The 52,822-nt window shown below is 40.1% G+C and overlaps 5 protein-coding genes across 5 annotated transcripts in view; 1 reads left to right on the top strand and 4 right to left on the bottom strand.

Annotated features, from left to right (window-relative positions):
- Window positions 1–14,334: 14,334 nt before the first annotated feature.
- On the bottom strand, window positions 14,335–24,210 carry rragca (Ras-related GTP binding Ca). The gene is made up of 7 exons (XM_017423792.3): window positions 23,947–24,210; window positions 21,434–21,637; window positions 20,046–20,245; window positions 18,821–18,935; window positions 17,826–17,968; window positions 17,401–17,549; window positions 14,335–15,763 (listed from the first exon to the last, which is right to left on the bottom strand). Exons 1-7 carry the CDS (start codon window positions 24,127–24,129, stop codon window positions 15,609–15,611), a joined length of 1,149 nt encoding a protein of 382 aa, XP_017279281.1. The 5' UTR covers window positions 24,130–24,210; the 3' UTR covers window positions 14,335–15,608.
- A 173-nt stretch (window positions 24,211–24,383) lies between these two features.
- LOC108240348 (c-Myc-binding protein-like) lies at window positions 24,384–27,296 on the top strand. Its single transcript, XM_017423742.3, has 5 exons — window positions 24,384–25,072; window positions 25,350–25,422; window positions 25,860–25,908; window positions 26,010–26,136; window positions 27,014–27,296. The coding sequence occupies exons 1-5, from the start codon at window positions 25,058–25,060 to the stop codon at window positions 27,059–27,061; spliced, it is 312 nt and encodes a 103-aa protein (XP_017279231.1). The 5' UTR covers window positions 24,384–25,057; the 3' UTR covers window positions 27,062–27,296.
- Window positions 27,297–29,108: 1,812 nt separating this feature from the next.
- Window positions 29,109–35,739, bottom strand: rhbdl2 (rhomboid, veinlet-like 2 (Drosophila)). Its single transcript, XM_017423691.3, has 8 exons — window positions 35,478–35,739; window positions 34,136–34,370; window positions 32,864–33,012; window positions 31,706–31,818; window positions 31,444–31,544; window positions 30,955–31,015; window positions 30,818–30,879; window positions 29,109–30,476 (listed from the first exon to the last, which is right to left on the bottom strand). Exons 2-8 carry the CDS (start codon window positions 34,346–34,348, stop codon window positions 30,288–30,290), a joined length of 888 nt encoding a protein of 295 aa, XP_017279180.1. The 5' UTR covers window positions 34,349–34,370; window positions 35,478–35,739; the 3' UTR covers window positions 29,109–30,287.
- Window positions 35,740–38,643: 2,904 nt separating this feature from the next.
- On the bottom strand, window positions 38,644–47,451 carry akirin1 (akirin 1). The gene is made up of 5 exons (XM_017423666.3): window positions 47,073–47,451; window positions 40,367–40,513; window positions 39,556–39,684; window positions 39,255–39,326; window positions 38,644–39,178 (listed from the first exon to the last, which is right to left on the bottom strand). Exons 1-5 carry the CDS (start codon window positions 47,275–47,277, stop codon window positions 39,168–39,170), a joined length of 564 nt encoding a protein of 187 aa, XP_017279155.1. The 5' UTR covers window positions 47,278–47,451; the 3' UTR covers window positions 38,644–39,167.
- Window positions 47,452–50,094: 2,643 nt separating this feature from the next.
- The window catches only part of cnr2 (cannabinoid receptor 2), a 6,646-nt gene continuing 3,918 nt past the window's right edge, over window positions 50,095–52,822 (bottom strand). The window contains exons 2-3 of the mRNA XM_017423727.3: window positions 51,260–51,351; window positions 50,095–51,161 (exon numbers count right to left, since the gene is read on the bottom strand). Coding sequence (XP_017279216.1) covers window positions 50,134–51,161; window positions 51,260–51,326 — 1,095 coding nt within the window. The 5' untranslated portion in view covers window positions 51,327–51,351 and the 3' untranslated portion in view covers window positions 50,095–50,133. The remainder of the gene's footprint in view (window positions 51,162–51,259; window positions 51,352–52,822) is intronic.

The raw sequence follows: 52,822 nt of genomic DNA, 5'->3' as shown, positions 1-52,822 counted from the left end.
CCTGTCTCTCCAGGAGGCAGTTGTCAATCAAGTGCGTCTCCCACAATCCCTCTGGAGCTCATTGTGCCCGCGGTCGCTGGCGGAGGCAGGCGTTGCGAGGCGGCAGAGAGCCGCAGATGGAGGGAGCGCTGTCAATCATTGTCACTAATTATTAATTTCTGTCACTCAGGCCCCTGTGGCAGCCACAAAGTGAGGGCCTCTCACACTCTCCACCTCTCCCTTGCTTCCCTTCTCCTTACTCCTCATTTCACTGATTCACAGAGCCGGTCTCCATGCCTCTGTCCCGGACTCGGTCCCTCTCTGCCTCCCTAGTCCCTCGTTAAGTCTCTGCCTCTCCTTCACCTTTGCCTCTTTCATTCGGGTCAAGAGATGTTTCCATTCCTCCTTCCTCCCTCCCTCGTGCTGCAGTCTGAGCTCTCTCTCCTGCTCTTTCTCTCTCCACAGTCCCAGGGTGAGTTGATTTTAGTATGCCACCCTGGCCACAAAAAGTTCAACCTTTCATTATGTGGTACACGTGCACTCAGAACTGCCCTCTACCCTCTTCTCCCCTCCCATCACCAGGTCAGTCCCCTTGACTCGCTGCTCCCTTTTAATTGTATTCTGCCCTCCACCCCTCTCACTCTCATTTTTCTACATTTGACCCTTCCTCAATTTAGTGCATTCAGCTCCTAAAGAATTACAAAAAGATAGCACAAAGTGCCACATAAGTATTTCTGTTTTTGATAGTTTTTTCTTTTTTTAACTCAGGTTTTGTGGGGTTTTGCAGAGATTCTGATGTGATTGGGTCAATTTAGTGTTCGGATTGGTGCACGGCAGATTTCACCTGTAATGTCACTGTGATGTTGGCTAATGAGGCAGGCCTGACCCGCATGTAGCTGCAACAGAGGACGGGACTGGTCCACTCTGGGTTCTGATCTCAGATAATTAACAGACTCAGTGGGCTGGGAGGAACAGAGTTAAGCCATACATGTTCACATACTACATCACATTACAATGTAAAGACTCCGGGGCAATTCAAAAAAACATTGAAGAAAAACTAAAATCTAACATTTTCAATCAAAAAAAAGTAAAATAAAGTTTCTACTGCATTGATTTAAGACTATAATAGGTTAAAACAGTTTGGTTTTTGTTATGTGTTGTGTTTTAATTGTATGTTAAAGCAAAAACTAGCTAATAATTCTCCAAAACTGATCTTGTCTTTTACTCACTTAAACAAATTCCAAAATAAAATGTTCCAGGTTAGTGAACACATCCAATTTGTACAAATGCAAACTTAATCTGAATTTCTGCTTCTAATTAGTCCAAAGTCAGAGACACCTGAAGTGTATTTTCTGTGTTGTTTGTAGCATCTGTCTCAAAGACTGATTTTAAACCAGTCTCATTTGATCAGCACAGAGGACGGCTTGTGTTGAAAATCACATTTTAGCTTGTTGTCCAGCTTAATACTGCTGGGACCTGCATCATTTGTGTTTTAACAATGTTTCACTTATGAGTTATTGATCAGAGAAGTTGAAATCCATAAACAAATGCAGGACACTCCGTGCTTCTGGGAGAAAGGCTGGTCTGTTGTGGGATTTCCTGCCCATGAATTAACCAGAACATCCGAACAATCTTGAAACTTTGTGTCATTTTAACTTCCCTATCCGCATCACGTTAGCAGGAGGCTGTTTACGTAGCTGGGATCTTTGAAGCAATGTGTACAACACATGCTGCTGAACGGAGCTGACTCCAGAATTCAACAGCTTATAGATGTACACCCAATTATTACTTCATTAAAATCCTGAAATTCATTCATGAGATATTTTGCTAACAGACAGAGTTTACTCCAGCAGGTAAAAGTAAAGGGTTAAAAACAGATATCGCACAATCAATTATCACTTAGAGTATAAGCTGGGGACGACTCTCAGCTACTACCACACTAAATTTTAGCTGAATAACTGTATAATTCATAAGGTTCATAAGATATTTTGCTAACACAACAGACAAGCTGTCACACATGAGCACACAAACACACAGACACTGGCAAAAACATTATCGCCCCTTCGTCTTCAGCGGCAGGCAAGAAAATGTCAGCACACAGAAGCATCATTGGTCAAATTTATGTGTATGTCTGACAGAACAAAACCTTCTTCTCTGTTAGAATACATCAAGGAGGTACAAACTTTAATCTTTAAGTGTTGTTGGAAAAAGAAAGAGGAAAACGACGTGTTAAAAGGTTCAAATACCTCAGGTACATCTTCACCTCCATTATCCTCCAGGATCACATTTTGCAACAGACCAGCTCTGCTTTAATGAGGGGACAAGGAGGAGGCCAGCTGGACACCACTGATCCTTCACCTCCCTCTCATCACTCCATCTATATGGAGTGCATGCATTCATTCATCCACCCACTTTCTGCCCCCACAGACCCACAGTCCTGCTCTGCATATCCCCACTAACCTTCTGTCTCTTACAGCAAACACTTCCCTCCTTTACTCTGAAATGTCTGCTGCGTCTTTTCTTCGATCTCCTCTTTTTTTCCTGTATTCTGATCTGTTGTTTTTAGCCCATTTATGTTCATCTATCTTTTTTTTTAACACGTCTCCTCTTGCCAGTCAATCTCTCCTATCTGATTGTCTTTAAACTCCCTGCATCTTTACATTCCTTTCTCCCTGTCACCACCTCCTCTTTTTCCTCCCGTGTGTGTGTGTGTGTGTGTGTGTGTCAGCATTCAGCACCTCAGCGGAGACAGGGTTTATTGGAGTAATGCATTTATCACTACTGCGAGCCAGGGCCTCACCTCCTTCTTTGAGCCAGTGAGTAATGAAAATAGGATCACTTCTGACAACACTGCAACACACACACACAAACACACACACACAGAGAATCACACAAATGCACTCCAGCACATACAAAAAAAGCAACTATGAATTAGTTCTTAAAAACATGCTTGTATCTAAACACATATGCTGATAAATAGTACAAATGGTTAAGAGTAAAAAGTGATGTTTAAAAAAAAAATCTACCTTTTAATATGACTCGTAGTTTTTAGTTTTGTTGTCATTTTTGTTTGTTTTTCTGTTTTTGTTTTGTTTTCGGGTACATAGTTTACTGACTGTTTTGGGGAAATTAGTTAACATATTACTCTGAGTTGCTAATTACCAGAGTTTAATTAATTACACAGAAATGAGAGGCACCATATTTAAATATGTTCTGAAATCCCCCCTGAGTTAACTACCCATCCATCAGGATGTGTTCAAAACTGACTATTTAATCACTTCTTAAGAGACCCGAACAAAAGATTAACTAAATATAACTAAACTTGTGATGGCTGTCACTCTGCCATTTAAATGACACAACTAAAAAACTAAAGCGAGAAGGAAACTACATCTCATTTTGCAGATTATCAAGGGTTTCTGTTAAATTATTTAAGCTGTAAACATTTTGTTTTATTTTTTCCTGTCTGAACAGGATAAATAAAAGCTTCAGCAAAAACAAAAACCCAACTGTTTGGACAAAATTGTTCACTATAATGCGAATACAGGATATTTTAGACTCTAAAGGATAAACATCCATGTCAGGAGGTCACATGAAAAAGGAGTTATTATCTGACAATAATTTAGGTATATTTTGTTTTACAAACAACCAAACAAATTCTGTCTGTTCTGCACAGTAGGAACAGCATGCTGCACATTATTCTTTTATTACACTGTCGAGTTTAAAATTCGAGTTTTGTTATTTCTTCTTAATTAATTTTAATGCAATATGTGGCGTCAAGAGATCCCTTTTGCAGTTCCAAAAAAATGCATGTTTATCCAGAGGTTTTACGGGGAATGTCCAACTACTCCAGCCAAGGTTTCCTGAGGGGAAAGAAATCAGGTAAGGATCAAGTGTTAATGGCCAGGGGTGCTTGTCTAATCCCATTTGTTCTGGCAATGTCGGGGAGGTGGGGGGAGGTCTTCACCAGTTTAAAACGATACCATCAGCACAGGTATTCCAGCTGGGCTCAGATTGGCCTTGACAGGACAAAACATTGCCGCAGTAAATGACTCAAGGACCTCCCACCACATCAAACTCCGGAGGACAAGGTCAGATCAGTAGCGACATAAAGTTTAATCTCAGAAAACAAACTTCTCTTCAAAGTGCACTCCTAAACGCAGTGTAACGTAGCGGGGGAGAGTGTAACTAATACACTAAGCAGTGCGTGGAGAGCCTAAGTCAAAGGACTGCTGACTAATGTGCCAAAATGGTTGGAAATATACAGAGGCATTTCAGATGGCAGAGGAATTTGTTATTCATATGGCCCTCAAGGTGCATCCACAAGGCTTGCATGAAAGTGTCTCACACATGCACGTGTGCATGTCTATGTGAAAGCTTTTATGTGTGCAAGTGTGTGTGTGTGTGTGTGTGTGTGTTTTGTGCTGCATCTGCAGTGCTGAGGATGCCATTAATGCTCGCTGCTGATCGCCCTCCCATATTTAAATAACAATAGTTCAGTCAAAGAAAGCATCGATGTGAATCCAACCCACAAAACACCCAGAGCCCCATTCCTGCGAGGTGTGTGTGTGTGTATGTGTGTGCATCTGTAGTTTAGGTTCTTAAACATCTATATAAAGGTAAGCCTAGGAAACGACAAAACCAAGAAGGCAGGGTCACTCTGTTGTCCAGGTGTGTTAAATGATGGAAATTTTCAAGTCTCACTTTATGGTGACTCTGAATACTTTGGTGGAAAAGCTTACAGGCTATTAAGCTCACTAAAACAATGAGGAAAAAAAAAAACAATTGGACTGCAGGTTTTCAGACTTGAAGCTTGTTTCAGTTTCTGTAGTTGCTCCTGGAGAACACAGAGTTTTAGGATACATAACCAAGGATGCAACGATGTATTCTTTAGATAGTCTTTTTGGTATATTTTATGCAAAAAGAAATATGTACACACTGCAATAAATCCCAAACAACCATTTAATAGAGCTAATAAAAAATGTAGGTACTGATGAAATGTAGCTTCATTAAAACCATCTACTACAGCACTTTACCCATTATTTAGGTATAACTTAACAACTAACTATTAAGTAGTACATGCACAGGATACAAAATTGTAATTTAGCTAGAATAAATTATCTACTTATTTCTCATCTGACAGTGTAGAGGCAGGAAAGGCAGGAGTCAATTCAAGCATATGAAGCCATTCACCATAAAGGTTGTGAGACTAAATAAAATGAGAATTAAAACCAGAATGTCGAGTTGTAGCTGTTTGGGAATTGAGAACAATTGCATTTGTTTTCAAAACAGAGTATTTATTAGTTTTCTAGTGTTAGAGCTATGATGGCTGCTCTAATTTCCCTCATATTACTATTTGTTTAAACCAGTAAACCTATAATTGTTCATTAATTTCACCATTTGTGTATTTACTCCTCTCCCGGGAGGTTTTCAGAAATAAAATAATTTCTGTGCAATTAAAACTATATGTTACAGTTCATTGCATGCCTTAAAGTGCTGCACATAAATTATTTCTTCCCTGGATGTGTTCAGCACAGGGAAGTGTGCAGCTCACCTTGTAACCACATTTACATCTGTCTGTCTGACCTTTAGACACACCACACAAACACATATACTGTACGTCTGACTCACTGTTTGTAGCTTCTTTGACCAAAAACTGCATGTGTTATTGTGAAAGATGAGTGTGCATTCAAGAAATGTTTATTTTATTCTTAAATATATACAGCTGCCAACTTCAATCTGACTTTTTGTACCCGTGTTGAAATGTTCGCTGTCGCCCAACAAACACTCTCACATATGTAGTGTTTCTCTGCACTGCATTAAATTATGCTGCTTTGACATGTGCACAATTTGACGTGTAATTAAAGATCTTACAAGTTGGATTCACACAACAGCATAATTAAAAAAAAAAGAATCTGTAAAAGTAAATGAACTAAAGAAATTTGCATTGTGAATGCTGAGTGGTCCCTGACTTTACTGAAATCTGTTAAAGATGCTAAAACTGAACTGATACAGTTAAAACAAGCAGAACAGAAGCTTAAATGAGCAACACTGAAATTAGCAAAACCTTAGCTAAAAGTAGCAGAATGATAGCTAAAACCTAGAAATAGCACAAGATGACAAAAATGGAGATTTCAAAAAGAACTATGGATTTGAAGGAATTAAAAAGAGCTCAATGTATTTCATTTTAAATAACAATTAATACTTTGAGAAATTTAAAAGTTACAAAAACCAAAACTCATGGCACACTATTCCTGATCCAGCTGAAGATTTTGACATTAAAATAGCACAAAGTATGAATTAGTCTTTAAAATGCAAAATAAAATAAAAAACTGGAGAAACTATGAACATGAAAACAGTGTGATTGCTGACATACAATTAAGAATATCCAAAAGACGCTCTGCAGAGGTATTTTCATTTTTTTGTCTTGTGATGTGGCACAACTTGATGCGTAGCATTCGGGAGGAAAGAAGCAAGAGTCGAGAAGTTGGAGGGAGGAAAAGACTGTGAGGCTGAGCTGAGGAACTAAGAGACGGTGTGCTGCTGTCTTGTGGAGCCATTTGAATAGAGGGGCAGCAGCAGCTGGAGTCCGTGTTGAGCAGGTCTTCACTTCACACAGCATCACCACAGCACTGGTCGCACTCAGCTGGAGTCTTACGCTGCTGCACACACTCCCACAGAAAAAAAGCTGTGTGTGGGAATGACTCCTTGGTTCTCATTACTCAGCCACTGTAACACGCTCGCCTTTCGAGCTCCCCGTACTGGCTGGTGTTCCCACTGTTGGCTCACAGAAAAGGAAAGGACCGGCCTCACCTCTGCTCTGAATGCATTAGCACACATCACATTTTCAATCTGGACCTCGCCACAGGTTCCCAGCAAGTCTACTGAATAGTAACAGAGTGTACGCAGGCAAGTTTCACTCTGTGTGCAAGAGAGTTTAAAAATACCCATACCCCTGTCCGGTGCTGATGAGTTGTGTCACCAAAAACTTTCAGGGCAGACAGCAGGGTCATTAGCATGACTCCCAGATTGAGAGGTAAGGAGGAAAGAATAAGGGAAAGGAGCATAGAAGGTGGGAAAAAGTCAGAAAGTACAGCCAAGTTGGCAAAGTTTTTTTAGGGGAAAGAAGCAAGCGCCCAGGCATGTGTGCACTCACTGTACAGTGTAGAAACAAACACAATCCTCTGACCTGTCTATCACCTCTGTACATGATGATTGGAAACTGGATGTTCATCTCCAAGCTCCAGGATTCACTGATTCCCACATGCACGTCGAGGTAAGGCTGCTGCTGCTGCTGCTGCTGTTGTTTCATTACAAAAGCTTTAACCCATTTGAAAAGTTGGCTGTATTGTTTTCAGAAGACATAAACAAATCATGTCAGCCTTCCGACGAAGAGACTCGGTCAGAAACACCTCAATGCATCATCCTTCAGGTCGATTACAACAACAATATTTGTGCACTAACGCATTAGAAAAAAAGTAACGATATGTTAATGTTTACAAAGGTGGAACATTTTACTATATTTTAAGTGTTTTTTTATTTTGGAAAGTGTTTTTTTTTCTTATTTCATGAATGTGCACTGTAGGTTTTTTGAAGAGTAGAAAAAGTTTTACATTTATATTTTGTGAGACAGAAAACATTAATTAATGCCAGCATTATCTTGACTGCAGCACAAATACAACGTAAGTCCATCTCTGTTAAAGAAAAAAAAAACTTTTTACAGATTTTGTTTTCTTTGTTAAAATACATAAATAAAACCTGTTCACAGCTCAAATGCTAAAATACAATTGTTTTTGAGTTGTTGTGTTCTTTAGGGAACAAAACAGAGAGAAAAACAATAAAAAGTATAATAAATAAAGTGTTATGACAGACTGATAGTTTACATATCTGAAATATAATAATATCTTAAACTGGAGAAAGTTTTTTGTTTGTTTTTATCAGAATATATCAGGGAACTGTCTTTAGTTCTTTGCACTCTTGCTGAGTCACTTCTTAACTCTTTTTTTTTTCATGCATGTCCCCTGAGAAATTCAAGAAGTTCAGTGTGATTGAATCAAACAAATAAAATAAAACCGACAAAACTAAAGAACGCAGATGCTGTCGCGCTAACAGAGCAGATGGGCTCTGTGAGTGATTATTACAACAAAATAAAACATTTTCTGGATTTCCCAATTCTAATGAACGTTTATGAAAGCTGTAACTCAGCTGCAAAACCTTTTCTTAGGTTCAGAAAAATGTGTTGAAATTTGTTCTCACAAAATCCAAACAGTCCTTTATGAACCGGCTCTCTGACAGATAAGTTGATGTAAATATCTCTGATGCAGCTGTTCTATATTTCTGTTTAGGTTAGCAAGTTGAGATGTGATCGGCATGAACTGAATGTTTTTACTACTAATCCAAATACAAAAACACTACTCCTAAAATGTCACAATAATGTGAATTAAGCTAATAAACTCATTTCAAGCTGATTTATGAATGTCTGCTGCGGGGTACAGGTTTTCTGTGAATGCATCAAATGAACAAAACTTGTCTTTACTTTCCTCCAAAAACTAACAATGTCTTTTTCAAGTAACTCAGAATTAGATGCATTTTAAGTTTTAATGGCACTGTCCTGTTTAGTGCAATTAAAGACCTCACTGAGACATAAATATAACGATGTTTTATCACGTTTCATCTTAAGGTTTCTACCTGACCTCTGCAGATTTTAGGTGAAAATGTGCATTTAATTGTGTTGATCTATTAAAAACATCAAATGACCACCAAACTAAAATATCTCACTGCAGCTCATGACATGAGAGGAGTTTTATTGAACACTGGACTTAAAATTAAAAAGCTCCGATCGTCGCTGTAACGTCACAACTGTCTGGTTTAACGCTAATGAGCAAATGTGAGAGGGAGTGTGTTCCCTGATTAGCCTGGCAGCATCAGTGTCAGACACTCAGCAGGGCGTCCAGCACTCACTGTGTGTGTGTGTGTGTGTGATATATTCAAGCATTTATGTGGCTGCCAGTCTTCACTCTGTCTTTTGTGTGTGTGTGTGTGCAATCCTTCTCTTTCTCATTTACTTCATTTTTTTCCCTCCCATTCTCCAAGCTCCAAGAACTCTGATCCTTGCACGCGCTCAGTCTGGTAAATGACTGCAGGGGCTGACGATCCACTGTCAGCATGCGCCGCCACAGTCAATAACACTGTCCCATGTCACCGCACTACACTGGCTAAAGCTCACATTTCTTATCCCTCCTCAAAAACCTGCTGCTTAACAGCCATCCCTTTTTTATGCCTTTGCCAATCTCACTAAAAGCATTGCCATAACCCCTCTGCCACACCACGCTGTTCAACCCCCCCAGCCCATTTTTTGGTTCTCCAAATGACCAGAACATCCTTGGTTCAAGTGAATGCTGCATAATTCAAGTCCAAGTGAAATTTGGAAGCAAACGCGATGCAAGTGATGGGTGACTGATCCGGCTGTCTTGCTGTAACAAGACGAGGTCATGTAGGCTCAAACACACATATAAAAACCATGCATGCATACACACACATGCATGAAGGAGGTGCAGCAGAGCTCAGAGTGTTACCAAGAAGTCTCCACGATAATCCACTTCTCCTCTATCCTGTCCCATTAACCTCACAGCCTACACACACACACACACGTTTGTCAGTATCAGGGCCTGTGTTGTCCAGCTCCATTGTATCTGCATGAGGCTGAGATAATGGCATCTGTCGCTGCTCCTTTTGTCAGAGCTGTCCTCGGCCCCAGCTCACTGCTGGTCCCCATTAGCTGGCTGCTGGCCCGCTGGCCTCCTCGCTCCACGCTCTGCTGCCTGACCAGAAAATATAGGAGACGCCTGTCCCTTCCCCTAACTCCCACTTTCATTGTTTTTTGGTTTTGTTTTTTTTTTCCTTCTCGTGTCCTCAAACATCTCTTCTCGCTGCTGCGGATCAAGGGCCGCAGAGCAGGAAAACTTATAAAAAAAGAAGGGAGTTTTAGTCAGATGACAAGTGCAGCCAAAGTCTTCTCTGTCAGATAAATTGGGAAATCTTGTAAGTTTTCTTTAAAAAAAACAGAACAATTGTATGCTGAATCAGCCTTCACATTTTATTTTTTTATTTATTTTCTGTATGTATTTTGCAGTCTAACTACTTCTGCATACTTTGGGCTGTTTCAGCCATTTATTTAATAAAACATTTAGCTCATTCTGGAGGTGGGTGGTGTGACCTTTGGTATTTGCTGTATTTTGCGTCTGGTGTTTAGCCACAGTTCAGCTACTTTTAGCTAGCATTTTGCTTCTTTTAGCTTTGACAGCTCAGTTTTAGCTTCTTTGCCAAATTTCAGCAAAGTTATTCAGTGCTCAGCGTTCACTCTGTGTTTTCTCTGGTTCTCTTTGAAACCTCAGTGTTCTGTAATTGTACCTCCTGCTTCAGCATTGCCCAACAAAAGTATTCCAGACATACAAATCTTAGGACCACAAGAAGAATTTTTGTCATTGTTAATCAAATTGTTTGATTAACAATGACAATGACTTGTTTGATTTCATTTAAACGGGAAAGTATTTGATCATTTGAACATACTATAAGAGTTGAAAAAGGCTGAGCAGTCCAAAAATATTGAGAAAGGAAACTATTCAGGCAGCAAAGTCAGCTTTAATCTGTTAATCAACCTATTACATCAGCTGTATTAAAGATAAAATGGAAATCAAATTTTAAAAAGTGTTAAATCTAATTACAGCTGTTTTTAAAAGTCTTTTAATAAAAATGCAAAATAGATTTCACCAACTTCCTCTAAAATTAGAAGCTTAACTGGTCGTCCTTACTTTTACATTAGTGTGAGTTATTATGCGATTTATTCCAACCTTTTTGTTTGTGTGTTGCTCTAAATATTTGTGCATTTGCAGGAAACCTGTAATATTTTCATTATAACAGCAGTAATGCCTGCTGAATGTCACAAACTCGTCAGAGCCGCGCCGACTGTTCGTTACCTCGTCTTTGCTCCACAGCTGCACTCAGTATAGAAGTCTGGATTCCAACTGTCACCTATCTGAGACGTCTCACTTAGTCTCATCATTCTCCCCTCATCTCTCATAAGCACGGCTAATAAAATGTAAAGATGGGAGATAACACTCCGCTGACTGAGTTTTATTAAGAACATAATGACAATATCGCGGCTGTAATGATCTAAGATGAAGGGCGGAAGTGAGCTGACATCACAGGGAAAACTGTTCTGCTTGCTTTATTTCATTATATTGTTTAAGCTTCCTTATTAGGGACAGGGACAGAGGGAGGGAGCAGCACTGCCGCTGATAAAGCAAGGCAATTTCAGCTGCTGCTACAGCTCCAAATTAGAGTTGTACATCATGCAGCTCCCTCTCTGATACTTCCTAAACTTCTCTTACATCTCCTTTTCCTCCCGGTGTGTGTGTGTGTGTGTGTGTGTGTGTGTGTGTGTGTGTGTGTGTGTGTGTGTGTGTGTGTGTGTGTGTGTGTGAGAGTGTGCAGGGACTCTGTGTGGATGTTTGTCTTCATGTCTCCTGCACTGCGAAGCAGGAGGACTGGCTGTGGTGTGAGAGACAGACAGCGGCTGGAACGGCAGACAACAGCCCCATCTACAGACAGAGACAGGTCAAGGTGTCAGGGACGCTGATATTTTGACGTTTGACTTGCTCAACCCTTCCCTATTTGCTTTGGAATTCAGAATATTAGAAATTTAGCAAGTGGTAAAATGTGTGTGGGTGCTTTTGAATAAAGATACAAATATATTAAAGGTCTAGCATTCTGTGGAATGCATATCACCCGCCACCTTTCAGGCCAGAGTCTTAAATCATCCTGTGATGAGAAGGGATGGAGTTATAGGCGTTTTGGTTAAACCTTGTAAATGACGTTAAGCACGATTATTGGGTACCACAATAAATTTTAGCTCAATATCTGTAAAATTGGCTGACTTATAGCCATGTCTGTGTTTGCCAAGGTTGCTTAGCTGTGCCAGCCATCTTGAATGTGGTTGACTCCAAAAGTCAATCAGCTGTAGAGGTACATCCACTGATTGCTTTCTGAGAGTTTCATTAAAAGCTTTCCACTTCTTCGTGAGCTATTTTGCTAACAGCCAAACAATCATGTACACACAGACATTTAGCAAAAACACGGTCACCTTTGGCAGTGGGCAGTAATAATACTTAAGGTTAGAGCAGATAGAAGCTTTGGTCTTGCCGTCATGCATTATTCGACATCCAGTACTTTGTTTTTTGCTGCAGGAGCAACGACTGCATTTGAAGCTGCTTAACCACCAGACAATTCAGTTCCCTCAAGTGCCATTTATGGATTTAGATTTTGTTTGTGCCTCACTTTATGTGACTATTTTTGTTTTCAGGTTGGGATTTGGCCTCTCTGAAAGGAAAATCATACTTTCTTAAAACACATTTTTGCTGGTGTCACTCCTGCAGATCACAGCATGGAACCATTTATTCACCTTACCATAATTTCTCCTATATTGCAAGAAGTAAAATTACTCATATTCTTGCAACTTTGTATGTTTTAAAGTGCGTTATTGGAGTGCTTTTTTGGCTTTCCACCCAGCATAAAATCTAACCAAACCAGCTCTGCAGTGACCTTCAGATCATCCCAAACACGACCCCGCCTCCGTGGCTGAATATGAAGTGACTTGCAGATCAACAAACCATCAGGCTGACAGGCCTAACCTATCTGCCATTAGCCCGTCGAGATATCACACTTTGCTTTAATTCACCATCTTTCAGAGTGTCACACTTTATATTCCCTGGCATGGGCAGGCTACATGCAGATGCATAATTTAGCTCAAATTAGCGCCTATTTGAGTAAGCATCAAAGCAAGGCGGCTAAGGTTGGAGGAGAGCTTAAGGAACCGCAGGGAAACCATCGACAGGATTAATGCGGGAGATTTTTATAAGAAATTACTGGCTTAATGAAGTGGATAAAAAAGCTGTCAGTGTTTTATTGCATCTAAATTGTGTGGAAGTGGTGTTTAGCTGTCTCGCCTACATCCCACATAATGGCTCGTGACAGTAGCTGTGAGGCTTATTTAACTTAACTGGTGAATAACTTGCATGGCGAAGCTATTCAGACTTGTTTTTAGATGCACAAAAACCAGCAAGAAGGTGCACCCTCCGTTTTTTTTTTTTTATTATTCTTTATAATACAACCTGAAAAAACAGCCGAGTAAAGAAAGCTGACAATTAACACTTCTTCTGAAAAAAGTGTTTGAGAAATAGAAATGTTGTAAGAGTCATTTTCATGGCTAAAAAGGAACAGACACGACCTCCTAATTAACTGGGATGTGAGCTCCTTTTTGTTCAGAAACAACTAGAGAAACTGCAGCTTAAATGCTGAGAGCTGAATGACTAAAGAAGATAAAACTGAGTTGGTAAAACTAAAAGAAGAACACAAAATAAAGGCCTAAAAGAGCAATATGGTGCCTACACGGAGCAAAAGATCGAACTTAAACTTGCTAAATACTAAACGTAAAAGGTCAACTATAAGATAAAAGTAACAAAAGATGAAGTTAAAGCTAAATGTTTCAAAAAGCTAAATAAAGGTTAAAAAATATCAAAAGGCTAACTAAAAGCTACAAGTAGCCGAATGGTAGCTAAAAGCAGATTTCAAAGAGAATGTTTATGAAAGAATGGAAGAGATCTCAATGTACTTCTATGTGGAAAACATTTGTAACTAAAGATATTTTTAAAAGCAGAAGTCACTTCAGCCTTCTTGTGAGGGAGCTGATCGTTTTATGAATGGCTAAAACAGCACAAAGACAAAAACAATAACGTGAACGTTGACTCAGAGCTCAAACTGTTAGTTTATTCTGTTGACCTTTTTGTGACACAGATCAAAAAAAAACTGAGCTTCTTATAGTTCTGGTCCTGTTTTAGGAGCTAAAACAACTGATCCGTGAGTCGGTTCGAGGTCCCACAGCTGAGGAGAAAAATCAATCATTCTGGAGGGTATTTGAGCAGTCCGGCAGCGCCACCTTGTGTTTGTTTGCAATTTTGCCTTCTGTAAGAAAAAAGGTCATTTATGTGCTGATAGTTATTTCAGAAAGAAAAGCATTTTGTTTCTTATGGTGCTGTAATCATGTGTCACGATTCTGATGTGCATCAATAAACAGGTAATTACTGCTCGGGTGACTGATGAAGACCGGCTGAATGAAATGTGTTCAGGAACAGAGCTGACAGAAACACACACATCCTGGATTTTATCTGTAAAGTAAATTAAAATGAGAGAAAAAGCCGCGATGCATTTGACTGAACATCACGTGATCCCAGTCGTGCAAACGAACACAAAAAGACAGAAATAAATGTGTGATTTAATGGCATTAAAAATGAAATTTGGTCCTTTTTTTTCTCCAAATGCATCTCTTTATTTTTCACATTTGATTACAATGAGCAGTGTTACAGCTGAGATCAACACACGTTAACACACGGATGTAAACATGCTTGGAATGAGTAGTTCATGTTCTTGTGAACCTTTGTGGTCAGAACTCAAACAAACAAACAAAAAAATTTAATAATTTTGAGCAGGACTGAAAGTGCAGGGTGACACACATGCAAAGTTGTAATCTGTTAAAATGATAACCCCACATCTTTATCAGTCCCGCACCCTTAATGTTTGTCCTCAGATTAAATCGTGGCATATTTTAAATGATTCCTTTAATCATTTGGCAGTGCTTTAACAAAGACTAGCTTCAACTGTCCAGCCAAACTTTTCTGTATAACCTTCGCAAAGCCAAAAAAAAAGAAAAATAAAAAGTTAGATTTAATGGAGCACACAGAGAAAACTTACTTTCACTGATTGAAAAGAGTTTAATTACGCTGAGCTGCTGTTATCAAGATGAAACGTTTCCTAAGTGAACGGTCCTTCGCTGCAGACAAGAAGCCCAGGCTGGGATTACAACAAAACCTTTTTATTGAAACTCGCGCGCACGCACACACACTTATACCCACAGACACACACACCAATGTTAGGTGGACAGCACAATCCCTGCTCAGTTTGCTCACACACCCTTCACAAGTGAAACCAAACAGTGAGTTGTGCGCAGCATTCGGTTACAGTGAGGCGAGCGGCGGTGAGAGAAAGCTGACGCCGCCATCAAGCTTTTTTCTACGTAAGGCCATCTCTGAACGCGTGTGGGCTGGGACTGGACAGGCAGCCCCCTCTTTCTCAGCACAGAAGTGGTCGGGTTCATCACTAGACGGAATCACAGTTTGTCCAGCAGAGGTCAGAATGGGTCGGGGTGGGGGGGGTTTGTGGGGGTTTTTTTCCCCTTCCTCCTCACATTGTTCAAATAAGAAGAACCAGCAGCTAATCGTCACAGCCTCCGACTGCTTTAGAAAAGAAAGAAGCCGAACCTTTTCCTGTTCAGGAGCAGTTTCTCACCTTCCACACAGCCAACACGATGCTTTTCATTCCCCTAAAACAGAAGCCCAGATTCTTCCTCCTCCTCCTCCTCCTCCTCCTCCAGGCTTTTCAGAGCTTTAGGTGCTGGGAGCGAGGGGATTGTGACCGGTGTACTAGTGAGCCCCAGTGTTGTAGTCTCTCCTCGACAGGCTCCCTGATGATTCCTCTCCTCCACCTTTTTATTGTCATTTTTGGGTATCTGGCGTTGGCGATTAGACGGTGTTGCGCGGCGTGCCGTTCAGAGCGACGGCCTTGTTGCAGGGCGAGCCCACCGCCTGCGGGCCGAGCGGTCGCTGAGCAGAAACACCCACCTCAAACACCTCGTGGATGGCCTTCCGGAAACAGTGGAAGTTGTAGTCTATTAACCCTGGGGAGAAAAAAGAAAAAGATACGTTCTCATTAAGTATTCAACAAACGCACGAGTTCCTAAAACGCTGCAACTACCCATGTTCTATTCTAGGGAAAATGTTTTAAAAAGCTGACAAAAAAGTCTGACTAACAAGTGCTCATTACACTGAGTCATTATTTATGTAACAAAAGCTAAGATTCAGCAGAAGTGCCTGAAAAGTAAGTCTATCACATGACTGAACCACCTTTAGCACCAAGAACATGAAAGTATAAGAAATGTATCTGACCTGAGCGGCTCGTGGTGCTTTAAGGAAACTTTGTCTCGCTCTTCTTTACACTGTTGCTTCTGCTCAGTTCTTCAAAGTGTGGACAAATACATGAACAACCAGTTCTGGTTCTATACTTCAAAACAGAGCCGTACGCATTGTGACCAAAACGACCTGCAAGCGCAAACTGAATGACTGAAAATGGATTCATCGCAGAGTTTGATCTCGTACCGAAGCGTCAGACGGTCGTCGCTACAAGTCGCAACACATCAGGTCTGAGGTCATGAGAGGATTTCCAGAAAGAAAATCAGGTTTAAAAATGATTGTTCAATACCTTTGTTGTGATGTTTGTTAGGAGAGATAAAACGTGTTGTTAAAAGTCAGTTCAAAAGATATATAATGGTGGTTTTTAACATTGTCCTTTTTTTTTTTGCCTTTTTTTTTTTTGAGTCGGAGGCTGAAAAGTTTGAAAACCACTGCTTTAAAGTTACAAGACTTGGTGCATTTTAAAACAACTCACATTATGTGTAAAGCAATAAAGAAATAAACTGCAAATTCCCAAATATTGTTTGAAAAGAAAGAATACTTTTGACATTAGAGGAAAACTGACCTTTATTAGAACTCATGAGACTCTGTGTTTGGGGTAAAGATGTAATTCTGTCTTTTTTTTTGACGGTGATGAACAGAAAAAACGTAAAACAATAATTAAGTTTAACACAAGTTTTAAAGTAGTGCCATAAATAAATGTGGAGAGACAAAGAAGTCAGAACCTTAGTTCCTGTTGTTCTGCTGGTTCTGTTCTGTTATTTGACTGCATTTCAACACCTGGATTCTTTTTAGCTTCAGTTAATCCGGGTCAGCTGCTGCGTCACAGACCGTCATCCTGTTACCCTCAACTGTCAGGCTGATGTCCTCACATCTGACTCTAAAACACTTTGGTGCAGCAAAAAGTCACCAAACCAACCAACCTAGTCTGCAAACTCTCAGATGTAGCTTTTAGGTTTATTTTTTTTTTACAGTTTATTGAGCGCTGTATGATCTGTGTGGTCATTTCTTTAAATATTTCCCTTCAACTTTCTGATGGTTTTCCTTCTTGTTGCCGTGTTAACGCCCACCTGAATGCTCAGGACCAGGAAACTGATAAATGTCTTCCTTTTATAAAGAAAACCTTTCCTGAAAAGGGTAAAATAAGAGCGCTGCGAAGCATTTACTGAACAGTAACAAGATACAGCTGCAGATATCAGCCTGAGATCCAGTCGACTTCATTTTAATAAATAACAATTTCACTTTAAGTCTTTTACTGGCTTATACTGAAGATATCAGCTTGCGTTCCTTGTTTCAGTGCAGAAGTGCTCCCGTATGCTCTGCAGACATGTCCGTGCACACTTACCTTTGCGCTCAAAGCTCTCCTCTCTCAGGATGCAGACGAGAGCGAGGAACTTGGTGACCTCCTTGAGGTACAGCACAGTGGTGTTGTTGAGCTTGATGATGGCCATGGACTCTTTGTCGTAGGCGCTGCCGCTGCCGTCCTCCCTCAGGCTGGCGAAACAAAACACAGGAAGGTCATCTAAAGAGAGGAGCTGATCTGCGGCTCGTCTGTGAAGTCATTATTACTCGTTACTTCAGTTAACAAGGATGAACTTCCCAGCGTAAAGCCTTAACTAATCATAGAGATGAAGGGTTTACATTTTATGTACCTTACTCTTTCAGATCTTATCTCCAAACAGCACGGACCGTGTTTCTCGCTCCTTAAGGTTTTTATTTTTCCATCTCTACGCAAAGGCAGCTCTACGATAAAACAAACAACGCACGCACCCATAGATGCAGGAGACGTCGATAACCACGTCGATCATATCGCAGCAGAGTTCATAGGACTGCATGTCGACGGGGGAGCTGTCTGTGGCGATGTAGATCTTACTGACAACATCAAACAGGAAGGCCTTCTCGATCCCTGAATTCTGTCAGCAACACAAAGAAAGAAGGAAAATCAATGAAACCAAAAAAAGAAAGAGGAAAAACAATGAACACTGCAATCAGTTAAAATAGTCATTTGTTATTAAAGCAGGTGTGTCACAAGTGGAAGTTTGAAGTATTTTGGACTGAACTTCACTAAAACTACAGATTAGTGGGTTTTGGACTAATAATTTGAGCTGAAAGAGTTGCAAAGTTCCCGCCTCCTTTTTAGGAACCAACACCTCCATTACGACTGTTGGTGAATGAAACTCCTGATATGTTTGTCAAGAAAACTGCTTCAAATAATAATACAGCTTTGTTTTAAAGCTTTCAAATGCCGCAACATTATCACTGTCAGTCAACGATCAGCAGCGTTATGCAAAAATAACTTTAGAAATATGGATTGAAGTTCATCAGATTGAAGAAACGTGGTCTGATGTGTCATAAACTGAAACCTCAGATGATGTATTTCTCACTCTCGTCGTGTTTTTCCTTTAATAAGTTGCTTTATTTTACCATGCTGTCTGTCAGTCAGTCATGAGTGGATGTTACAGTAAATTAAACTGTTATTATTGGTTTAAAACTACTCCAACACAAATAAAGGATCGCAGAAGGTAGAAAATAATAAGCTTTGAAAATGATTCTTCATAAGTACATATTTATTTATTCAGCTTTAAGCAAAAGAAAAAGGGAGAAAAAACAAGAGACTGACAGTTTTTATAAAAGTTAGGGTTAAAAATAAGGTACAATCTTACCCCACACACATAAGGAGACAGTAAAGATCATTTCTAAAGGAGCAGTGTCTAAAAATGTACTGAAAAAAACAGCTTTAAGGCCTCGGGCTGTTGTTTACTTACAGAAATGAAGATATTTAGGAGGTTCTCCAAAGTGGGAAGCTGCGGGATGAGTTTCTGCACCACTTTGCTGAAGGCCTCAAATATAGAGTGGTCATATATACTCGTCAAGTAGAAGCTAGATGACACACACGCACACACACACACACAAAAAGGAAGTGAATAAGCAAATACTCAGAGCCACTTCCTTTAAAATGCATCTGAAACCAGGTAAAAAAAATAATAAAAATCTGTCATAAGATCACAAGACAAACAGGTGCTAGAATGAAAAACCTGAAGTAAAACAATTAAAGTGGCACAAAAACTGAAATCATCTGAGTGCAAAACCCAGAGCTCATGACTTATGGACTTTAGTTACAGAAATAAAAAGTCTGAGGAAGAGTCTGTTGTTTGTAAAAATATATAAATTATTCAACTTTGGAGACTAGTTTCAGTATTTTTTCAGTAAGACAAGAAACACAAACCAAAGACTGGATGTAAACTTCATTTCCACATCCAATGTAGTTTGTTTTTCCTCTGACTTAAAGTTAAATTTATTACACCTCTGGTGTTTGTTTCTTTAAAGTTCATATCACTTAGTGGAGGTCAGCAGAGAAGCGCAAATACTCACAAATCTACACTACGAACTTTCAGAATCTGCTGTCACTGAAGCCACAACTATGCCACCAAACCTTTCTGTACATGAGTACAAAACAACGTTCAAATCCAAGAAACTCCTCAGAATCCAAATCAAACTGTAAAAAGGGCTTCGAACATTTGGTACGAGCTCATCACTGCGCTTCAGCTGGAAATAATCTGAGCACTTCCTCATACAGAAAAAAGGTTTCACTACAGGAAGTTAATTACTGAAGCAGGTTGAGCGAGATGGAGTCTTTAGAAAGGTAAATTCTCATCTGTAACATTTTTAGCATCACATGAGCCCCATGACTTGCTAAAAGAAAACCAAAAAAGGAAAAGTCAGTCAGCAGAAGAGACAGAAGCAGATAAGTGTTGATCAGTTCTAATATTTCTACTTCTTTAGCAGTGAAAAAAACAGTGAAAAAAGTCCACATACACCAAACTTTAGTCTGATTTTTGAGATTTATCCATGCATCACGTAACAAGGATACTAAAAAGTTAAAAAACAAGAAAACTTGTGCTCATACAAATATCCTTCTTTAGAGCTAAAGTATCAACATATATTTTTCTTCTCCAGCCTTGAGATGCTCAGATTTTAAAGAAAACGTACCTGAGATGCAGCTTCTCTAAACTTGCGTCTGCCAGATGGTCGTTGGCTCTCTGATGGATGTCTCTCTGCGTTTCGATCTTGTGGTCGTCTGACAAGCCGTCCACTTTGTGGATAAACACCTCGAAGTTGATCTCCGGATTGACCCTGTAGGCCTGTGACACGGTGTGGTGGAGCCGATCCAGAGCCTCCACGTAGTCGTCCTGCAGCAGAGCAGAGGAGGAGAGAAGAGGCCGAAACAATCAAGACAAACTTCACAGCAGCTTCACAGCGACGGCACCCTCCTGCACCGAGCCGCAGCCTGGGGACAAATTCAGATCTGCTGCAAAACAAGCTGCACCGTGATCAACAACCTCACCCTGCTGCACCTCGACTACAAATAAACACTGGGATCTGATCAGCTGTGGCTCATATTGAACCAGAGATTAGTTCTTGAAAGCTTTTAGGGCGGTGAGGAGAGCACACTGATAAAAGCCACGTTATTTATCTGAGCCACTCTGGCTGCTCGTCACACAGAGCAGATTACCAACGAGCAAAACAAGAAGACGATTTACTGTCAGGAAGCTCTGTGTGTGTGTGTGTGTGTGTGTGTGTGTGTGTGTGCGCGCGCGCATGTTCCGGTGTCTGTGCAATACCAACATATCTCATGAACCAATGAACAAGTTTTATAACACTTTCAGGAAACACTCACCGGATGTACATCTACAACTGATTAACTTTTAGAATCAATCCGATTTAAGATGGCCGCCAACACGAAAATGGCTAAAGCTCAGCCAGATTAACAAAGAGCGATCTAAAACTCAAAGTGTTAGAAGCTGAGAGCCTTTCACAACACATCCTATGAGCGGGACATCTCCTAATATTGTGCAAGACATGCGCTTAAAGTTACTTTTAAAGTTTGCCAAAAACAGATAAAACTTCTTCTCATGAGATAATCTTAGTGAAACATAGGGCTGCATGAAATTAAAACGAAAAAACTTCTGATGTGCAACATTATTGCTTCATATTGCAATGGAAATACCAAGTGTGATAAACCCACATTTTCCTCACTTTCATCTAAACCCGGTGTGGGCATCAAGGCCAGGGAGAGTCCATCAGATTGACCAAATATATTGTCAGCAGGACATGAATGCATGGTACCTGAAATATAACGGTCTATGATCTATTGCAGACCTTTGCAATATTTCTTCAGCACTCAGGGATGTGATGACGATAAATATGTGATATATTGTGCAGCCCTTCGACAAAAGTTAGGCCTTTAATTTCTAATCTGTCTTTGTTAAAGAAAAATCTGCTCATCAGCCAAAGAACCTTGAGTTTACTGAGGACAGCTGAAAAGGATTAGTCATCCGACTGCGTCAGATGACTAAATCCGCGTTTCTTCTCTTCACCTGAGCGTCGATGACGAATATGAGAGCCCCGGTTCCTCTGAAGATCATCGCGTAGTCGAAGGTGGGGTCGAAGAAGTCGACCTGGCCGGGGAAGTCCCAGATCTGGAAGTTGACGAAGGAGCTGCTGGAGATGTCGTCCTTGTAGATCTTGTTGGTGCTCTCCAGAAACAACGTCTCGTTGGGGGACATTTTGTGGAAAACGACCTGGAATCAGGGAACGTGGGTACATATAAGATAAAATAAAATACTGACTACAGCTGACAGTTTAATGAATTACACCCACCCATGAGCCGAAGCTAAATAAGCCTAAAGATGATAATGAGGAAATACTTTTTTAAATTCCTACCAGAACTCCAACTAAAGACTCACAGTTTACACAAAACTGACTGATTATTAGGTAACCCAGAGTCAGGACTGCACCGTTCATTTTCTAATGATGACTCAACAAGTTTGGCTATTTTTAAATCAAATCTGCTGCTTTGGGTTTGATCACAATTTGCTTTTCATGTAATATTTATTTTAGTATCTACAAACGCCCACACAACGGTTTCAGAAATCCTGTTCATAAAGGAAGGAAAAGTTAAGCATGACTGAAACTTCCTTCACTTATTGCGCAACACTTAAAGAAATTAAAGCTTTTACTATTTAATTTGTTAATATTAATTAAAAAAAACAAATAGTATATCCCTGTCGGACAAGAAATGTAATTTTTCTCCCCTTCAAATCTGATTAAATATGATTTTATATCATTTCAGAGCTTCGAAGTGTTTTTTAGGTTTTAGAAAGTTAGATTTCACAACAATAAAGTTTCTTCTTATTTTAAAAAAGCTGTATAAGATTTAATGTTTAGTAACGCCATGATCGACTCAGTATTTTAGTTTATTTTAATGAATTTTAGTTAATGTGTATTTAACGCCATGGTGCCCCTGGGAGTTTTCAATTTCCCTCCGGCATCAAGAAAACCATTTTTAAATGGTGGTATCTGTTTTAATTAGTTAATACAACGCATTAGAATAAGCCCCTAAATTAAGCACAAGTATTTTAAAACATTTCAACACTTATTGCACAGACAGTGATGGAGTTTGCTTAATCTGAATCAATAAATCCTGCTGCGGTTTTCATGGAAAAGAATGTGACAACACTGCTGTGTTTGCCTCGACTGCAGCACAACTGTGTCATTCGAATGTCACGTGCCAAACAAAGGGGAGAAGGGCAAAACACTGCAGACTCACTCATCTGATGCAAGACGTCACCGCGACAGCGACAACAATCAAGCCAGGGAATAATCAGACTTTTGGAGCCATCTGTAGACGCACTGGGAGGAGGCTGGAGTAGATTTGGTTCCACTCTGAATCAACAGAAGTGGGCCTCAAAGACCACAGGCTGATGAAGCAGCAGAAAGCCGAATCACATGTTCCTCAGCCTGAACTGAAAGCTCACACGGAAACATTAATCTTAGATTTGAGGGGTTGTGGATTACAGCAGCCGGCACAAGCTGAGAAAAGTAGGTCTGACTTTTTATTATCTCCCGCCCCCAAAAAAATGAGGGCGGCGATGTTTTTGCCCGTGTCTGAGTGTTTGTTTGTCTGTAGCGTCATGAACTCTAATGAAACTCGTAATAATCACTGGCTTGATGCCTACAAATGAGTCATCCATTCAAGATGGCCACCACAGCTTCAACTTTGTCACTTTTACAAATATTGAGCTAAAACTTGTCGTGGTAGTAGCCGAGAGTCCTCCCCAACAGATGACATGTAACCTCACAACACGGCACGAGATCGTGTTTGCATAGAGTTATTTTCAACGTTCGACCAAAACGAGGAGGACTTGTGAAGACATGAAAGACGGTGGGCGATATGCATTCCTTTTGAGGAAAGCCAGGCCTTCAGCTCACGTTTGGTTCCTCCCTCTTATCATGTCAGGCTGCACACTTTCTTGAGTTCCAACATAAATAATAAAATATCATGAAGGGAACAGCAGCATGTTTATCTATTATTCAACCACCGAGTCCGCCTGAAGGGGAGGTTTTAGGCAGGAAAGAATCACACCAAAAAAAAAAGAAGGGGAACCACAAACTATTACTATTATTATTGAATAAATCCCAAAACTGTTCATTCTGAGTGAACCCACTGAATGAGAGTGGATTGGAAACTTTATTAGAAACTTGTTGGCAACAGAAAAGAAAGGGTCCAGCTAATTTATCAACAAAGTCCTGTTTTCTACACAGTAACCCCAGCAGTGGGTTCAAACTAACAAAAAGAAAAAAAGAAAACAAAAAGGAAGGATGTTGACAGACGCTGGAGGTGTTGTAATGATTTTAAACCAGGTTACAGGTGTGGTCTGGTCATATGGCTGACATGTTGGAACGGTCACGTGTTTAGGTACATGTCCACCTGGTTAATAATTACCAGCAGCAGATTATTAGAGCCCAGTTCTCCCTCTCCCCTGCTGCTGATTGATTGATTAATTGATCACCGACGACATTTTGACCAAAGAAGAAGAAGAAGGCCTACCTTCTGTATGGATGATTTGCCGCTTCGCCTCAGACCCATGAGCAGGATCCTCGGTTTGCTGTCGGATGCGCTCGGGCTCTCCTCGATGTCGGCCTCCTCATCCTCCCCGTAACCGAAATCTTTGGGGAAGGAGTCCGTCACCCCGTAGCTGTCAGGCAGCTGTTCCTCGTACTGAATCGACATTTTGACCTAAACGACGGTCGCTTTCCTCTCTCTCCCCCCCACCCCCCAGTTTCCCCCCAGTTTCCCCCCCTCCGTTTAGCCGTTACTCACCACGCCCGTGTCGGTGCCAGACGGCGGGCACGCCAGCAACAACAAATAATGTCCGGCAGTGAAAATAGTTTGTCAATATCGCCCGAGCTTCTTGGAAACACAGAGCGTGATCCCACACATTTCCCTAGGATTTCCTCTCACTCTTCGCCCCGCCCCCAGCTCCGATTCGCTGTGACGATTACATCACGCGGAGCGATTGGCTGATGCCCCTGTCGATCTACTGAGGTCTAACTCCGTCACATGACTAGTACTCAGACTTGTTTTGTGAACAGTCAGTTCAGAAGGAAACAAACGCCTTTGTTCACGCAACAGTTTGAAGCTGAGCCGAGTTGCCTGCGCGTTTTTACGTTTTGTTGTTGTTGTTATTTTATTTACAAAAATGAAAAGATTATGAAGGGTTTTTGAACACGGTAATTATGTTATATTTGATGTTACCGGCAGATGGCGATAGAGAGACACCACAGCGAACTTGAGACTTTCACTGTTGATCAAAAATGTGGGAAATAAATAATAGGAACTGAAAACATGTATAATCCATGACATAGGATTAGCTAAAATTTAATTTCCTGAAGTAACTATTTGTTATTTTTAGTTTTACTTGGAAAAAATATGTAAGTCATAAACGCCGGAGCTAAAAGCTGCTTCTTGAGATCGTTGACGGTTTTACGTGAAGCTCCTGAAGGCGGCACTGAGCAGTGTCTTGAAGGCGGCGTTAAAACGAAAGTTAACTTCTCCAACCCGGCAGTTTTACTTGCTTTTCTGAAGAAGATACTCCCATATTCGGCGTTTTATAAATATATATATTAAACATACTGACAGCTTTACACCTGGAAACACTATGGCGCATCATAGAGTAAGTATATTTCTTGTGTTTTTTAATGTTATTAAGAAACTGGTACGTGTCTAATAACCAAAGCTAATGGTGTTATTTTGACCAGCTGCGAAAGTTCAGGTTTGCATTAACAAATAAACTGTAATTATATGAACTTATCAAACTACAGCTATTGCTTGCATAATGTTTTATTGTGTATGTTATTTAAGGCTGGTCGCATTTCTGTGTAAAAAAAAATATATATATATAATAATTTGATTTAACAGTGTTAATATTTGTACATGTTTTATTCCTGCAGGCTTCAGACTCCAAGAGAGAGCAGTTTCGAAGATATTTAGAGAAAACTGGTGTTGTTGACAGTCTCACCTGTGGTATTATACTTTTTTTAATCTTTTTTCTTTCTGCTGGGGTTAATGACTAATAAGAAAAACAGATCATTTAACCAGAAACTACATGTTTTTTATGTGGTTCCTCCAACACAGCTGATTTAAATAATGAGCTGACCTAATCATTTAAATCAGGTGTGTTGAAACCATAAATATAACCGAAACAAGCAGGTCAGATTGGGGAAAATCAAAGCATTATGACACCAAAGTCACCTATTTAAAAACTGGAATATGTTTTTAAATATGATCTCAATGAATCAAAAGCCCCTTGCAGAAATGTTGTCTAATAAACACTCTGTTAGCCGAATGGGTTTATTTAAAATCATTTCAACTAAGTGCATAAATTGGTCATTATCTTTGTTGCTCTTTTCTGTTTGAAAGTTGTGATTTTTTTTAACTATTTTTTTCTCATTTGTTTGCAGTTTTTGTGTCCCTGTATGAACAACAAGAAAAGCCCGCCAACGCTTTAGAGTATCCTTTCAGAGTCCACCTCCCGACTTGATTTAAACCTGGCTTGTTTTGTTCTTTTTCAGCAATAGTTTATTGTAGATTCTTTAGCCGTCCCCTCTCAGATACGTTAAGGAACATCTCGGCGCTGTGGGGCAGATTTCAGACACCGAGGCCCTGCAGCAGGAGGTGATGGACCTGAGGCAGAAATGTGCACGTCTGATGGAGGAAAACAAGGATCTCAAAGCAAGGGTAGTGTCTCTTTTTTTGTTTTAATTACATTTAAAATTAAAGGCTGCTGCTAAGATCGTCTAATGGTGGGATGGGACAGAGTTGTAGCCATTCTGGTCAAACCTTTGGAAATGATGTTATGCACATCTCATGAGATGTGTTGAGGACGACTCTCAGCTACTACCACACCAAACTGTAGTTCAGTATTAGAATAATAATACAAGTTATGGCCATCTTGAATTGGATTAACTCCAAAAATCAGTCATTTTGTAGATGCCAACCCAGTGAGTTTCAGTAAAGTCTGTCATGTTGATCATGAGGTATTTTGCTAACAGAGTTGACTCCAGTAGTTAAAGTTTTAAAACCTGATCTGATTGGATCAGCCAGCTTTCAGAGTATAAGCTGGAGATGAGTCTCGGCTACAAACTCGTCAAATTTTAGCTCAATGTCTGTAAAATTGACGGAGTTGTAGCCATTTGCAGCTGATCGGCAAACTTCTACTTTTTCACCAACACAACCCACAAAGAAGCACAGTTTAATTCACTACATACTGAGGAATATATTTATCTGCTGATGAGTCGTTTTCTGATCCGATCCAAAAGATAGAGTTTTCTTCAGACAGATGTGTGTCAGAGCTGCTGAGGAGCAAAGAGACAAACCAAGCTGCCCTCAGTACTTCCTGTCAAAGGGACAAGCTGTTTTTAAGGATTAGGTTTACAATAAATTATTGTAACTTGTGAAAAAGGAGTTCAGTGGATGGAAATAAAATCCACTTAACTTGTAAATAAAACCTGTTTTGGGTCATTTCTCATCAGGGATCAGAACGGCACTCTTTATTCTCCAGATGTTTTTGTTTGTCTTAAATCTCTTAATGAATCCAGATGTTTTCTCTCCGCAGTTGCAGCAGCACGAACCTGGATCTGAGGACGGAGGCACGGCGAAGTAAAGCTCAGCAGCACTTTGGGTTAAAACATCTATTTGTTTACAAAAAAAAAAAAAGTTGTTTTGAATTTAAAATCAGGGCAATGCTGTAAAGTGAAAGCCTAAACCATTTTACGTGGCTGCTGTGTTTTTGTAAATCTTAGTTTCTTCTTTGTTTCTTACGATCTAACTTATTCTGTATATGTTTGTATATAATTTTCTTGTTCACCTAAACTTTATTAAAGTTAGTTCTCAACAGACTGGGACTTCTTTTGTTTAACAGAAGCCCTTTTTATTTTTATTTTCACATTCGGCTCAGATTGTGTGAGATTTAGACAGACTTTTGTTTTCCAAGACTCAGTTTTAGTACGCAGTTGTTAAAAGGTTTAAAAAGGTTTAATTTTCCCTTCTGATTGTTGTTGAATCACTGACAGCAGTTTGTTGATCTTGTTTATTGAAATTTTGCAGATTATTTTTGTGGTTCTCATCTCAAAGATTCTTACATGACTTCAGATATTTTTCTTTAAGACAGAAGCGTGATTAAAGACCAGATGAGGTTTTTTTCTTGTTTTTGTTTTAAACATTGGGAGACAAAAAACCAAAGTCAAACGTATCTAAATACATTAAGTCGTACATGTTGCTGTCGGTGAGGACAACACTGTTCTGTTTGCTGCTCCTTGAAAATTTAAGCTGCGCAAAAAAAAATTTTCTTCAACTTCAGCTCTAACCTGTAAATTATGACGAGATCAAATGTCGCTGCAAATAAAACACAAATTGCTCTTAGTAGGTAACTGAAGTACAAAAACACATTTAAAAGTCAAGTATGAGATGTGATTATGCACAAATAAAACCAATTCTTTCTCAACAGGAAGTATTTTGAGGTGTACTGTGTAGTTGGTTGTATACATTCAAACTGCAACACAAAACACTTCACTGGTAAAAATAAAGAAATATTCCACTGATTCTGACATTTTGTGTATAAAACACAGCTTGGTATTGAAGTCTGTGATTCTGTTTAATGTTGGAAAAGTAGCTAAAAGACAAAATTTGATATAAATCTGTCATAATTGAAAGGTACTCATTGGAATGCCATGAAGACCGTTCAGTTAATTAAGAAACAAAATCCACACTATTTTATTCTAATATGAATAGTTAATGTGTTTGCATTAAAAAATTTTAACGGCTGCCAATTACATGTTCATTTATCTACAGAAGCAGCTGAAGTGACTGAAAATAGGTCAACCACTGTGACGTTCATGGAAGAGCTATTGAGTAAAGTATGTAGATAAGTGTTTTGTTTACATTAGGTGCGTACCTGCATTGCAGAATTTAAAATCAACATATGTGGAAAACTACTGCAGTGAACTCTTTAAACTGCATATAGTTAATTTACAGTGATTGCCAGAAGAGACTAAAACATCCTTTTGTGTTTGTGATTTCTAAAATATTTCACATAATCAGCTTGGGAGGTAAATACAAACAGATGTTGGGTGTGAGAGCTAGTTTGGGTGCAAAATGCCAAACCAAAATCCCAAATGGATGTTTTGAAATTCCACGTTCAAGGTGTAATTCCACATAACCACAGTTAAAGTCTGTTCAGTCTACAGATTTCAGCTGTCCGATTTTCTGCTCAGCTGCTCCTTATTAAAGTAATTAGGTTTTAATGCACTTGACACACATTTTCTTCCATTTACAAACTCTTAACTGCACGTTTGTGATGCTCATTTTATCTTTAAATCCTCAGTAAAATAAGCTGTAGAGCGACACAACATATCTAAACATTTTTGCCAAAAAAAAAATCTAAACTTAGATAGTTTTACTCATCTCATGTAATCATGACAATCTTTTTTCTAACCTTTTGTTCTGTCAGACAAACAGGGTTAAAATGTCTTCATTTAAAGATGTTAAATCGGCAAATTGTGAAACAACCTGTTAAATTGAAAAGCACCTGCTGCCTCTAAATGTATGAGTTACAGGCACCACTAAAAAAAGGTAATAATTCTGAAAAACATTTATAGGACAAAAGTCACAGTTTTGTTCCATTACTGTCAGAAAAAAACTTGACAAAACACTAGAATAAACAGTAAACTTTATTAAAATAATAAAAACTAAAAGAGAGTCCTTTGGTTGGTTTTCAGCTGCTCGATTTCCTGGAAGTAGATCGTTTCAGAAGAAATTGTAACATTTACAGAAAAACTTTTCATTCAAACGTTTCATACAGTGAAAATATTCTACCAGTCACACAAATTGAACAAAAAGTTAAAACAGCTGGTCAGTCCAAGTTCTCACATATGTCCTCCTGACTACCAGTAGGTCAGATGTGTCCTCCGTGGAGGACATTTATAAACCTGAACGTCTCCCACCCACTGCATACAACTGAATGGACTCCTTACGCCATCTGCAGAGGACACTCAGGGCGTTTCAATGAGGGCTAATTACCTTCCAAAGATTGAGGAATTTTAAAACAATTGTGATTGAACATTTTTTCCTGGTAGTCAGGAGGTCAAGAGACATTTTATCAATACTGCATAAGAGCATCATTCATGAAACATGGAAACAGCAGATAAGGAAGTAAATCTTATTAACTAAATATTTTATATGCAAAGAAAAACTAGTAGAAGCAGTCAGTGACTAGACATCATAAAAAGTAATAAAAAAAATAAATGCTCTCAACAAAACATCTATAATGTAATGGCAAAAATCTTATTTTGAGTAAAAGAAACTAAACAGCACAAAAAGTGAAATTTCTGTTCGGCTGATTATTTCTGTGTAGCGATGCTTCCTGTCGATAAATCTTATAATAATAGAAAACCTGTTTATTTCCCTTAAATGATGCCACTTTTATTAGAAAATGCGTCTGTGGGTTAAGCGCAACCAAAACACTCAACTCTGCTGCTCAACCCAAAATGCATTTTTCTCACAAATGTGGTGCCATTTTGGGGGGGAATAAAAGGCTTTCCAACGGCATAAGATTTATTGCTATGAAGTATTGCTACAACAAAGAAATATTCAACCAGACAAATTTCTTTGCTTTTTGTGCTAAATTTATTTTAAAGGTACATTTTGTCTAAAATGTCTGCAGTGCTGCAGATTGCCTGTAGGGGGCAATCTTTTGCTTACACACACACACACACACAACACAAGCTTTTTAAAATTGACCTAAAAACAAACCACAAGTCAGAAATTCAGCAAGTCCCTGAGGAGCAACCTTTCTCTGAAATCCAGCTTCCTGAGTGACACAACGGAGCTTTTTAAACGCCCTGTGGTGCTGGAGAGATGAAGATGTTGAAGATGACAGCAAAGATTAAAAAAATGACGTAGCCCACTATACAGATCCAGAATCGCGGGTCTTTTAGCAGCTTACTGTCGTAAGCGCTGAAGAAGACGTAGCCGATGGTCATACCGGCAATAATTCCTCCAAAATGAGCCACAAACGACACCTGAAGGAGGAAAAAAACCAGGACAGGTTTCATAGTCAAGACCCCAAACTGAACTACTGGAAATGTGACTCAAAAATCCCATCGGACCAGTTTAACAAACACATCTAACTGGTACTGAAGGAGGAGGAGGTGGGAAGCCAGAAGCAGGTGGGTGGAGGAGAGGAGAAGTCGTGTTTTTTTAAGAGGATGTCAACTGGTTTCAAATGAAACCATGAAGCGAATCACGTTCAGAGTTCTTCGAAAAGAAGATTTGAGTTTGAAAAGACATCAGCGCGAGTCTGCACACAGAGACAAGTCCCAGCTAGTTTATTTTTTTCTGAGCTGCTGAAGCCACAGCTTACCTGTAAACCCTCCTCATGGCTGATAAATCTTCTGTAAAAGGCAAACCCAAAATCCGTGCCGACTGGAAACAGAGAGCTGCGTTAAAATCATTCCAAAATGTGTCAAAAATAAACAATAAATAGGCAAGCCAACCCACCAATGACTATTATGACGAGGATTCGAAACACTCCGAGAAGAGGAATCATCTCCCGGAAATTCTGCCACATAAAGAAATTAGGATTTCAAGATTAACCAAAAACTTCCCACGGAAACATTCTGAAACATTTGTACAATAGAATTTCCCATAAAAAAGGAATTTGATTCAAATTAAGAAGTAGCATTTTTTGCAGGCTGCTGTTCGACACAAAGACGTCACAAAATCTGTCAGAGCTCAAAGTGATGACTCTCAGCTACTACCACCCCAGATTTTAAATCACTATCTGCAAACCTGACTGTATATTACAAGTCTTTAGTCCTGATGGTTTCTTAAACGGTGAGTTCTGATGATACAAATTTAACTTTAATGATAACTACGAACATGTCAAATAAGATCTCTTATTAAATTAAACCTTTTTCCAGAAACTCTTTTTACAAATATCACCAGGATGAGCGTACGACCCCTCAGTTAGGCTGTGTGTAAACTCACCACCACTGCGTTCATGAAGTATCCTCCGAGCAGGGCATAAACGCCCCCGGATGCGCCGACCAAAGCACTGAAAGGATCAAAGATGGAGCTGGCCAAAGAGCCTGGTGGTTTAAAAGCCAGAGTAATTATCAGCAGGAAGTAGAACTCAAACACAGGCAGGAAAAAATAACTTCAAGGCGGCTTCATGCCAAGCGTTTGGTTTAAAGCTCGAGTCCCGTTACTGGAGAGAAGAAGTGAAAGGAACATCGACGGCGGCGTTCACCTGCGAGGACCCCGGCCATGTAAACCATCCCCACTTCAAATCCCTTGTGGACCAGTTCCAGCGGGATGCCCAGCAGGAGCTGCATCAGCAGGTTGCCCACAATGTGCTCCACACTGCAGAACCACAGCGACACGCCAAAACATGAAGGTGCACAAAAAAACCAAACCGAATAAACACAGTTTGTGTCCCAGGCTGAAACCCGTGAGTCCACAGGACCGATTCAGACCTTTCTACAGGGTTTATATTCATGGTCAGCCACTCACACCATCATCATCATCATCATCACCAACAGTCTACAGCACAGATAAATCAGCTTCTTGTCTCAACAGGACAAGAAACTCCTTCTTAGTTTTGTTCGTTGGTTTTCTTTCCACTTAAATAAAGTTTGAATAAACATCCCAACCCTCAACTTTTCAAAAGATCCAGTTTTTCCGTTGGTTATTGCTGTTCCTCTTTATTAATGCAGTTTATCAGTTTGTTTGGTTTTTTCCTTTGTTGTTTTCTAAATCATGTACACCAGTGGTTCTCAAAGCTGGGGTCATGACCCCACTGTGGGTCACAAAACACTAAGTTGGGGGTCCTGAGATGCTCTCCAGACAGCAAACAAAAATAAAGAAAAAATACACGTTCTAGCAAATGTTCTTTATAATTATTTAAAGTTATTCTTTAAAATAGTCATTTATGGAGAAAGCATGAGTTCACACTGAGTTATCATTATTCCTTTATTTATTTACAGTCTTTGCTGTTGTTATTTTGAGGGTCAGAAGCTGAAAAGTTCAGGAATTATTGTGCAAAAGTCATAAGTCGTTCCTCATTTCTTTATATTTGCTTCCAAGGAACCAGAGTTTTTGTAATCTTTTAAAGCGGTTTCGATCAGTAGTTCTCCATGCTTCCTGCAGGTCTTTGGAAGTTAACACATGGTCTGTGTTCTTAGAGATGCAGATGATTCAGACGCTGACTATCCGGTTTTACGTAATATCCTAACTTTAAAACTTGCGTGAGGCAAGAAAGCTTCCTGAAGTGATGCAGGAAACAGGTGAAATGGTTACAAACGAGAAAGAGTTAAATCAGCAGCGCCATGATTCACACTTTAAAGAGTCTGTGGGTGTTTTTCTGCTGACTGAAGCGGTCATCGTGTTTAAAAAGCCTCTGACTTACCCAGCGTGGACAAACATGTAGGAAACAAAGCGCCAGGCCTCCTGTCTCTTCTCAGGCTTGTAGGTGAAACGGCTTTCCCAAAGGCTTTCGTCCAAAGTCACCCACTGCTTCTGAGGCTTCCACACGGCGTAGTAGATAAACATTCCCAACTACAGGAGAGCAGGGCGTGGACAGAAAATAAAGGCTCAGAGCATCGTTCAGTTGTAAGAGATTAAAAAATTAACAGGAATGGAACTAAATTCTAACAACAGCAGTAGGTGGAGATTAAACATCCTCATGTTGCAAAAGAACCTAATAATTTATTGTAAACTCATCAAATATCAAAGTATTTGCAGGCATTTAAAAGCAGTGGCACTAAAAAGGGTTCATCCTGAGATAAGAGCGACAGTCTGCATGCAAATCTCACATTAACACGGACGAAGTGGGGAAACAGACTATTCTTTTGAGTAAAACTGCTTTTATATTCTGAGACGTATGGTTTTCAATTAGTGGTAGATTTCAAAAGCATGTAATATTGATTTCAACCCAAGTCATCATCATTACAGACAGACTGGGAGCCTCATCGAGCATCGTGATGAAAACTAAACATCAGTTTGCTGCATTTTGTTGTCGTGGGTTCTTCACCAACAGTGAGACTCCAAAGGATTTCTAGGTATGAAAACATGTCTCCAGTGAAGAATCCGATCAGCTGCAACACAAGCATGAACTTAGTTTACAGATGAAGAATGAAGAATATGTGGAAAGACCAGACATACACGTTTGCAGACTTTAAGCCTGATCTGATGAGAAAAGACCACAAAACTGCATTAAAAACTCTAAAATTATATTCTGTCTTTATAAAGTCTGTATTTCAATGAATCCCCTCTGACTACATTATAACAGATGCACTTCTGTACTCGGGTCTAAAGTCAAAAGGCTCTGTGGCTTTCTGTTTACACATTCAAGCCAAAGCTTTTCCCTCCAGTTAGAGGAATAAACTCTTCGCCATCTGACTAAAAACGTTCTCACAGAACGCTCCTGGTTTTAGTCTCTGTGGGAGGAGGCTACACTTGATGAGTCAGGACGTTCAGAGAAGAAAGACGGAAAAACAGAAGTGAAAGCTCAGCGAGGTTCTGGAGCTCCTCAGTCTGAAAATCACATTTATATCTAAACGGGTTTTACTGTGAGGTTGTCATCCCCCGCCCTGAACACCAGCAGAGTAAACTTAAATGAATCTAACCATCAGCTGGAACAAAGACTGAACGGTTCAGTCCTCCTACAGTCATGACCTACCTCTACAATACTGATGAGGATGATGAAGATGGGGGGCGGGCAGCAGTTGGCACGTTCCAGGTAGACGTTCCGGGACTTTTCTGGAAGCATCCACTTGGAGACGATACGCTGGAACCTCCCGCAGCGCCCCTCGTCTCCCTCGTCTCCCTCGTCTCCCTCCTCTTCTCTGGCCCCCCTCAACGCCTCCCCCTGCTCCTCGTCCATTTCCATCATCGCTGCACAGCGAAGGGTTAATCTGAAGCGAACGAAGGGACGGCTAATGTGAGGCGATGAACAATAACATGAACACGGATATGGAAAAGGCTGGAGCACATATGATCTGCTGCTCGTCAGTCATTCTGTGGATGACTCTCAGCTACGACCACACCTGCTGAAGTCAGCCCTGTTTGTCTGTTAGCAAAATGTCTCATGAACCTGTGGACAAATTTTAACGAAACTTACAGGAAGTAGAGTAAAACACTAGCTAAAGAAAGCAAAATGTGAGCTAAAAACCCAAAGCTACGCTCGCTAAAACCTAAACCAGCAAAAGGCGAGATAACGGTGTCAGAAAGGCTTTCTGGAAGGTAAAAGTTGCAAAAGGGTAGCTAAAAGTATCAAAACCATTTCTAAAAGGTATTCTAGAAGTCATAAAAGGTAAGATAAAACCTAAAGCATCAAAAGGCAAACTAGAAGCTTAACGTAGAAAATGACAACAATAAAACTGAAGCAGATTTTAAAAACATCAATTTTTGAATGAACTGAGGAGATCTGAATTAATTTCTATGGAGGAAATATTTGTACATAAAGTTAAATCTTTTGAAAAATTACAAAAACCAAAAGTAATAGCACCCATTTCCTGAATGAGCTGTTTGGTCTGTGAATGACCTAAAATAGCAGAACGTGTGCAGCAGCAGTTAGTTAAAACTTACAGATAATAAATAAAAACCTGGAAGACAATAACAGCGGGAATTCTGCACTCACATTTCTTAATTTTATATTCAGTGAAGCATCAAATAAGCAGAATAAAACTGCATTAATATCAGTTTAAATCTGTTTAATGGATGGTTTCAGAGGAAACAGATTGTAGGATTGATTGTTTAAACTAGAATATATGTTATAGTATAATATATGTTTAACCTTTTCTGTAAACCATTTGTAAAAGCTTATATGTCTGTCCGTGCAGACACCAGGACAGGACTTGTCTCTTAGTGTTTTTCCATGAAGCTGGAGCTGAAACGCAGCGTTTCCTGTTTGTTTGCAGCAGATCACCAACATGACGCGGGTCGGTTCTGGATCGGACCAATTAAAGCTCCTTCTGTGGACCGGCACCAGCACAAACAAGGTGAAGTTCGGCTCGACTTACCCGAAGCTGTGGCAGGAGGAGTTCTGTTGGCTCCGGACGGTCAGAACATGAACAGAACCCCGCGGAGCTGCCCGTCCTCCTCCGAACTCCGGCGGGGATAATCAGAGCAGAACTTCCTTCCTCAGAACAAACAGAGCAGTGGTGGTTCCTCTCTTTCCTCTTGGCTCAGATCCAGCCCGAACAGCCCGGAGAAAGGCCCGAGCAGACCCGACATCGACAGACTACCTGTTTGTGCCACACCTGAGGTCGGTGACGTCACGCGGCGGCGCTTCTTCACTGGGAGGAGGGGAGCTCAGCAGAAACATCCCAACTCCACCTGGAACATTAGATATCTAAACTTTAATGTGCAGCTATGAACACATTAAGGTTTCGGCCGTGGATCAGCGATTAGAGAAGTCGGAGGTTCGATTTCACCAGCATGCCCCATGTGGAAGTGTCCGTGGGGAAGACACTGAACCCTTCACTGCCTCTTTGTATGAATGGGATCTAAAGCACTGATTAGACTGATTTATTCAGGTCAGCTTTGCAGAGATGCAGCAGAGAGCTGGATGAATGTGTGAGTGGATGAGGATGAGTGGATGAGGACAGATTGTGTTGTAAAGTGTTTTGAGTGGCCTGATTGGCTAAAGGCTCAGTATAAGTTCAGTCCATTTCCCATTTATATTGATAAAATTCCTATTAAGATGTCTGCTTTTCATCACAAGGCCTTTTAGTCGTGGACTCTCATCCGTAAACAGAACTTGTCTTATTTTATATCAACCCAAATCCCTCTTTATACAATGTTAGTTCTATAATAACATTATACATGTGACTCAGTTATTTAACAAAGATGGCCAACGTTTTGGGTCTGTATCATTTGCATGTTGTTCTGGTCACATCCAGATCCAAACCCTCAACAGTTGGCTTTATTATCACCAACAGATACGACTGCAGGCTAAATCTGCTTCTCTACCAACTCCAGAAATGACAATAAATCCACCAAAGCTTTATTTCAAAAGAACATTATTACGGCTCCTTATGTTGTTTCAAACTGGGGAAAGTTCTTAGAAAAAGACTCCTATCTAATCAATATTTACTAACTAATAAAGTCAAAGACATATCATTTTGATGAATTCATAACATTTATCCTGTTAAAGACTATATCCAGAAACATTTTAGATTAGGTTACTTTATTTATACCCAAGGGTAGATTTCTTTGCAGTGATTCAAAGCATACATATCAGTGCACACACACACAAACACACACACATACAGACTGTTAAAAGTAAAAAGAATATTGATGTTACCTGCAGCTTTTGTTATGATTATCCTGAAACATCTGTCCAGCTGTTTTGGCATTACTTTCATTTATTTTGGAGGAATGTTTTGTTTGGTCCAACAGAAAACTGTACAAATCTACAAAAGAAGGCCGATAAGATATATATATATATATATATATATATATATATATATATTATTGAGCTATTATTATTGAATTTTATACACATAAAAGGTACTAAACTATGCATCGCTGCCTTTAAAAACAAGTTCAAACAGTACATCTAATCTGTTTAATCTTCAGAAAACCAGAAAGCAATTAAACTTGTATCAGGTTCAACTTCTTTATGTAATCTGTTATCACCCCCTAGCATTTCAACAGTCTTGATTTGAACTGTTCATACTTTGCACAAACTCTAAGAAAATATTTATATGGAATTTCTCAAACCTCACTGATAATTGTAATTTTTGTGGTTAATTATGTACCATGTCGATAATACATGACAGATATTATATTTAAACAGATGATGCAGCTTCCAGCCGATTAAAATGAACTGAGAGCAAAAACTGAATTTAAAATATTGTAGTTCCTCAGATCCACCACGAGGTGGCACTACTGAGTCACACATGTAACACATTTATCTGCCTGATGTCATTAACAAGAAAATATGACATGTAGTTCAGTTTTAGGATTTAACAGCAGCCACTTTTCTTTATAATTTTTCTGTTTTATTAAAACATCAAATGATGTTTTGAACTATTAACCATTTAATAAAACCCTTTAAAATCCTGCTGTTTGTGTGTCTGTTAGTAAAATATCTTATGAACTACAGGAAGGTTTTAATGAAACCTCAAGAAAGTAATCACTGGATGTACCTCTACAACTGATTAACTACTGGAGCTGATCCAATTCAAGACGGCCACCACAGCCAACTGAACTCGGAAATCATAAAAATGGTAATAAATCAATTTTACAGATATTTAGACAAACTTTGGTGTGGCTATAGGTGAGAGTTAAACACGATCCATTAGTCAAATATTACTCATTGTGAAAGATGTTTACTAAAACAAAAACTGGAGTCAACCCTGTTTGTCTGTTAGCAAAAAATCTCATGAACCACTGGATAGATTTTACAGGAAGTAATCACTGGATGCACATGTGGAACTGATTGACTTTTGGAGTCAACTCAATTTAAGATGGCCGCCACAGCTAATCAAAATGACACAAGAATGGCCTTAACTCAGTCCAGATTCCGAACTAAAATGTGATGAGGGTCATTCACAACTCCTAATCTGAGATATCACATTAGATTGTGAATATCTTTAACTTTTTGAGTCAGTTTTTAACAGATGATCTTAAACTTTAGTCTGAAGGACGGTGGGCGATATGCATTCCTCCAAGGAAAGCTTGGCCTTTAATCTTCTCGGCTCTCAGGCTGATAATCTGAGTGACCCACACACCTCCTCTCAGGGTCGTTACCTGGCCAAGTGTTGATCAGGTCACATGATTCAAGATGCAAACAACATCAAAAATGTAAATCCCAACTTTTACAAAAGCTCCTTTTTCAGCATCAGCACTGAAAACCACCGTAATACAGGCTGCAGTTACATTATTCCTTATAAATGGCTGCAGTGTCATTTTACAGGACGTTTATGACACCTGCAGTTGATTCAAGGTGAGCACAGGTGATGCTAAAGTTTCTGAACGCTTGATTAAAGGTGAAATTCCTACAACTTTTAGGTTCAGACAACTGACACAAAACAGAACCAACAAACGTAACAGAAAAAAATATCCACAACCAAAGAGAACATGAGAACAATGTTCTAAACACTGAGTGTTTTCAGTCCTGTATTCAGACGAAGAACGTGTAGTTAAAGTGGAATGAAATAAACATTCATTACAACAAACTTTAGTCACAGAACTTTTATTGTTTTTCTTCAAAAGGGAGAAAAATCCACATTCTCAGGTAAAGAGTTGTGAGGAGGTGAGGCGGGGAACATTGTGAGAAGCAGGAGCCATTAAATATCACTGCTGGGAGGTTATACAGAATCATCACGAGCCAATGAGCTTTTTCTACAGCGATAGCAAAAAAAAAAAAAATAGATTTCTTTACAAACATTTGCTTTTTCAGGATGTCTGGTAAAAACATATAGACAAAGAGACGGGAGGAAAAAAAAAAAAGCGGGCTTTGTACAAAATTTACCTTTAAATCAGATTTTTCTAAATTTTTGGCCAGCAGCAGAAGTTTGGAGGCAAGAAACAAATTACTGGATTAAAAACTGGATAAACCATGGCACCCAAACTGTCTGAGCGGGGAGGAAGGGGGCGAGAGGACAGGGGGGTTTAGGGAAATAAAATTTAAATCAACAAGGAGGAGGCAGAAGAAGAGCAGCCGTCATGTGAGAGGAATTCAGGATCCCAGCGGTGTGAGCTCAGGAGACGTCTGAAACAAAACCATCCGACACTCAGTAACATCATCCTTTTCACAGACAGAAAATCTCCCGCTGGAGGAAACTTACAACTCGCAGGTCGAGCTCCATATCTTCGCATGATCTGGTCTTGCGTAAATTTCACAAAAGATTCATATTGTTCTGGAAAGAGGGAAAGATGAAGGGAGGCGTCTTTATTTGGTGAAGAACATGAAAAGTAACTCAACACAGAGCTAAAAGAGCCAAAACAGTTTTACTATAATACTTTATCTCCTTATCATGGTTTATCCTTAATATCTCACTGCAGTCGGCACCAGTTACGATACGCAGACAGACGAAGGAAGATAATTTAATAATAATTTAAAAATGCTGACATGTTCTGAGCGTTTACCTGCGAGTTTTGTGTTAAGGATCTGTTCGTACTCCTCCCGGATCTTCTCCTCGTGGTCTTTGAGCAGGCGCTCACACAGGTAGCTGACCTGCCTCAGTGTAAACGAGGGCTGGTCCTTCTTTGAGGCACCTGTAAAAAGATTTTAGCATTTGTTACAATAAGGCTGAGTCACTCATATCTCCTCTGCAGTAATCAGTCAGCGGTGGTGATGGGTGGCAGCTGAGGTGCAACTTTACAGCTTTGCTTTTTCCGCAGGACCAGGGTCATGCAGGACTAACGCTGGCAGCCTCCGTGTCTCCAGCGTCTCGGTCACACTGAAACCGGAGCCAGCTTTGGCTTGGTGATTCATCACTTTGTGGTCTTTTATGTGTGCTGTGAGCCAGGTGGGCTCAAATGTGTGTAAATCACAGCGGTGGATGGCGGAGCGAAGACGTAAGCTTAACAGCGGCCTCGGAGCCGGGGAGGGGGCTGCGTTAGGACCGGCGCAGTCAGGATGATGGACGAGTTTGTCCTGAACAGGACGCTGAAGACCGGGGCCTTGAATTACACCTCACACATTAACGGGCTTTTATGCCCCCCAACTGCTTCACTTCTCAATGTGGCGCCAAGAAAGTAAAACGTGTTAAGCTAGAAATATGACGCTTTGTTTAAGAAAGAAGCAAAGGGTGGCTAAAGATCCTTCTTTTCACATTTCTACACCCAGACAATGTGTTGAAACTCGTTTCTAAAACCTATAAAAACAAGCTGATGCATTCTTCCGGGTCTCCTGCGGCACTCGGTCCTGGACCAGGGTACCGATGTGTGGATCTACCAGGTGGGGAGCTGGGAGCGTTGAGGGTGGAGCTGGGGCTGGGGGTGTCACTGGAGCCGCAGGCCTCCGTCTGGTTGAAGGCGCCTTCCAGCTGCCGTCGCCTCTGGATCCGGCTGTACTCTTGGCGAAGGTTCTGGAAGATTTGCTCTGGAGGAATCGAGAAGAAACAAAAGTCAAAAACACACAAGCAGTTCCAACCAAAGCAAACAATCCAAACAAAGGAAATGCTTTCTAAGAATTTTCCATACCTAAACCAAGTTCCTCTGATAAAACATTTAGAAAAGTGTAAAACTTCATTAAAACACCTTTGCTCCACAACATTAACAATTATTGTGATAAAAAGAAGCGACTTTCTGGTTTATATCTTTAAAGCACAAGTAGTTTCTGTCCAACACTGCAATCAATTCCAAGAATAAATCGCTGATCTAATCTTTAATCCGTGTTTTTTCAGTTCTAAAAAGGAGCACATTCAGACATCACTGGATATATTCCAAAAAGCCATAACAGGAAGGCACAATCGTCCAACCATCATCGCATGAAATACAACAGAGCCTACTCTCTGTATTCTTTCTCTACAAACAAACCGTTCGCTGACAGGAAGCAGCCATGTCAATTAAATACAACAGCTCCAACACACACACACACACACACACACACACACAGCTGACCTAAAACACCTTCTGGTCTGGTGACTATTACTTTCACTTCTGTTTTAAAGTCGTTTATCTTTTAAAAAAACATCGGTCGAAGCCACAGCTGGTGAAAGAGATTCATGGTGAAGCAGCAACATAAGTGACATTCTTTACCAGGCTGGAACAAAGTCAAATCCTCTCCTCCTCCTCCTCCTCCTTCTGAGGCAAACACTTCAGGGTTTCATTGTGGTGAAAAAATTTGCAATCTCCCCCCAAGCAAAGCTTTGTGGTCAACCTTCGACGTTCCCCAAGTCCTCACTTTCATTCTGCTTTATTTCAAAGCCTTCTAATACATCGGCGATCTTTAAAACCCCAGGTACGAACTTAAAGAAATGCATCTGAACACTGCCGGTACACGTGTGTAAACTAAGATAAGGTAAGAAAACAGACAGACAATCCTTGGGAAAACAAGTGAAAAACAACATGGCCTCAAACGCAACTGATAACCCAATGCAAACGAGGGACTTTATCTTCCTCCGTTTCTACAGGGAGTAAAGTCTGTGCACCTCTATCTGGGGAGCTGTGCCTCATTTATCTTGGGTGGGGAGGGGGGGAGCAGTCGTAGTCATTTCAGACCGCTCGAAGGCTTGTTTGGACCGGCGAGTAACGCAAGATCTTCATCGCTGAGCATTTTAGGCGAGTAGCTTGTTGTTGGTCACTCATTGTAGAACAGGGGCCCTCACAAAGAATCCTCCTCATCTGGGTTTGACCCGGCCCCTGAAACCCAACAACAACAACCCTGACTCGGTTCGTTTTGCTACTGGTAATCAAACCATCACAGCAGAAAGCATCATCATCAATAAATCACAAAGACAACATAACAAAGGGCTTTGCAGACAGCCAGAAAAATCACTTAACATTAAAAGATATATAGCCTTAAGGATATTTATCCATGAAAGTAATGAATAAACAGACTCTGAAGTTGTATTATTTGTTGCTTCAGAGCCCTGGCTAAACTGTGTTGACAGTCAACACACTGTGGCCATCATAAACCTGTAACTGTTCAGCTCCGTGTTTCAGTAGACAAAAACAAGTATTTCTTCTGTGTGCACTACAAATACACTCAGCAACAAGTCTGCAAAGAGCTCACTAATTTCCTGGTAAACACACACTAGAAGGCAGCCTGAAGAGGCACATGAACCCACAAAAGTCTGTTTCTTGTGACAGACGAGGTTTAATAAACATTTAATACAAGCAGGATGTCAGAATATACAGAACATATGCATTTGATGATTATTATTTATGACTATGATGTAATGTTGCTCAGAAAGAAGAGCATTCCTACAAGTTGACTAGCAGCAGAGTTGCAATCTAACAAGCAAATAGTTGTTCCTAAAACAAACTTTGCATAACGAAGGGCAAGTGAAACCAAGATGCTGGACTCCGAAAGAAAAACTAAAACCAACCATGTTGGTGTCTATAAGCATTGTTGATGTGAACGGTTTAATACTTGGACAAATTAGTTTCTTAATGCCAATAACCTGTGAGCGCAGCATCACTGGAACAGGTCGAGTAAGGTGACAGTACAGTTGTTAAATTAGGAAAGATGCTCTGCTGCATTTATTACAAGTTAATGTAGATTTCAGTCCTACAGTAATAAAAAAAAAAAAACCTGTCAGACAAAAGCCATTTTTTGATTGTTTCCATACCACTTAGTGCCGCCTCGATGCGGGCGGGATCGTCTTAACGAGGCTGCTCGACGCTCCTCGTCTCTGATGTCATTTTTTGGCAACAGAGGACACGGAGGTCGTGGTATGCCTGGTGCTCAGTCTACAGTTACTCATACACAAGTTAAAAGGGAGCTGAAGAAGGCTTATGTTACCATGGCGGATGAAAATGGTGGCAGTCGCTGCCATGACTCATCCAGTGAACTGGGTCTATGACCAATCACTGGTCTGAAGTCTGCTGATGCAAAAATCATTGGCTCAGCGAGACTCGCCCGGAACCTGGGTTGGATAAGTCCTAAGAACCGAGCTGGAAGCAGGAAGGATCACCCAATAGAAAGCCTCTGAATCTACGCCAGGTCGACCAGAGTAGGGCTGAGTCAAGCCCACGGGAAATGGCCTAATCACTTCTGACAGGGAGTCCTTACTGCTGGGCCCATCGGACACAAACAGAAAATGCCTCTGCAGTCGTGTCACTTCTAGCTCTGCCAGGTTCTGGCAGCTCTGCAGCAGGCATCGCAATCAATCACAGAGACTTCCTGGAGCCAGGAGGAAACTGTAGACAAACCTTCGGCTAAAAGGCTCGGGCACAAGCCACACACTGACTACAAACAGAGAGCAGACAGATTGGGCACTGTGATGCATAAAAGACAAAGCCGACTCCTTTCATTGTACCCTCCACTGCTGAAGGACCGGGGGAGTGGTGGGTTTCAAATGTCCAAAATGCCTGGAAGTAGCTTGTGACTTAGTCCAGGTCAGATTAAGTTGCCTCTGTGCTGTGAAGTATTTCACAGTAATACTAACAGTGTGAACACTGAGTAAATGTAAAATGACAAGTAAAAATTGGACTACGCAGTAGCTCACTACTGAAGAATGAAATGCATCACTGACTCCACTGAGGCTTTAGTGGTGTTTAAGCATCCCACATCACCCCCCCCCCCTCCTTCTTTTTTCAGCCTCACTCAGGCTTCAGGTTTGACCCGTCACCTGGAAACCATTCATTCAAACACATAGACCTGATGGCTGATGGGGACTTTCCCACTGAAAGGGTCCCAGTGTTGGTCCAGGCTCATTCTGACGGTTTCTATATACATTTAAAATAAAGTTAACAACTTCGTCTTTCTACAACACATGCTCATAACATTTTCATTGGTCACTGGTCTCCATAAGCCTGCCATTAGCCCAGGATGAAAGCTGCTGTTTGTTCTGATCCAGACGAATCTTGGTGCTACTGTAGAACCAGGTTTTTAGAGCCAAATTGCTGAAACAGAACATGTTTGTTCTAAGGAAGCACCGGCTCCTAACTAGCACCGGAACGAGTTTAGTGACAAAAGATAATAAAAGGTTGACCTTCCAAATAACGACCCAAGAAAAGACAAAAGCCACCCGTCGTTTGGGAGGACTACTTTCTCAGAATCCCAGACCGGACCGGCTGCCCAAGAATGGAGGCAAATGTGATCAGAGTGGATTATTTCTCCACAAAACCTTTACTTAAACAGACCTCGCCAGTTAAATTCTTGTCTTGTGCCTGCAGACAAAAACCCTTCCCCATCACAAGAAAAGCTGACTGTGTAGAGCAGGGTGGGGGTGGGGGGCAGCTGACATTTAACCAATACAAAACTGCTCTAACTGAGCAAACCACACCAGAAAGACAGGCTTACAATGGCACCCCCATGTTGGGTGGCCCCTACAGTAAAGAAGGGCAAAACAACAGTTCTCTGGACCTTATTTTTGGAGCATACAGATCATTATGGCTTAAACCTCGTAGCCGTTGTGCTCCAGTTCAGCTGGAAAGCCTGAACTGAAATCCTCAAGGGGCTTCATGGATCCATAGAGTTCAAACTCGAGCTGGTGCGTGTAAATCTGCCCGTGGGTCGTCACATCAATCCGAGCAGAACTGAACAGACTGTATATACAACACAGACACTTTATAAACAACATGGGAGATAAGCTAAATAAACAAGACTGAACAAACAGTGTGACCATTAACGGGTCAAGAAAATATCTACTCAGCTTCAGAATAAATACAACTGCCCTGAGTATTCTCTAAAACGGAACAGCGTGAATCATAAAAATGACAAAAAAATAAATAAAATAAAGATATTTCACTGTCTAATCAAAGAACTGTCCCTGGTTTTCAACAAAATAAGACCAGTTAACACTGCTTTATTGACCATGTTTATTAGTAGAAAACATTTCATTCGCATTTTTCAGGGGTTCACAGTCGGTATTATGAAACAAATACAAACTAAAACTCAATTCAAAGGCCGTGCAATTAGAGGAGAGCTAACGTTAGAGTCACTGCAGCCATCTCTTCGACATGAAAACATGTCAGGAGATGAGTTTATTAAAGACCTTTAAGCTGTATGTATATCCACCTGAGTGAAGAGTTCCCAGAAAACCCTTTAACTCCGTGCTGAAGCTGAATGTTGGGTGTTGATGGCTGAAAGCTGTTCAGATGAGCGTCAAGTGGAAAAAATAAAAGCTGACAGATACGAGAGGCGTCTTGATCATCATCATCATCATCAGGGAGTCAAACGGGACATGAGTTTACCCTGAATTTACTGGAATTATTATAAAGTGAATTTTAACTTCATATGTGAAGCACTTTTAATTTTACAAAAAGACATGATTTTATTCATAAATGCAGACAGATTTTAAAGCACTTTACTAAATCATTGAATATTCTGTGGAACCAAAACAGTTAGATTTTTGTTGAAATGGGTTATTTTTGTTACTTTCTCCATTTAATTATTGAAATTGTATTAATGTAGAATATTAATAAGACAGTTTTAGGTAAAAAAAAATGTTATATAAAAAGTAGAATTCAGAAAAACAAAACAGATTTCATAGAGATGAACTATATTGCTAATATTATGCATTTCCCCCCCCCAATAGCCTGCAAGTGAACAAATACTTTGTTGGTTATTTCAGGATAATTTCCTGGTCTTCAAGTGCAATGAGTATTTATGTTAAATATATATTGTTCTACAGTGACCAAAATAATCATGATTTTGTTTTCCTATAATCGAGCAGCCCTAGATTGGGGTGCAATCTAAGAACAATGTTCAGGAATTTCCTGGTTCTAAAGGAAAGAAAACCATTGTCCATGTGAGACTCGTTCTCACTGATAGAAATACTCCAAAGCGTAATGCGAGTAAACCATCTGCTGAGGTACATAAAGTATCTGAAGTACCTTGGGGAAAGGGGGTTCCCAGGGAACAATGAGGATTGTTTAATAAAGAAATGGGAATCCAAGACCCACTTGACCAGAGTCTTATAAAAGGCTAAAAGAATACTTCTCCCTTAAGCGATGCTTTGCCAACAAACAGGAACTACGAGGAATGCATCTGTGCCTTCCAGATTTCTTTGTTGTCACTATCCAGAGCCAAAATGGAAGGCAACGCAATCAAAACAATCAGGAGAGCAAACCTAAACCACAAGCAGCCCTGCTCCTCGTCGTTTAGATTACTGCACAAATTGGTTTTCTAAATAGTGCAAGATAGTGAAGCCTTCAACCTCGTTTTCTTCATTTCCTCTGGAATGACAAGGACACGCAGTGTCGAACTGGATCTCTTTGTAAAACCACAAGAACCAGGCCTCACCACTGCCTAACATCGCTGACAGGAGAACAAAATATGAAACGCATGAGAGACCTTCAACTAATTGTCTTGGGTCTACTTGGATGCTCCACCGGGTGGAACTGCATTTTGATGTGAAAGGAAGAATGCAGGGAATAAACAAAGGAAATTGACAATACCATACAGTGCTGTGGAGGGAACAAATTGCTGTGGAGGATGATGGTAACCCCCACTTAAATGCAAGACAATCGTGGCAGTGAAGCCAAGGAGCAGGCAGCATGAAGATCATGTGGCTGCTGCTGTGAAGCCATTTGTCTTCTTAAATATCTATGCAGGATCTTTTGTCAACCCTTATCTGTTCCCACATGAAGCGTAATCAAACGAATTTAATTATTTAGCGGCACAGCTGAAGATTAGGCAGAGCTGATAAGAGGGAGCCATATTTATACAAAGGAATCTGAAAGTAGTAATATTTACCAGAAGCAAATCCACGTTAGCCGCACAAGCTAACCCAGACAAGTACTAAGAGTTGGCAACATGCCACTAACGAATACCTACAGACCCACTTTTACTTTTATGATGTATCTCGGTCAGCAACATGACAAACGACGTTAGGTTGTCGTCGACATTCCCCTTCCTGACACGAGCTAACGTTTAGCCTCCAACCCCCATTCTGATTCTTTCCATTTCACTCCACCCAAACCCCCTCCCCCATGACACCCACCCCGAAACGCAGGAAAAACACGTCAATTTCGATTCAGATTTGTACCTGGAGTGAGCCTGTGTTCGCCTCCGATGGGCTGGGGAGACATCGAGTGTGCCGGGCTGTCGACTGGGGTGCGGAGGTTGCACCTCTGCGGGGACGGAGTGCTCGGAGTCCCCGGTAGTGGATTGCACCTTCGCCGCTTGGGAGACTGGGGACTGAGGAGGGCCTCAAACTCCATCGACCGCTTTAACGTAGCGCCGCAAGCCATGTTAGCTAAACAAAACCGGGAAAGTAGGGTGGGGAGAAGAAAAAACGACCTGCGGTGGTGGGGTTTAACGCTGCTTTTTCAACGCTTGACGACGCTCGAATTTCTTCTTGGCCTTTCTTCCTCTCCACAACAACGGATTTTCTTCTCTGAGTAGTAAAAGCCCAACTGCCGACCTACTGAATTTTTAAAACGTCACAACGCAGATCATACCATTATCGGATAAGAGAGAGGGGGGGTATATATTTTCAACATTAAAATAGATATTATTCATTTTTCTAATTTGCAATTCGTATGTGACGATATTTTAAATGTGGTATGTAATCATGACTTGTAATAATCTTTTAATTTACTTTTTTTTTTCGTACCGTTTTATTTTGTAACTTCCGGCCGCACACCCCCCGGGGTTTATCTTAGCCTCTTCTAGTTGAACCAAAGACTATGTCTTAAATTGAACTCAAATTGAGGGTTCATGAGACGTCTGGAGGAGGTGGTCAGGAATAAAAAATATCTTTCTATTCTAGTCTAGTCTAGTCTATATGCTAAGAAATGCCGTTTGAGAGTGTTGTGTGTGAACAGATAAACGAGTCACACATTTTAAAGGTTCTAAGCTGTATAATTTATTTAACCAGAATGTGACACAAAATGTCCACACACAAATATATAATGAACAAAATGAGACTTAAAATAATCCAAACATAACACAATGACTCACGGGGTATTTACAAAAGAGATGGAAACGTTACAAAAGCCAGCAAACACAAACGTAGAAGTGTAAAAACACACACAAAGAAGGTGTGCCAAAAGACCAAAACAGACAATAAATCATGTCAAACATCTGACATCCTTGCAGCTGGAGATAATAACTGACCAAAAATCCATAGTGTGTGTGTGTGTTTCAGTCTGAATGTTTTGGCCTTTAACAAGTTAAAGCAGGTGACTTTTTCACCTCTACAATAACAGTTTGTTGTGTGATAATCTATCAGTGTTTTCATGTGATATTACATGTTTATCTTCTTTGGTGAAAAAAACTGATTTTATGATCCATTTACAATCTGTTAACAAACAATTGGCTTCTTATGATGGTTTTATGTTTTCTCTGCAAATGAAAACTATAATTCTTGATATTTAGTCTATAAATATTCCTGAAATACAAATAGATGATCAAATGGAAAAAAATATATAAATTAGTGAAATATTTCCTGTGTTTTTGAGCCTCGATTTGAATTATCTTTTATCACAAACATTTACAAAAAACTAATCAAAAGAGAAAATTAGTAATTATATGCATCCCTGCCTGCTGCAATGTTTTGTTTTACTGGTTTGTTTACAATTTAGAATACTAATAACCAAAATAACTTCAGGTGTTGAAAATTTAAAAGCTTCTTGGTTTATTATTTCCCCACTGATAAAAACTGAAGTTTACTAGGAGAGACAGATTTTTTTAAAATATCAAGTTGTACATAAATCCAACAAACACATGGAAAAATAATAGCATGTAAACAAAGAAGTATAAAAATGACAAATAATCAAACTGGATTATTATTGATATGTCACTTTTTGGCACACATACTTTTACAAAACTTAGCAGCAAAGACAAACCTTGAAAATAGGCAGAATTTAGCACACATTAAAATAATTAGGACTGTTTTATTTCTTATTGATGGTTATGATCTGATTTGTGATAATAATAATATTAATAATACAATGTAGAACAGACACAAAGTCAAACAGGGTGAGCTCAGATCTTATTTTTAATCAGTCTATGTAATAGCTTTAAAAGGATACAGTGTTCTAAACTTATCAAGTACTTTAAACCTTTTTTGCATGTGAATAAAACTCTTTGCTCTGCTACAGATGTTCCTCTTGAAAGGACTGTTCCAGTGCCTGTGCTTGCTGTTTTGTGGACCCATTCAGCTCAACACACTGCTTGAATTCATAAGGTGAGCTTTGTGCAAAACTATCATGTGCGCAGGCCTTTTGTGGGGTGCTGGCATTCATGGGCAACCAAGAGGGTCCTCTGTATTTATGTGACCACAGAATACACTCAGATATAAAGACTAATAATAAGTACACTCGTTTTCTGTGCGGCAGACGTTAAATTAAGCTGTGATTTTAGCAGACACAGTGGGATAAAGCACTCAAATAAAAGACAGAGAGGTCAAACGAATGGAAAGAGTCATATCAACAAACGCAAAATTTGTTTTGAACTTAAATAGACTTAACCTTTTTCTAAACCAGGGTAGAAAGGTTTTGTGGTGTTGGCAGGAACAAACTCAAGAGTAATTCTTCAAAGAAAAAGAAAAATACAAATTTTTAAATCAGAAGCTGACATTTACAAAGTTATTATTATAAGTGACATTGCTCAGGTAATATGCATGATAAGCTGAGGCAAATTTCTGTGTTTTAACCAAGCATAATAACTACACTACAAACTTGTTATCATCAAAAAAGAAAGGAAAAAGCACCTGCTTTTGGATACATCTTTCAAAATATTTTTTACAGAGCAGTCAGAATCAAAAGTGAGGTTAGCTTCATGCTGTCAGACAATCAAAATAGAGCAATACGTTTTATTAAATTGTTCATTTGCTTTAAAAATGCAGATTGGCACTCTGGGACAAAACAAGTGCACCCTTGCATAAGATGTTTTGTTTTTGTCTGAAACAGTGCAGAAAATGTTCAAGTCTTCCAATTATGTGTATGATTACAAATTCCTCTATAAAACACTCTTCTAAACTGCAATATAAAACATTATTGATCCTTTTTATTGCTACTTCTTTATTTTAATGATCCGCCATCTTTATTTTATTTATTTTTTTATTCAACTGGTTGTTCACCATTTTTAGAGACAGAGTTGAGTCAGGTGGCTCTTGCCCTGGACAACTCATCTTCAGTAACAGTGTTGTTTTCTACAGAATGTAGTTTAGGACTTGCATCGCTTGTAGATTTCTTGCACTTTCCAATTTCCAACAACCTTTGTAGTGAATGTAGGAGAGCCAGTCTTAGGTCTCTGCACCACAGGGCATAAAGCAGCGGGTTGACTGCAGAGTTAATTAGACAGAGGGTGCTGCAAAAAGCATAAGCTCTTTGCTGGGCATGAGTCAGGGTAGTGGAGACATCAACCAGCATGAAGGAAAGTACAGGAAGCCAGCAGCCGACCAGTATGAGCAGAATCAAGGCAAAGATGCGAGCCAGCCGGATATCCATCCTCATACGGGCCTGACCTGTGCATGCTGCACCCTGGAGGCTGGACATGGAGGCCTCATGGCTGTGGGCCTTCCACAGGATGAGAGCATAAGCCCCCACAATGAGTGCCAGAAGCACCAGGATGAAGCTTGTCCAGCAGGCCAGATAGACCCGGTTAATGTAGGGAAATAAGTTAGAGCAGGGTGGAGTGAGGCCCGTGGGACACCTCCAGCCCATAAGTGGCAAGAAGGAGATGACGATGGTGATGCTCCAGAGAACCAGGAGGCTCAGGAGGGCTCTGCGGCGTGTCAGCAGCACCTTGTAGCTGGCGGCGCAGTAGATGCAGAGGTAACGGTCCAGAGCAGTAAGCAGTAAGCTCCCCACCGAGTTGGTGAACGCCAGGGTGACTCCACCTAACTTGAAGAGATAAGCAGTTGGGCCGTCACTTCGGTGAAAGAGGTGAAAGTCCAGGAAACTGATGGTGAAAAAGCAGCTGGCAAAGACATCAGCTAAAGCTAGGCTGCCAATAAACAGATAGGAGGGCCGCTTTCGCAGACTGACTGTGGTGGTAATGACCACCAGCACCAGAAGATTTTCCATCAGGGTGACTGGACCAGCCAGGAAGCAGATAGAGCCGATGACCATCTCTTCTGTTTTTGTTAGGACCATGTAGCATTGCATATTCTCACACGTTGAGTTAGCTGTGGAAAATACAAGAATATAAAAAAGTTTAACAAGTGGATCACTGACCTAAAAGACATATCATTTAGATTTTAAAAATGTATCCAAGGCAATATACCCATTGATGATGAGGTGTCTTTGACTTCTGAAGGATCTGAAGAAGCTGGAGCGTCACATCCTTCCATTCCACCTGTGATGGAGTGCAAAAAACTAAAACAAAGAGAAAAAAAAAACAAACATATTTATAATTCTATTAGTATTTGCATGTATTCACAAATACAATTTATATAATCTAAAAACTGAATTTGTTTATCAGATCATGTTTAGACGCACGTCTTTTGTACATTTAAGCAGCTAAAGAGACACATCTGCAACCTTCAAGTTTCAAACCATCAAAGCTTTAACTCTGTTGCCCAAAAATGTCTTAAACCTTTATTATTATTTGGTATTATACGTTTTGATAGTATTTTAGGACATATTTTTCATCACATGTTAATTGTAAGTTTACTGAGTCGTTAAAGACATAAAAATGACAGGAAAATTATATTAAAATATCTCAAAAGGATGATGGCTGCCCTCTTCTGGACTTAGAGGGAACTGTTTAAAGGGTAAAAGAGTCTTTGTGATAAATACTAAGGCGCCAAGTTGTTCTTAGAGTTTTGTTCCTGCTGAGTAGATTCAGAGTTAAACAAGAAACCTGATTCTACTTATTTAATGTCATATTAGCCAGCCCAGACAAACACCTGGCAAAACCAACCTGGATCACTTTTAAAGACCTTGAAAAGGATGAAAAATGGAAATAATTTTGGGCTGAGCTGAGCCTCAGTCCAGCATGAGCCACTCAGTGTTTCAGGATCCTAACAGCACTTCTGGATTACTGACAGGGAAACTTCTGGATCAAACTACAAGTGATGCAGTGATTAATCACTTTGTTTTGTCCACCATGTTACTTCCACATATTCACTCACCATTCCAAAAACGTCAAAGCTAAACACCAAGACAGAGTGGACTGATTTGGGTATTATTTGGGCCACATGTCGACATATTACTGGGTGAGTAAAAGATTTGGAACAAGGAGCTGGCATGTCTAGATCAGCCACTAAAGGGGATAAGTATTGGCAGCAGGAATGGGGCCATAATGTTATCAGGTATTTGATTGTCCAACAATCAGTCAAAACAGCCAGTGAAGGTCACTAGAAACTAGCAATGCCTTGAAGACATATTAGACAGCATTCTTAACACTTAATGGATTTTGTAAGGTGTCACATTGGTAGTTTAGTTAAGGTTGGGTTTGAGGTTGATCATTTCTTGTAATGGCCTATCATTTGGTGTGTACAGATATTTCCGTGGCATATGAGAGTACTCGTACACATCATGAAGATGGTGATTGCTCAAGACAGACCACACCAAGGAAGAATTGTCCTGCTGTGTGCCAAACATTAAGGAACCCCAGGACTTCTGCATCTGCCGTTTAAACACAGTTACAGAACCAGGGGTGGAAATTAGCACCCGCCACCGGCCAAATGCGGGTAAATATTTGAAGTGGTGGGTGAATTTGATCAACACACACGCCACTGTGGCGGGTTGGCAATTTGAACAGAAAAGGTGTTATTTGTCCTCTTGACATATAGGGGGCAGTAATGTGCTCGAGTTGCTGCTGTTACGTCGAGCCCCGTTCCCC

The sequence above is a fragment of the Kryptolebias marmoratus genome, linkage group LG16 (genome assembly GCF_001649575.2).
Source record: "Kryptolebias marmoratus isolate JLee-2015 linkage group LG16, ASM164957v2, whole genome shotgun sequence".
NCBI classification, from domain to species: domain Eukaryota; kingdom Metazoa; phylum Chordata; class Actinopteri; order Cyprinodontiformes; family Rivulidae; genus Kryptolebias; species Kryptolebias marmoratus.
Note: the sequence above shows the minus strand (reverse complement) of the source record. Positions and strands in the feature narration are given on the sequence as shown.

Excerpts from the sequence above, each read along its gene's own strand:
- LOC108240348 (XM_017423742.3), top strand. Across the intron at positions 25,423-25,859 it reads TGTTGACAGTCTCACCTGTG|TTTTTGTGTCCCTGTATGAA; the intron begins GTATTATACTTT and ends ATTTGTTTGCAG. Across the intron at positions 25,909-26,009 it reads AAGCCCGCCAACGCTTTAGA|ATACGTTAAGGAACATCTCG; the intron begins GTATCCTTTCAG and ends GTCCCCTCTCAG.
- akirin1 (XM_017423666.3), bottom strand. The coding sequence starts at position 47,277 with ATGGCTTGCGGCGCTACGTTAAAGCGGTCGATGGAGTTTGAGGCCCTC. Across the intron at positions 39,685-40,366 it reads CGCTCCCAGCTCCCCACCTG|GTGCCTCAAAGAAGGACCAG; the intron begins GTAGATCCACAC and ends ATCTTTTTACAG. Across the intron at positions 39,327-39,555 it reads CCTTAACACAAAACTCGCAG|AACAATATGAATCTTTTGTG; the intron begins GTAAACGCTCAG and ends CCCTCTTTCCAG.
- rragca (XM_017423792.3), bottom strand. The coding sequence starts at position 24,129 with ATGTCGATTCAGTACGAGGAACAGCTGCCTGACAGCTACGGGGTGACG. Across the intron at positions 18,936-20,045 it reads TTAGAGAAGCTGCATCTCAG|CTTCTACTTGACGAGTATAT; the intron begins GTACGTTTTCTT and ends TGTGTCATCTAG. Across the intron at positions 17,969-18,820 it reads TCCTAAATATCTTCATTTCT|AATTCAGGGATCGAGAAGGC; the intron begins GTAAGTAAACAA and ends TGTTGCTGACAG.
- rhbdl2 (XM_017423691.3), bottom strand. The coding sequence starts at position 34,348 with ATGATGGAAATGGACGAGGAGCAGGGGGAGGCGTTGAGGGGGGCCAGA. Across the intron at positions 31,819-32,863 it reads TACATGTTTGTCCACGCTGG|TGTGGAGCACATTGTGGGCA; the intron begins GTAAGTCAGAGG and ends GTGGTTCTGCAG. Across the intron at positions 30,880-30,954 it reads CCTCGTCATAATAGTCATTG|TCGGCACGGATTTTGGGTTT; the intron begins GTGGGTTGGCTT and ends CTCTGTTTCCAG.